The following is a 61,724-nucleotide window of genomic DNA, read 5'->3' on the forward strand; positions in this document are numbered from 1 at the left end:
GAGTTTACCTGCTAGCTACTGTGCTGAGTGCGTCGTCCATTAATAATGTCATTGGACGTCATACTGTTAAGTGATGTATGTTAAATAGGTACTTGATCATATAATTGTCTAATAAATGAATCCAATAAAGTATTTTGAAAAGATAAAATCGTAAATTAATAATTTTGGATAGTTGAAGGTGCCGCTCGAAAAGGGGTCTTTTGCAAAAACTAAATTTTACAGGAGAAAGGAAAACAAAATAAACAACAAGACTTTCAGTGATTTATAGCAGTGGTCCCCAACCCCCGGTCCATGGATCAAATGGTACCGGGTCGCCCAAGGAACATTAAATTATTTCCATAGTTTTGGATATCAGTGGAAGATGAATATCCATCTTTAAGCTTTAAAGCTATAAATTTATTAATACCATTTTCAACAACTTATTCATGCGAAAAATCATTTTCATCCATATCGTCAATAAAATCGAAACAAAGGAATAAACTGGACGTGAACGCAGAGATAGCACTTGTCACGTTGTGGATATCCACTCATACCTATATTCAAAGTAGGTAAATGCTGACCGATACAAGAGGATGCAAGATTGATTGTCTTTCACACAAACCCCCACCCTGCGGAGAGCCTACTTGTACTTTGGCGGGCAGGAGGGTTCGACTTTTTATCGATCTTGATCACTTTTACCCTGACGTCTGAACTGGATGGAACTTAACCTACTTTTTGTAGATGGCCGGTCGGACGCCGGCCACATAAAAATCAGTTTTCACTTCATTTGAACTTTCTTTAACATTGTAAATTTAGTGTCTTTAACTTCAAATGAACGAGCGTCCAGCAGATGAGTACCCTATTGTTTTTTTATTATAATGTTTTTGTAAAATAGTATGTTTTCGCATAAAAAGGTCACAAGTCTCCGTAATTTCATGTCTCTGTAATTATCATACTTGTTAAAATAAATTTAATGTTTTTTAGCCCATAATAAACAATTATTGTTAACTCTAAATCTAGTGTTTTCTTTATTTATATGGTATTTCGTTATGTACACACAAGTAGAAAGCACTTGGCGCCCTTATTATCTATCAATTTTATCATACACTTACAAGTCTTGTTTATACATAGTTTTCTTAGTCTATTTAAATTCCTTTTTTCATTATATTCTATAGATACTAGTTCACTGATAGTCACATACATTTGTCAGCGCGATCTCATGCCCTGAATGATTTAATTATCATATTTTACTCTTTACGCTTACATCTTAATCATGCTCTATTCTTAACTCACAATTAATTCAATCTCTCTTTTTTATTCACATATTTTATCTTCCATTTTATCACTAATTTTTATACACTGCAGCCAAGACTATCTAATATAGGTGTTAGCAAAGATGCAACAGAAGGTTTAGCATAAGTTTGTTGAAAAAAACCTATTATTTTTGTTAAATTTTATTTATATTTATTAGTTATAGTTATATCCATCTGTCATAATATAAGATTAAAAAAATATTCCGTAAAAAATCATTTTTATTTCAGTATTAGTGGTCCGCGAAAAAATTTACCTTTTTTTACCAGTCCGCAGGTATAAAACGGTTGGGGAACACTGATTTATAGTACCTATCTATGATTTTTAAAAGAAATGATTGTAACGATAAAAAATATAACCATACATCACTGAAACTCTTGTTATTTATTTATTTAAGTGTGTTTCCTTTCTCCTATAAAATTTTGGTTATTTCATTTAAGTAGACCTCTTTTCGAAGGGCCCCTTCAATTATAGAAGCCTGGTTAAACAAGGTGATGCTGGAGATGAGCAGTAAATACTTTTTGAATTTGAGAAAATATAGCATTTTATTTCAGCCATCTAGATTATTTTCTTACCCTATCTGACATATTTTTGTTAATTTCGTTTGGCAACAAAGCTTGGTATAGACCAAATCGCAGCTGTAGATTGTGAAATCCTCCGGACTATCGCTCTGTCGTGGAAGAAGATAAGATTGAAAAGTACAATAGATAAGAAATAATCTCCACGACAGAGCGATAGTCCGTTGACGATCTGCAGTTGCGGTTCGGTTTATTCGGGAATGGGACGACTGGACTCCGGACAATTGGACGCCGCACTGTCGTAGACACGTATACAGAACGAAGACGAGGTATTTTAATCAGTTTCTATCTACTACTTAGTAGTTTTAATTTATTTTACTTTTAACATAATGTATTTTTTATTGCGGATTGAGAATTACCATGCCTAAGATTTTATATAAAATAAAAAACTCTTTTTTCGTTGGAACTTAAACATATGCACGATTAAATCATTGTTTACGTCTGCATATTTATATTCTCACCAACTATTAAATCATAATATAATCATTTATTTATAAATAATACTATTAAAAATATTTTTTAAAAGTACCTACGTCTATTTATTTTCGAATTCCGTGGCGTCCAGTTGTCTCGGTGCCAAATCATCCTAGACCCGTTTATTCCGATTATCGTTTCCAAACCTAATTCCTAAAAGTATGCCACATAGGTTTAAGAAAATAAGCTAGATGGTAGAAAGAAAATGCTAGATTTTCTCAAAATTCAAAAAGTGTCTAGAAACTAAAATTTCAAAAACCTTTGTCATAATTATAAACATGTTTTTAGATACCTACCTACAAACACATAGATCAAAGGAGAATATTATCCACTATGGCTTGGATTAGGCCGAGCTTAATTGAATTTTAAATACCAACAAACACTATCTAGTTATCCGTATCCGGAAATATGTATGTAAACAGTTCACCGCAGGACACTTATTCGTGCGCCGCAGTATGTGAAACATGAGTTCGTGTAACATTTAATCAAATGACAAGTTCTTCGTTGAATATTTCACCTTGGAGTATATTTGTACGTATGCTACAACATGTGTCGAATTATATGAGATGTCTTTACTAGGTTAGGTTAGGTTAGGTTAGGGTTAATATTGGAACAGTACTATATTTGCAAACTATCGCCGCATTTTGTAAGATACGTACAAAATGTATTCCATGGTGAAATGTTTAATGAAGAACTCGTCATTTGATAAAATGTTATACGAACTCATGTTTCACGTACTGCGGTCCACGAATAAGTGTCCCACGATAAACTATATATGTACAATTTACATGCAACACTAGTTATCTACACATTGAAGTATTAGTGCAATGAAAACAAATAAATTTGACTGACAAAGTTTTGTAGGCATACACTATTTATGTCGGACCTTAAGAGACCACCTCCACCCTTCGCCACTTCTGGTAGGTATACAACCAAAAAAATCGAACACACTATTCGCGTTGCCTCACATGATAATTTTTTTTCTGTTTCAGGATTGCTAAAACTTCCGAACTTTGGAGAGACAAGCTTTGACTGTATCATCTACGATTTGGCCATTCTTTTCGTAGTCATTAAGATTATATATTATATAATCATTGTTATTGCATTGGTGATACTAAATATTCTATTAGCACAATGCATTCTAATTACTTGGTGCATTCGGCTGTACTGTTACGTTTTTTATCGCGGCTCAAAACTGAACGGTATAGTTGACGCACAGACAATCAATGTTTTCATGTGTATCGTCATTTTTATTTTAAAAATCATTATTATTATCACGGAAAATATCAATGATATTGTATTGGGTTATATAGTAATTTTTTTAGTGTGGTCTCAAGATAAAATAATTGAATTTATTGAATATATTTATGTGGATATTGAAGAAAATGATAAAACAGAGATATCTCTTAACACGCAGAGAAACAATCGCATTTTCCTCATGTATTCACTACGTTATATATTTTATCATATTATAGGCTTAACAGTGGTAATTCTATACATCACTGACATAATTATTTGTAAATGCCTTCAGTTTTGGTGCATAGTGATTTTGTCTATCAGCTTAAGATTGCAAATAATAACGTTTTAGAGCTTTAGTCCAGTCAATCTGTACTTTATGGTTGCAAAAGGTCGGGTAGAAGATTTTTTTTTTAATTTGTATATATGGTAATGAGTGATAAGAAAACGAATTTTGCCAATTCGGATGACTTCGGCACAACTTTTGGCGGGCAAAAAACCGCAAAATTTTGGGTGTTTTTTTGGTTTTTCGCTTATATCTCAAAAACGGTTGGTCGTAGAAAAATATTGTTTTGGACAGAATTAAACTAATTAAATTTTCTAAAAATATTTATATTTTACGTTTTTTTTCTATCTTTAACCGTTTATGAGATATTTGGTGTTGAAAACGCGCATTTTAGTAAAAATCAAACTTTAATGAGAAGAATTACTAATCTAAACTTAAGATCTTACAAATAAAGTATGTTGATAGTTTTAGTAATGATAGCAAAACAAATGTCAATATGTACAGAATAATAATATTCACCATTTTTTAACCGTTTCTGCCGCTTTGGTGAGGTGGAGTAGGCAAAGGTTGTACGTCGTCAAAGTCTTGCAATGCAGCTCCCACGTCAGGATCATTATCCTACAAAACGAAATATATTCCATTAATTTGAAAGGAATGGAGAGATATTATATATATATATATTATATTAATTTCATATCATCCATTACCTGTTCATTACTGGGAAGTTCTGCTTGAGTATAAAAGTCATCTTCTTCAGCGTCCTCTTCCTCCAATCCAGAAATATCTGCTACATTTTCACAATTATTTACTCCACTGCAGTTCTTGCAAATTGACGAACAGTTCATTCTTGATTTTCGACAGGTACATGCTTTACTGCACCCCTTCTTGCATGCACAAGAAAGTAGTAGTTTCAGTATTTTTTCAGGCGCTGGATCTTTAATGATCTCCACGGGTATTAGGCCATTGCTGGTTCTCCACCATTAGGCCATTGCCACCCCCAATCTTCTGTTTTTTTAACATTGCCAAGCCAAGTTTGTATTTGGTAGAAGGATCTCAGCGAATGGTGTCGCGCTGCGTCTCGAGTTGGTGGTAGTCTTGATAGATTAACTTTAATCTGTTTGGCCGATATCATGAATAGCCGATGACGCAAAGTGTCCAGTGTTTCCTCAGGTCTACAGGCATCACTGTACAGTGTACAACCTCATAAGTACCTGTTCTCCTGCTACAGCTATTTCATCAGTGCTGGCGTCTGGATTGTTGAATACTGTGATCACTTCCTTCTCCAAAATACCACACAATTTAATCTTTCCATGGCCAAATAGAAAGGGTGTTGTATCACACCCACTAAAAGCGTGTGTGAAAAGAATGGTACGTGCGTCATATTTAAACGATTTTGTCGAGAACAACACATCTGGTTTACTTCCCTTTCCAGGTTTTCGAAAGAATAAGTTGTCCAAGAATTGTCCTTTTGCCGACATCAGTACAAGAAGGTCAATATCTTCACCTATTATTAATACGCTTTTAAATTCATTTGCTTTTGAAATGGCAGTAGTTACAATTAAAATATCGGCATCCTCTTCTGCCTGGTTCACTTTTATGCCAACCCGTGAGAAATGTGTTTTAAGTAATGTTATCAAGCGATTTTTATTACTTCCGTTGCTCAAAAAAAGTTCCTGGTCCACCTGATTAACAGTGTTTCCTTGAAACATAATTTCAGGGCATGGTTTTAAATTTATACGGCGTAATCTTTCTACAAACTTTGTCCCACTGGATGCAGCATTGGATGGATATCCGTCAAATACAACTTCAATTTGTAACTTATAATGTTTTGTCAAATAATCCGAATACATCTTCGCAATGTCATCAAAGCATGAATTTCGGGGCCAAACTACTTTATGTAGGAGATGTCCTCCGTCAACCATAATAAACTGATTGTTAATGTTGGTGCTGTGAGTCTCAATGCTGGTGAAAGCCTCGTAGAATAACGATTTTGTCCCTTTTCTCATACCCTGTTCTGAAAACATAGACATAGGGTAGGGTGCTAATTCATATGTAAAGAAATGTTGCAAATCTTCCTCCGTTTCTTTACTTATACATATTCTTTGAAATAGGGTAAGCGTACTACCGCCAACGGATGCAAGGATAACAATTTTGTCTTTTCTTTTGAATTTAACATTGTGAAAGTCGTAACCGACTATTTTATTGATCCCTTTTAACCCTTCTTCTTGGGAATTATAGCAGTTTACTGCTGCTCCTCCAACAATCCCACTACTCAACGACATTATCTCGTCGGTTTTGGTGAATGGTATCATCTACAATACTGTGCTATCATCTCTGTCCAAATCGGTGAGAGAGGAGTTGCATTCTCCTCCTCGTTTAGTAATATGGTAATTATCGTCTCTTGTAGGGACTTCAGGAATAAATAAATTAAACACCGGAATGCAACTCAAGGCAACTTGAATCCGCTGGACAGTAATCTATCGCATTGTTTTCGCAACAGCCCTAACCTAACTATTTGCTTCGAATTATAATATGACAATATATTTGCAGATAACGGGTGATTTATTACAGCGATTACGGCCCCACAAGAGTGGGGGGGGGGGGCGTGATACTGACAGGGGTTCATCCTGGGATGAATGGGTCGAATGAGATAAACATACATCACAAATTTGCTCTAATATTATGTTATAAAATATTATTAGATATTATGACATGCACCAATAAGTAAGTTTATGACTAAACGGATTCCCACAGTATTAAGTTTATTTTTAAATATTATTGTAAGAAATGTTTTTATATACCTAACTAAATAAGAGATTTACAAACACGTATCTCAAAATATACTTTACAACATAATAGATTTAAGCAATAACAAAAACTCGTATCACAATAAAAGACTTTTATAAATATTATAAACCCGTATCTTGAGTTACGTGTTTGTAACTATACAGAATACTGAACTCCGACAGATGATTATAATTGAATTTTTTTCTCGTAAGTCAAGATAAGTGTTTGCTGCAGTAATATTCACAGTAAAGTTGCAACGCATTCTCGTATCTTCGACAATATGACCGATCGGTCGAAAGTATAGTGCGATAAATTGAAGAAACAACATTTTTTTCATGAAAATATGGGTAACTATACTAAATAAATATTTCATAGATGAAATTTTATTTCTAAATTAAAAACTGAGAGAATAAAGTTGTTATTTGCCTCTTCTGAAAAGTTGTGATTTTTGAGATTCGTGTTTGTAGAAAATTACAGACGATAGGTACCCTTAGAATGAATAGACTAAGTTAAGATTTATTATGCGAATTTAAGAATCAGCTATTTTTTCATAAATATATTATTGTTAGCATTATTGCATAAGGAATGTTTTTAAAGCAATGAAAAGAAAGCTCTTTAGAATTAAAATGTTGTATAAAATGTAATATTATGAATTGTAATGTTCACATCATAAAATGTTTAGTTTATGATGTGTTTGTGGAACATCTGCAGTATAAGAGACTTAAGTATTCTCACGATGGCCCGTGTTCGCGGGAAGATATCGCAAGTACAATACGTCGGTCCCTATTAAAAAAGTCGGATCTGCAAAATGCTATTTTTCAGTACGAGCAATCAAAGATGTTTCGTCAAATATCCTTTGTGACCTATTGCTTGCCATAATGAATAAAAATACGGGTTATAGAAACTTTTCTAAACCTGTATAAAAACATCCGTCTGTCTGGTGAACATAGCAGCAACTGTCAGATCCGACGCATCTTGCTCACCCACGTCCAGCCAACAATGTCGGTTGGTAAGAACCAACATTGTTATTCGGACACTCTCGGTAGATCCGTCATTTTTAACTTGAATATCTCGAATTTTTTCAAACAAACAAAAAAAACTGTGATTGTGGTATAAATGTTTAAAGTGTTTAAATAACTTTTACGTAATAATCCGAAAATGACAAAATTTCAGATCCGACTTTTTTAATAGGGACCGACAAATGGATCCCTTTGCAGTAGGTATTCAACCGATATAGAGCATTTTTTTTGTAGTTTATGTAAAGAATACTCTTGTTTCAGACGTCATACTGTTAAGTTATGTATGTTAAATACCTCATTATAAGTACAATAATTGTCTAATAAACGAATCCAATAAATTATTTTAATAAGATAAAATTGTTAATTATTTTTTTTAACATGTAATTAAAACAGCCTGGTTAAACCGTACTATAACAAGTAAAAAAGTCGTTTTTTAAAAAGCTATTTCACGATTAGAAATTCATTTTATAATTATTTTTAGTGTATTTACTATGACTATTTATTCAATATGACGATGGGTTGCATTTTATTTGGCTAGCAGAGATGGGAATCGCGATCAGTGCTTCATAATATTATGATGCCGATTGCCGATTGCCGACAATTCAAGTGGATTTATTTAAAAATACAAAAATCGCTAAAAATACACTGAATACCCTTAATTTTACACTTAACCTTGGAGTTCCGCGAAATAACATTTGGGGAACACTACTGTAGAACATTACACTGCCCTTATCTTTAGGGTTAGGTTAGGTTAAAAATGGTAACATCTACTACCACCAACCAATCTTTACCATACGGGAAATTTAAAATCATGCAAAACACTTGGATTTAAACACGTATAACAAGTATGAAAAGGTTGTTTTATCAATTTACACATTTAATCGGGTATTTTGTCCGTTATATCCGAAGTCCGTTATATCGAGGTTCTACTCTATCATCATGTATCGCGGATATAACGAACACATGCGGCAGGTTTGAATAAAGCTGCTGAAAGATTTGAAAGAGTGCTGGACTCTGACGAAAGCAGCAAAAGCGTTTTTTGCATTATTATAGGTTTGACCTACAAGGCTATTCTAACATAATACCACTTTAACACCAAAAGTATTAAAATAAGTGATAAATGTTATAAACAAATCACATTTATCACTTTGTGTATTCAGGGAGTTAATTATTACCGGCAGTTAACAGTCAGTCGTGCTATCTTTTAATACGGCCTCTCACGACCGTGCTAACTGTTTTAGAGCGAGATATAGTAGGTACATCAATTATTACATTGAGAATCGCAACCACCTCACTTTAAAGTTACCCGAAAGCTGTCAAATAGTAGGTTATATCGTTTATAGTTTGTAGATTTGTCCACAAACATTCGCTTTGGAAAGGAAAGCTGTAAACGAGCACACACAAACTTTTCCGAGTCCGGAAAAAGGAAGCATATTTCACACGATAAGCGTACGTATACATATGAGTGGTTAACAAGCATAGTGAACCAAGTCCATTCTGGTTATTTGTTGAGTAACCTATCTTCAAAGATAATATCGTCACTGTTCTGACAAAAGACACTAATTCGAAAAAATGACATATTGAGTTAGTTATACCAAAATGTTCCTTATTTAAAACTGTACCGTCTGGAAACCTTCTTAATAAATAAGCAGTCTTTATTTTAAAGTCATCCTTTTTACGATCACTTAATAAACTCACATGATTTCTCTCTCACTCACCTTTTAAAACAATTTAACAACTTCAAAGTGAAATTACTCAAAACTAGTTTTCTCCAGTTACTGTGTTCTGCCAGAACAGAGACGATATTGAAGTATTTATAATTCTGTAAGGGATGATTGCAATTCTGAAGTGTTATTTTGAGTATATTTAAGTTGTTATGTAAGGAAAATGATACCCTTAGGGAATAAAAAATACTAAAATATTATGTTTAAACCTAGCTTACTCAAAAATAACCAGAATGGACTTGCTTTACTATACTTGTGAACCACTCATATATATTATAATATGTAGCAATCATACCACTGTTCTTAAAACAAAACAATAGAGCGATAATAATCGACAGCATTTCCTCAATCATAACTAGATCAGTAGGGTATGTTATGATTTGTTATTACGATAATATATCTTATAATATATTATTATGTACTGCATTTGTATAAATTGGAAGGCCAATACACGAATCCTCACTCAACTCATCAAGTCCGTCACAAGACGCACTATTATTGTCAACGTCGTTCTACTCAAATCAAGGCTCTCGATCATAACGGTCTCACCAGTACATCATTAACCGCGATTATAATCTCACGTTATCATATTCACTGTATTATCAATAAACTCTCCTGCAAATATCCACGTAACAACGACCTTCTGTCTCCTCCACATTATCTATAGCCAAATATACATAAACTAATATTTTTGACTGTCATCTACTATGGCTTGGATTAGGCCAGGTTTAATTGAATTTTAAAAAACTAATACATTTGATTGACAAGGTTTAGTGTGCACTATTTATATCGGATCTACAGCCTACCTCTACCATTCGGCACTGAATGTAGGTTTATCATATTTTCGGAAAATAACTGAGCATTGGCTCTTATGAAATATTTTTTTCTGTTTCAGGATTGATAAAACTGCCGAACTTTGGAGAGGCAAGCTTCGACAGAATCCTCTACGATTTGGCAATTCTTTTAGTTGCTATTAATATTATATATTATATAATAAGTGCTATTGTCTTGGTGACACTAAATATTATATTAGCATTTTGCTTTTTAATTATTGGATGCATTCGGCTTTACTGCTTTACTTTATATCGCGGCCTAGAACCGAACGGTACAGTTGATGCACAGATAATCAATATTTTCAGGTGTGTCGTGATTTTTATTATAAAAACCATTAAGATTGTCACGGTAAATGTCAATGATATTGTATTGTGTAATATAATGAATTTTTTCAAGTGGTTTTATTGTATAACACTTGATTTTAATGACAGATATGTGAATATTGAAGAAAATGATGAAACAGAGATAACTCTTAACACACAGAGAAATTATCGTATCTTCTTCATGCTTTTACTACGTATTATAATATATTGTATCATATGCATTATATTAAAAATTATATTCTCCACTAATGTAATAATTTGTCGATTCCTTCAGTGTTGGTGCATAGGGGTTTTGTCTCTCTGCTCAATTGCAAAGAGAATTATAAGTCCATTGTTCATCCTCTGACATCGTTAACACGTATAAACGGTACCCCGACAAAACCGCCCGGATATTGCCGCCAAACCAAATCCACCCGTACCAGTGCTCGTCAATACCGCCTGGACAAATATGCCTAGATAAAACCGCCCGAAAAATATACAAAAATATATAAAACAAGTGCTGTTTTGGTTTTTTGAATTGATCGATAGAAATTTACATACTTACGATAATCAGTGTAATTTGAGATTTAATCCGTTGCAGCTATTAGTAGATGACTTAAAAACATCAGTTTTTAACACTAAACGATTAATAGTGTCCATCCTTTAGTATTGTAAGTTGTTGGAAGCATTTAGACAAAAACAGGATCTCGTTGAAATTAAAATAAAAAAAGAAGCAGGTTAGGTTTCAGATGACCAATTGCGTCAAAGTGTAAATATATCCAATTAAACGAAAAACTGCAAGAATTAATAAATGCCTTCGTATGGTAGTATTTCTAATTTAGTATATTTAAGAAGGTTAGCACACAATATTGAAATTTAATTTTAAATAATTTAAGTAAGTATATATTTTTTTATATCTTTATTCGTATGTTTTTTTTTTATTTATTTGTGTATCTAAAATATAATATTATATATTATTAATACACACACGGTGGCCGCGCGGCATTGGACTATCACGCCGTGGGTCTCAGGTTCGAATCCTGGGTCTGGCAAGTACATATATTGTTTTTCAATCTGTGTGTGAGTCAGGGTATGGACCTAATAGGTTGAGCAAGTGGCTGACATCCATTTCTCGTAAAAAAACAAAATCTGTTAATACAAACCTCCGCTCTGTGGAGGCCCATATGATCCTATTAGGATCGGACATGGTCGAAAAAAAAATATTGTCTCTCATTTCTAAATTGTTTTGGCGGCAATGTTTGGTTTTGATTCGGGAGATTTTATCGAGACCCTCGTATAAGCCGATGAATACCTATAAATGAAGAACTCATGGCTAGGGAATCCAATCCCGAACCAAAATTCTGATTCCGGGATTTCGGGATTACAATTTGACAATCTCGGGATTGGCATTTTTTTCCATTGTTAATATATTTTTTTTATTGATAAAATCATAATTTTATTTATAACATTGATAAAATCGGTCAAAATAAATCTAGTATAATTTATACTATTTAAGACATTTATTGTATACGTTCAATCTTGGAAATACATAAGTTTAATGGAGTAAATAACATTGTAATATAAATAATAATGTGAATTTAACATGAGATTGGTGTTTCTGATAGCAAAGTCTTAATAAATGGGTTAGCGAGATTTAAAATAGTAAAGCAAATCATGGTGTACTTATGGCCTTTCCGCTTCATAAATCTAATTAGTCAGCCAAATATGAAACTGCCGTAAAACGTATCAGATCATGGTGGAATTGCTTTGTTAACAGTACGAAGCATTGGTTTTTTCCAATCTTTCTCATTTTTATTAATTTATGTGAAAAAATAAAATGAATCGGCAACTTACACAATATGTGTATAAATCAAACTTTATTCAAACTCTTATTTATAATGTAGTTATTTGTTATTAAAAGTTTTTTTCTGTTATATTTTCGTTTTTATTTTACTATCGATTTTTTATTTGGTTTACCATAAAAATTGATAAAAAATCAATCCCGAAAGTTTCGGCATTATATTTATCAATACCGAGATTTATAGGTATCGAATATAGCTCGGGATCCCGGGATTGGAATTCCTACTCATGACCCTTCGCTGTGGGTCTGAGGGAAGAAAGAAAAAATAACAGGGAAAATTAGGGGTTATTCAAAGTTGTATGTGGTTATAATGCAACATATTATATTTTTAATCGGCAGAGAGATGGAGAGGGAATTAAATGGCTTCTCTTTTGTCTCCTAATGTGAGAAAAAAATTAAGGAGACTGAGCAATATTGCATGTGGTCTAGAAAATTCGGTAAGGATGGCTGGACCGTAATTGTTTAGATCTTTGATCGACTGACTTGGGAAGTCTGCTGTCATGGGGTTACATGTAAGTTGTACATATGCAGTTCATCGTGGGACACTTATTCGTGCGCCGCAGTACGTGAAACATGAGTTCGTATAACATTTTATCAAATGACGAGTTCTTTGTTGAAGATTTCACCGTGGAATACATTTGCACATTTCTTAAAAAATGCGGCGATAGTTTTCAAATAGTATTGTTCCAATTACATTAACCCTAACCTAACCTAAACTAGTAAAGACATCTCGTAAAATTTTCCACATGATGTAACATTCGTACAAATATACTCCACGGTGAAATGTTCAACGAAGAAATCGTCATTTGATTAAATGTTTCACGTACTGCGGCGCACGAACAAGTGTCCTGCGGTAAACTGTTTACGTACAAATTTCCGGATACGCTGTCATGGAGCTGTAGATTTTTTTAGAAAGTTTCATAACGTGGTTTTCTCTATAACAACTGGTATTGAGCACAAACTATAGGGCATCTGTGATCGTTCTAAGAGATTTGTTTTATATAGTTTGAAGGGTTTATTGTAAGATTAGCATAGCCCCAAAATTATCGATTACCTTTCTCTCCAATCGAAACCACGTCCAGTTTTCTGCCATTTACCATTAAGTACCATAAGCCCTAATATCACGCGGCTCTCGTGGTGCACTTCTAATGCTAGCGCTCCATTGGTGAGCCAAAAGTCCGAGGACAATAAATCGTCCGATTTGTCTATACTCTGCTACTGATCCACGAACGAATAAAAAAGTCGAGCTGTCAAAAGTTGCGATTATCGTAATGTCTTCCGATAATCTTATAATTTTGTGTTATTTATATGTATACTTGCATAAAATAATATAGCAGTGAAAACAACACGAGTTTTACGTTTTATTTTATGAATTTCATAAATACAAATAGAAAAATAATTGATAAATCTCTCATTTTATAATGTGTGAATTAACAAATTAATCAATGAAAATGTTTAAAACAACGGTCCAAATTATCGCGTATTAATGTCAATTCGAATTTGCATAGTGATCGACGGACGAAGTCTGGCAACTCGGATAATAAAATATCAAACATATTTGGAATCCAATGAGCCTGGTCTGCGGATTAAAAAGTCCGCAGATCTGGGGTGCTCCAGGCGAAAAAAAAGTCCGAAGACTGTAAATCTTCTGACTTGCGTGCCAATGGAGCGCTGGCATTAAGTCTCTGGCCTTCTACCCGAGAGTTCTGTGTTCGATTCCCAGTGAGGACACAATATTAATGTGTTTTTCTCGAAACCTGGGTGTTTGTGATTGTTCAAAATTACTAACAACCACCTTGTACGAAAAAGCAAGGACATGGTTATCAATAATACCAACAAAAAATATATCACAGTAGGTAATATTAATTTAATTTCTTTAAAACCTTATAGTTAGGCAGCTTCTGAAAAAAAAATGTTTTTAATCTTCTCTTTACGACGTTAATAAATTCTGTTCGTTTCGGTGATGTCACCTTGGGTCACCATTCGAGATTGAAAATATTGGAGTAGGTGAAAGGAAAGTGCATATTTTGGCAACACACATAAGTGTAATATTATTTGTTATTTTTTTTATCTATAAAAATATGATTAAAAAGATATATATAAAATAAATTATAGTCATACGAGTGTTTCTATATATTTTTACGGCCAACAAATCATAATACTATCTTGATCTCATGCCTTATTTTCTTATCTCTTTCTCACAAATTGAGTATGTCTCTCTTTGTCGCGTATACTTTTAGATCTATCTCTTTTGTTTGTAATGGAATGCGATGCTCTGTATACAATATGTATATTATAATATTATGTGTATTATAATATATTATATTTTTGATAGGTAAATGCAATCTGACGGATATCTATTAATTATATATATTTACTGGGTAATGCTATCAATTTTGAAAATAATAGTATTTTAAGTAAATGTAATATTGAGGATTCTCGGAATAGCCGAAATATGAAGATAACAAATTGCATAACTGGAATATTTGCAGTCTAATGGGCTGGGTAACCTCAGGTTACAGCAGTGGTTTCCAAACTTTATGTTACTACGCATCCCTTTAAAAATAATCTAATCTTGGCGCCTCCCCCCCTTTATTTCATTAAATAATACAGACACATTTTTAAATGGTCAACAATTTACTAATACAAAAATGAAAAAAAAAAAATTATAAAAATAAACAAGGTTTTACTACTTATATTAATTTTTTTTAAATTAATTTGTTTTTCATGCGATGAATGTGCTTGTTTATTAGCACAATCAATTTAAATAGTAGTCAATCCAAATTCATCATCGTTAATTGACAAATGGATTCTATCATGAGCCACACATCCTGAAGCGGGCCTCCAGGCCAGGATCTTTGGCGGGGCCACCTACCTATCGCTGAGGTTAAGGGCAGTGTGGTGCTCTAATGTAGTGTTTCCTAAATTATACACGGGGGTTATCATTTAAGTATGTCAATCATCATAATTATAGGTATCACGTCAAATTGCAACGCACAACCACATATTTAAAATAATTAATAGTAATGAAACAAAGCAGCGCCGCAGATGACTTTTTTTTTACTATTAATGAAATAATGTGAAAAGTGCATTAGCAAACTAACCAAGAACTCAGTAAATAGATTTTTGTTTGTTTCAATATATCTGGCACAGAAATCATTATTAAAAGTGGAAACATGGCGAACTTATTTTTTCCAAAGCTACAATTTTTTATGAATGTTTTCACTTTGTCTTTTTCAATCAGTACATGCATTAGTGGTCCTCGCTTTGATTTATTCAAAATTTTGTTTTTCAAAATTTAAACCAAATAGTCAATTAGTTTAACAACAAAATTATCGTTCCTAAACAAATTTGCCTCAAATTTCAGCATTATGATTTGACCCTTTTATAATTAGTCTCTAGATTTTCAGACAGGTTTGCAAACAACCTTTTAAATGATTGTTTTTTATGTAGTTTATAACTAGTGGACGTTTTATAAACTATGCACTCCTTTGCAACCATCCGCGCATCCCCAGGGAGGCGCGCCACCCAGTTTGCAAATCGTTGGGTTACAGCATTGTAACGGGAGTGTTAATGACGTGACGACTTATAATATTAAAACTATACCTACCTATATTGAGGGAGTTTTTATATATTTTTTTAAATGTAATATAAATTATGAATGTTCTTTCTATATTTTTATTTTAAATACAATGTAAAGTATAAAAATAAATATTGTTTCATAAAAATCATCTTTTTATTTATTCCATTATTTCATTTTTCTGATATTATTATTAAAAATATCATATTACATTTCAATAATAATATGTTAGTACTCGTATAAGTAAGGGTTATGAAATAAGAAATATATTATAAGGGGTGTAGTTGTTATTTGTTTAGTAAACTACCCCCGCTATTATTTTATATTCAGACGGTTGCTTTTTGTATGTGACTTGTGATATTGCATGGGCAGTGTTGAAGGAAAACCCAAGTTGGTATTTGTATAGTTTATATGGGACAAATAAATTAGTGTTTATTACACGGCAGATAGCATGAAGATCTTAAACTATGTTTTGAGTGTAAAGGTTTAACAATATGACTATTTTGACTTGATATTTTGGAAAAGGGCTGAGCGCCCTAGTAACCTTTACATAAATTCAAAGTCTATAGACAACTGTCATTTCCAACTCGACATTGTCTATGCTCTAAAGATGTGCATAGACAAACGACGTGTCAGTTTTAGAGTTGGATAAAACCTTTACAATATTCACTGAACTTTTTTCTCAATAAGTTGATTGTGTCACCACCTGTATGCAGGGCTCGAAATGGACAGGAGTACACTGGAGCGCCGTTTTTGTTCGTGAAATCGGTAAAATTATCGCTCCGTCTCGTGGAAAAAATAATTTGATCATTTGAACCAGATAGGCCAAAAATAGAAAATCTAACACACTTATTTTTATGATATACCCATAAAATTTGATAACTATGGAAATATCTTCAGAAAACTGTCGAGCGCTCCGGTTCGTAAACTTTTCCATTTCGAGCGCTGTCTGTATGAGATGTTGCACCGTCTTGCTAGAACCATCAATTATTGTCAGATCAAAATCATCTAATTAATGCTATTGAAGTTAAACGCCCTCCACCGAAATTTGCCGCGCATCACACTCGGTCTTAATCGAACGTATCTCGGGACCCTATACTTGGTGATGTGACGCATCTAAAACAATTGGACTAGGAGTGTCCTGGGAGAAGATAGCTTGTTACGCTCAAAGTGAGCTTTGACTGAGTTTAATGAGTTTATTTTAATGCAAAGTGCGAAAAATCTCCATTGAAAATAACTGCATTGCCATTTTCATTTTTCAAAAAAATACAGTCCAATTACACCTCTAGACCGTAAACTACACCAAACTGCTAAGTTTTGTAGATGTAAAGGTGTTTATAGAATAGCATGTGGATTCTCATTACTCCAAAAGCGACAATTATTATGCTTAAATATCGGTCGCGTATTTTTGTCAAATCAAATCAAATTTATTTATTTTACATATAACGAACATAACAAATTATAAATTCAAAGCGTTCACAACATGACATAAAATAAGTGTTAATAATTTTTAAAAATAAAAATACAGAGAATAAGGCCTACCGCGCATGGACGATTACATAACCGGCCGGTAGCATTCGGACAATCGTTGGTTTGCTCGCGCATGATCCAAATTATTATCGGCCAGTATGTTTGAGCGCGCATGGCGTGATATAGATCGGAGGCAATGCGCGCGCACTGAAGATATGTGTCCGCACCGAAAAATGGCGGACGCAATATAAGAAACGTCAAAATGGATTTTGTAGAGCTTATATTATATAATATATAGAAGTTTTGTATAGATTATCAAACTGTTTTAAAATGTGGGTGTATATATTATTAATTTATGAAGAAAGAAACTGAAAAAATGGGACTGGTACGCGCATGCAAAGCCAATAGGTACGCATCGATGAACTGGCAAGTCAAATGTGGATCTCATAACGGTTCGATGTATGCGTGCGCCCTATACGACCGCGTCACTTGTGCGTGCATGTATGAGTACAGTCTCGGCCGGCCATGACTTGTGATGCGCGGGCTCTCATTTAAAAACATTGTCAATGGGACCCCGGCCGGTTCGAATCGGTGTAAAATTTTGTGTCTGAACACAGATTTTCAATTCGGCCGTTCGCTCGATCGTCCATGCGCGGGGTTGCATTGCAATACGATGGTTACAACTCCTCGATTGTTGACCGTACGATAGTAAATCGTTCATGCGCGGTAGGCCTAAGTTATAAAATAAGTAACAAAATAAAAGTAGATGGAAGCACACAGAGTGAATTTTGATAACCCTATCTTATAAACTTATAAAACAACGTCCAACTAAATTCACCCTCACGTAAGTGAAATATATCAATATCCGAAGCGATTTCATTAAACATGGTTACTGCCCACCCATTTGGCATTACTAATGGCAGATTAGTTCTGCACCGTGGGAGAACGATCCATGGGGGACATGTTATCCATGATAACGATGTGGGAATTGTCCCTACGAACCCTTAAGGTAGAACCGCCTCTGAATCCACCCCTGTATCGAGTCAAACTTTAATGTAAATTATGTCTATGAAAAACGGATTTCTTCGCATGATAAGATAATATTATTTTTATACTATGTATTATAGTATAAAATATTTGATTTATGACCGATATAATTTCTAAGGTCGAATTCTTTAACGCAAAAATAATAACTTTAGATTTATGAAAAATTAAAAATATTTGCTCAAACAAAAGGAAGGCCGCTCGATACAAAAAAACAAAACACTAAACTGTGGGTCACTTAGGAATAATAATATAATAAGCTACATGATATTCAAAATGATATTTTTTGATCGGGTCAGACGATCGGTGGTAGATGGGTGAATCTGCTGATGTACTTTGGGTGGTGGTGTTTCAAGTAACAGCATGGGGAGTCGATCCACTGCTGGATGAAGGCTTCCTTTAGCTCCCTCCACTGTTTTCGGTCCATAGTTCTTTGATGTCACGTATATCTACCGTTTTAGTGCCCCTTCGGCACCACTGTATGACGGGATTTTTCGATATTGGAAATGGTTTGAGTGTGACCAATGACGTCCCTAGACAAAATGCCTCCCCATTTTTTATGCAGTATTTTTTATCATCCTTGCATGACTCCAATATCTATAAATGTGTTGCATATATTGGTAAATTACTAACAAAATATATAACATTAAATCAAATTTAAATGCCATCTCTACTTCAATCGACAATATTGCGAGTCCACGGTTTCAGATACATATACAAATACTCCTGACAACTTTCGAAACTCTCAAGTTACTGGTAAAAATATTTGTATAAATTAATTACATTAGTATGCACCTACATAATTATAATTCATATATAATTCGCAAATCTTCACTTGTCATTGCTGGTCATCAAGGACGTGGCGTCCAAGTACAACGGAAGTAAACTAGACATCGCAACCCCGAGAAAAAACACAGTCCTGTTAAGCCTTTTATGTTAATTATTACATAACCGAATTCTTTTTTAAAACGATACATGTTCAAACACGCTCATTAACATGATCTTACTCCCTACTTCAGTTTTAGTTTGTCAATTTATGGCTACGGCCGTATGTTGTAGCTTAACCACTGAGGAATGCCAAAAGAAATGGCGTATTTAAAAAAAACACTACCTTATTCTTAGGTCACTAATTATTATAAAGCAATCATTATTCGTAGGATGTTTATCACACTTGAATGGTCAAAGACATAGCTTATAATTAGTATCTTTAGAATTATCTTCAAATGTGTTAATCTTGCCCATTTTTTGAATAATAAAATGCCTAATTCTTGTTAAATTTGGGATCACAGAGATTATCAATGTAATTTTTTATCGTAAATATTTTACTATAATAATCTCGACATAAATTGTACTAGTGGTTTTATAAATGCGTTTAAAAATTAATAAAATGTAAAAAATCTTAACACCACTGCACATGGATGTACTGAAATATGACTATATTCTAAAACATTAGAGCGAGAGGTTTAAAAGAACACTATTTTATGTAGTCATCAAATGTTTAAAATAAATATAAAGAAAAATAAGCCTTCAAAATTATATAAATAGATTATCTACAACGTTTAAGGAATGTCTGGACATGGTTTGAAAATACAAAAAAAGCTCAACTTTGACCTACGCTGAGCATGTCCGCCCTTAATACATGTTGTTTTCAAACAGTGAGCTAAACTATTTAATTGAAAGACATAAGTTTAGGTACCTATTGCTATATAATTATACCTAATGATACTTTTCCCGCCTATCCACTATATTGACACCCTACGTTTTTTCAAAATACCAACTATAATATTTTGTACCTACATCTTTGTATTAAAATCAGCATTTTAAAAATATGGCAACACTGCTTCATGTGAAAAATATTTGATGTAGGTACAAGTATAGACATGTTTTGAATAATTATATCACCTTCCGTCTGGATCATCATTTGTAGTTGTTTGATATTTTATATTAGTATCATGTCCAAACTGCTACGTTAAATTTTATATGGATTCATATTTGATTAATGAACACATCGCACCCCCAGTAAAATACTGTAGTAATCAAAAAAATGGCATTTTGCAGGAGAGCCATTTGAAGTTTCAAATATTCTTTGTAAATACAGGAAAAGTCTAAATGTAAAAATTATTACTCATTTTTAAGGAAAAACATGATCTATTTTCAACTGTATTCATCGTTTTTCTCTAAAACATATACAAATAAAGATATTTGAATATTTCTGAGTTACGACAGTATTTTATTAGGATATTTGAAAATTTCATGGTAAAATTTGAATCAACTCAATACTTTCTATGTAAATTTCCCTACCATCACTCTAATAATTTCAACTAATTTGTTGGGCACTGTAAATAAATGTTTTCAAAATATTAAGTTATGGTACAATCTTTAAAGATTTATTGAAAAAAACAAGAAAAATACAATTATTAGTTCAAAACAACAAAAAAATACGTAATTATTTTATTTAATGGGCAAATAAAAATTCTAGGTACGATTTGTAATTTTTAAACATCACTTGAAAGAGAAGCAAAAAAATCATAATATAATTTACGATGTTTAGCAGTGCAGAGAGAAAGCAAATCCTTCTTTTTAATTGTCGTTATTTTTGGCCGCTCTTGATAATATGCTTTGGATAAATTGAGACCATCCATTGGTAACGGTTTACCTATTTGCCGTTGATGAATATCAATTTCCTACATTCTTCATGATAACTGGTTTTAAAAAAAATATTGTATGGATAGTCTCTGTCTACTTTTATAACTTTAATCTTCTGCCACAAAATTTTTTCTCCATTTTCATCCGTGTTGTAATTTTTACCGATTTCATCTGCTAGTTTTTTCATGTTGTGAAAATTATTTGTCGTCATGGGTTTAACAATGTATGATTGTACTGTTTTCTTACTTGTTTGTACAATGGTAATCATTTGGCTGGGCACAAGTATTGGTCCGCTTTTTAGAGCCCTAGTCTTCTGCTGCTCAATTGTAGAAGGGACAATAAATCGCCTTCATTTTGGATATGCCCGGTGACCAAAAACTTATGAGAGATCGTTTTATTTGTTTGTGAATTCCTGATGGCATTTAAATACATTGCAGCAATGTATTTATTTTTATTCTACCTCACTGTAAAAAATAAAATGCTCAATGTGGTGATATTTTTCACATGCAATGTAATCGAGTACACAGCTACCAATTTCATTGGATCCTCATGCAGCTTGACTCTCATCCCACATGTATCAGTTTGCAATATTTTCAGTGATATTATAGACTGTAAGATTGTACATTGCCAACTTTCGTTTATAATAGAAAGTTGACACATTTCCGCAAGGAAGCGGTAAAACAGCCTGCAAATCATATACAGCTACGTTAATGATGCTATTTTGGCCATTAGTTCGGGACTCTGCTACGTCTTTGGTCTTTTCATCCCTTGCCTCTTTTTTTCCAGGTTGATGTGTCTCATACTTTACTTGAAGTTGTTCTTTTTCTTCTGGAGAAGAATTATTGTATAGGTCGCATTCAACGCACAAATCTTTTTTAGGCTTAAAGAAGCCAATATTAAATTCGTCATTAAATATGGATGCGTATTATAATAGTGTTCTTTTCCAAATGGCATATTGCTGTCAGCTTGTTGTTTTTTGTATAACCGATACATTTCAACAATTGTTAATTTACCGTCTAAATACAATCTAGACGTCTGTGCACGCAAATAATGTTACTCGATCACTAGGAGAGACTTAATGTGAGCTCTTATATCATTTTTTAAATCATCGTCAATTTTTTTGTGATTGCCATGGTGACCTCTTTGTTCTGGAATTGGCGTTCCGGAAAGGAGATCCCTTGTTTTCCACGCAATGGAGCAGTACTTTTCACTCACCCCAAATGTGTTGATAAAGTATTTTTTGCATACTTCTTGTATTTGACTTCCATTTAATTGAAGTTGATAACAAACATTGTTGCCTCTGGTGGTTCCAGTTTTTTTGTTTGAATACTTTGGAACAATAATATCTATGCAACTAGTGAGAAAATTACGCTGTATCTCAAGATCTTCCTGAAGTAACAGAGTTACAACAGTATTTTTTTGAAAAATATTGTTTTAGTTTTTTAGAAAGCTTCTTGTAAAATACTGTCGTAACTTAGTTACAACACTATTTTATTATCGATTTAACAGTTTTCGGAAAGTAATGTACTGTATTAAGTGCTTTCTCTCTGACAATATTTGAGTTTGAGATACGACAATATTTTATTAAAATAGCAAAAAAAAATACGAATCCAACCACATCCATAACTCAAAAACGCCGATTTCAGACTTACGACAGTATCTTACTGGGGGTGCGACATGTTTTAATGATTGTTTATTGTTTCATGTATATTTTAATATTAAATTATGATAGTATGACTAAGTTATCTTGATAATGGCCCACACAAGGGGGGGTGACAGGGCTCTAGTCTGGGGGCCCGGGCTAAGGAGGGGCCCGGCGAGACCAGTCGACTAGATAAGTGAGATAAACACACAGATGTAATGCAATGCAATACAGATGTATTAAAATATACAACAAAAAACACTAAATATACACATTAATTTTACCTCGTACACCATTTGGAAGACGCTACTGTAGAGCATCTCACTGCCTTTATTCTTAGAGATAGGTACGGGAGCCCGCCATAAATCCTAGCATGGGGGCCCGGTTCAGAATGTGGGGGCTATGATCTTGATAGTCAGTATGCAAGGAACGATGATTTAATTGAGAGATTATTTTTGAAATGCTTGATTAAAAGGTTTAATTTCGACTACCTATTATATCTAATACAGTGTAATGTAATAAGTTCGAGTGACGAGTACTTAATTATCTAGTTCCACGATTGCCGAGCGGCTTAAGCATCGGATTATGATTTCGTGGGTTCCAGCAGTGACGTCCCTAGATAAAATGCCGCCCCATTTTTTATACAGTATTTTTATCATCCTTTCACGAGTCCAATATTTAAGAAATGTGTTGTATGGATATATTGCTAACAAAATATTAGACCGTAATTATTATTCGCAAATCTCGTGTCGTTTCTGGTCACCAAGGACGTCGAAGGGCAACGCAAGTAAACTAGATATCGCGCATCCAACAAAACCAGTGAGCTGATTTTTTTAATTGAAAGATATTTTCGTTATTACTAACTTTAGGTAACTATTTCCATATATGATCCTCCTCGATTTGCCGCCCTTTGAGTAACTGCCGCCATCAAGCGATGCTCAGTCTGCCTACTCTCGTAGTCGCTGATGTTCAAATTTGTCCGAATTAAGAGTGTTGTGAAATGCTACGATGGCCGCGCGGCTTAAGCGTTGGACTATTGCGTCGTGGCTCCCAGGTTCGAATCCTGGGTATGGCAAGTACACATATTGTTTTTCAATTTGTGTTTGAGTCAGAGTTTGGACTTCATAGGTTGAGCAAGTGGCTAACATCCATTTCTCGTAAAAATAAAAATCCGTTCTCGTCTACTATGTGGAGGCCCATATGATCCTATTAAGATCGGACATGGTCTGGAATTTTTTTTTTATTATTACATATACGAGTAAGACAATAATTGTCAATGTGTTCAATTATTGAATTTTCATTTTCAGAACTTTTATTTTTTTATTTGATTTATTTACTTTATGAGAAAAAAATAAATAGTCACTTGGTCGATTTTTCTTGTACTACACGTCATGTAGTTAATTAGGTAGTGATGGTAAACACCGTAATAAGAAATAAAACAAAATTTTTCTTAATTTTTAATAGTACACATCATAATAAAACAATTATTTAAGACGGTACTTCACTGAAACGGTAAACTCATATAATAATGAAAATATATATAATATTGTATCCTAAATTTGTGATAAAGTTATTGTATGACTGGTTTAATCAGCTGTCTCCAAAGAAAATCATCACTGAATGTGGATATATGTATATGAATTGAATTATTCTAAAGAATTAAAGTAAAAAATATATTTTAAAAAATCAACTTCTTTCCACTTAGTTTAAGTATCCTGAAAACTAAATGAGCATATTATTTTTTATTGTCAGTTTAATAGGGATAGTGTGAAATAAAATATATCAAAGTACATTCATTACATAAGTACTTATGTATATATATATATATATGTGTGATCACTGATCACTGATCAGTTATATTATTCCTAATACGTAGTAATTGTATATTACCAGTGTATTACCACCAAGTTGACAAGTAATTATTAATCAAGTGTTATTGACATAATTTAAAAGTTAATAAGCGCAGTTTTTCTTAATTGGTTGTTGTATAGTAATTTAGCAGTCATTAATATCGCCGCCTTCTGATCTTGGATCCATGGGCTGGTGCACTCGAAGAGTTGCCGCGTTACGTGCATGACAAGGGCGATGGATCTCCTCTTCCAAGGGCAGACAAATGCATTCGTTTTTTTTTTCCAAATATAAATATAGAGATTACCAGATTGACTCCAGATACCAGTACTGGACATGGTAGCTTTGTGTCTCAGCTTGGCCTAATAGAATCTCCGACTTGCTTATGTGGCGAATTGCAGGATGCCGAATGCATCCTCTGGAAGTGTCCCCAGTGTCGGTTGAAAGGGAAGATCTTAGTAGTTGGCCCGACCCTCAGTTGGACCAGTTGGAGTAGAGTGGATTACAAAAACAACATATATTTTGTTTGTTTTTTTCATATTTGAGTTATATGTCATTTTGTTTATTGTGATGTTGTCTATAATAATGCTCTCACTTACCGTTGTTTCCAAAACACCACATACCACGAGATACAAGGTGTTAAAGTTTTTTTTAATCCAGCAAAAAACAATCATTTGACAGAAGAATTTATACAAATACATCATAATAATTAAGTCAAATGACATTTGTCTATTACATATTCTGACAGGTACTTCAAAAATTCTAATAATTATTATTTGTCATTGAAAAATATGCACATAATATTGTGTAGTATTACATCAAAAAGAAAAATATATTTAATTCGCAAGGAAGAGATTCTATTAGGTTTTTTTGCTCTCCTGTAAAATTGTTCAGTTCTGACATATTGTTTTAGTAATCAACGACTTAGTATTTTGCGGCAAACGAGAAGGTGTTTTCTCATCGAGAATTGATTATAATATCAAAATAGGAATCATGCACACTCTAGTGCAAGCCAACCTGGGATGCTTTCAACAAACGTGTGAACTTCGTTTTGCCATTGTATACGGTTGCATAACGGGGGGTCTAGGACGATTTGGCACCGGACAACTGGACGCCACGGAATTCGAAAATAAATAGACGTTTGGTATTTATAAGTACATTAAAAAAATATATTTTATGTTATTATTTACACTTCAATGATTATATTATGATTTAATAGTTGGTAAGAATGTATATATGCAGACATAAACAATGATTTAATCGTATGTTGAAGTTCCAACGAAAAAAGAGTTTTTTATTTAATATAAAGCCTTAGGCATGGTAATTCTCAATCCGCGATAAAGAATACATTATGTTAAGAGTAAAATAAATTCAAACTACTTAGTAGTAGATAGAAATTGATTAAAATACCTCGTCTACACGTGTCTACGACAGTGCGGTGTCCAATCGTCCGGAGGCCAATCGTCCCATTCCCCATAACGGGTGTGGAGACGTGGCCGGTGGTGGAGGGAAAAGTAGGCCCAGCTTGTCCATATGTACGATTACAGTGGCGAAAGATGGAGGTAGGCTGTTAAGATCCGACATAAATAGTGCATACTAAACGCTGTCAGTCAAATCTAGTTATTTTCATTGAATTAATACTTTATTGTGTAGATAGAGTTTGTTAGTTTTTAATAGTTTTTAAAACCTGCCTAATCCAAGCTATAGTATATAATTATTGTTAAAAAATATTTGTTTATCTATATCTAAAAGTCTACCATTCAACCATACATAATTTTATATATTTTATAGATAGAACAATATTTTTTATCGACTATGGTTCGACTTAGGCAGACCTTTGGATTAAGAATACATATTGCACGTCATATTGTTGGTTTATTTTTTCAAATTCATTAAGCCCTGCCTAAACCAAACTATAATAGATAAAAAATATTATTATATCTATAAAATATCGAAAGTTATGTATGATAAAATTATTGCATAATTTTAGATATTTTACAGATAGTATTTTTTGACTATTATCTATTATGGCATGGTTTTCGTAGGGCTTAATTGAATTTAAAAAACTAACCAACACTATCTGTAAATTGTAGTCTTATTTCAATGAAAAGAAATAGGTATTACTGACAAAGTCTAGTATGTACTCTTTATAGCGGATCTTAATAACCTACCTACACTTCGACACTGCCATTCCACGTAGGCGATCACAAATATTTTTAAGTTCTATTTAATTATAATAATTATCCTATTGATTGTATTTTCTAATATTTATGTTTTCCAGGTATAAGCAGAAAATATGGGAGTGATTTTAAGGATTTTGTTTAGTTTAAGTTGTATTACTATGCACGTAATGTGTATGAAAGTGCCTAAAATGACAGTGGACGAGATGATCAAAAAAATCAATGAAATGAACACAACGTGGAAAGCCGGCAATAATTTTGGCGATGATTTCATTAGAAGGTAATTAATAGTAGCACCTATCGGCAGAAAATATAACTAAGCCGGCTCGCACATCACAACTCGCCTTGTGTGGCTGACGGCCATAAATCAAAACCTCTGAGACTGCCGGCGAATGTTGCATGATCACAACCTCGCACATCTGCTTAGCGCTGCTAGCTCTAGCTCTGCCAAACGCGGCGACAGTCTGGAGAGAAATGACCGATCCGCCAATTGTGCGCTTGCGCGGACTCGACTTTTTTTAGATACAACATGCAGGCTGTAGAAAATGCGACATGTTGCATCTGCGGATCGTCTCGCGCCGCAGTTGCATCGGCCAATCTGCGAAGCTCCATTTGATAACGTTTGTTTCTTGGTTTACGATGACGTCGCATTGACGAATTCGTCGTAAGACGCATGCGGCGAGTTCTGATGTGCGAGACCACTAATTGCCTTGGGCGATAATAAAAACATACGTCAGTGCAAGTGGACCTAGTCCATCCGCGACGATGTAAAACTCAATAACTTTCGTACTAAATCACCATTTATTATATAATATATTGAGCATACATAATTTGAAAACATCTCACGTCTATACCTCAGTGGTGAAGGGTGGAGGTAGGCTGTTATGATCCGACATAAATAGTGCACACCAAACTTTGTCAGTCAAAAGTATTTGTTTTTATTGAACTAAGACTACAATATATGGATAGATTTTAAATTTCAATTAAACCCTGCCTAATCCAAACCATAGGCATGCTACGGACAATCCGACAAAAGGAATTTTAAAAACTACCAGAACCATTTGTAATAATTATTATGTACACTTAGTGCAATGAAAACAAATACGTATGAATGACAAAGTTTAGTATGCATTATTTATGTCGGGTCTTAACAGCCTACCTCCACCATTCACAACTAATATTTATATATTATTATACGAATCTGTTTATGTATGTATTTGTACATAACATAACATCAGGGGCGCGACAACCCGGTGTGGGTCCTGGCCTCCTCCAACAGCTCCCTCCACTTGTCCCTATCCAGTGTGGCTGCTTTCCAATTTGGTACTCCCAGAATACGGCAGTCACTGGCAGCTCCATCCAACCAGCGAATCATTGGCCTCCCTCTTCTTCTACGTCCTATTGGATTGCTGGACATCACTCTCTTTGCCGGTTCATTGTCATTCATACGGTGCACATGACCTATCCATCGCAGTCTCCCAATCTTGATTGATTGAACTGCGCTGCAATCTTCGTACAGCCCGTAGAGCTCAGCATTATATCTTCTCCTCAAATTGGTGCCATCCCTGATCGGTCCATATTATATACGGCGGAGAATTTTTCTTTCTCGTTCATTTCGCAGAGTTAGTGTCCAAGTTTCCGATGCGTAGGTGAGCACTGGCTTTACAAATGTCTTGTAAAGAGTGCTTTTAGTTCGGCGAGATAGTATGTGGGACTTAAAATGTATTTTAATTTTAATTTTAATATTAATATTTAATTTTAATTATATTTGTACATATTATATCATTATTCAAGATAGGCCGGTATCGCATTAAGAGACAAAGTTGATCTACCAGTATTCGTGCATGAGGAAATAGGAAATTTGCCAATAGCGTTTGACTGCCGATCCAAATGGCCATTGTGAAAAAGTCTACATGAGATAAGAGACCAAGTGAGTACTCAATCATTTTAAATTTTTTATTCCTGTCGCAACAACCCTATGTGAGTTTTAGCTGCCCTAGTATCTGCCTATGTATGGAGTGAATTTTTACGTAGATCATTGTAACGATGTAAAATCGCTATGTAACAATGTATGAGATTGACATTTTTTTTATAAGCTATTTAACCAATTTTACATCATATAACGTATAGCACTGTTTGTGACGTAAGTAATCTGACGTCACACGCCATTCAAAATGGCTGCTTCATCTGTCACTTTCAAATGTAATTTTAATTTTGCATTCATTACAACAAACATTTGCTAGAGGCCATTGTTCATTTTGTAGACTCTGTAAAACATTTGCGAACTTTCAAAACAGTTTCTAGTCGTGCTGTCCACAAAAATATGTACCTACTGCTGTATCTAGCATTAAAATATGCAATTTGAAGCATTCTTCAAAATATTATGGTACCTACTTACCTAGTTAATTATTGTAAGATAACTGTAATAACAAGGCACAACTCTCAAATACACTGGATACATCATTAGTGTCATACGGTGATTGGTATAAATGATAATATTATACAGAGATCATTATATATTATTTATATCTATTTGCATTTCTGTCATTTATTCTTATTCTGTTTTGACGTCTCATAATTGAAGTGAAGTTAGTCATAACAGTATTCAATATTGCCACCAAATGGAAATGTTTACTGGCAATACTTTATCCTTTCGTACAGTAGAATTATAAAATACATGTGATAAAATGACTGATAAATTATTTAAAGTTCATAATAATTATTCATGTATAATTATTAAATTTATATGGTACCGTTTGCACCCTTTCAGACACATTTACAATTAAAATTTTTTAAATTAATGGTCGGGGAATGAAATTTTATAAGCTTGCAATTATTTGTACGCCATGAAACATTATGACGTCACATCGTGATGTCGCTATCCAACAAATAACATTTGCACTTATACATACAAACGAGCAGTATATAGCCTATAACGTATTTGGGAATCTCGTATATACGACCCTAAAATATATTATATTATATTCTCCGCAAAAATCACCATAATCTAATGTTCTCCTTTATCTCCCCGAAGACCAAACATCACCAGACGATCTTCACCATACACCACGTCAAGCGAGAGGGGGTTCTTAATGTCCCCAACCCCTGTCACTGTCTGTCTGTCACAACTTTCAACAAAATAAGATGACAAGAAACTAGCTAAAGTTGTTTTAATGTAATGGGCATGGTTTTCAGGGCGCTTGCTCCTCTTGCTGGTCGGTAGGAGGTGCTTTAACCATAACTGACAGAACCTGCATCCTTTCGCAGGGAAAGGTAGACTTCCACCACTCTGATTTGGACATTACTGCCTGTACATATGATAACTATGACGGATGTCTCGGCGCATTGTCTGTTGGTATGCCAAATATGATATTTCTGAAAGAGTTTCTAGTGAAAATACGAAACCTTAAAGCGCGAATCAAATTGAGGTGCATGTCGCCTGCTGTCACGCTAGTCACGGTTACGCTTGAAGAATGAGATTGGAGAGACAGTCAGAACTTTTACGTGTAAACAATGATGCTATTATCGCGATAGTTTAGAATACAAACTATTGGTGCAAGTAAATCGATGCACGTTTATAGGTACTATAATTATATATTATATATTAAACTAGGCCACAGTATAACTAAAATATTATGGCTTGGTTTAGGCAGGGTTTAATTGAATTTTAAAAACTAGCCAGCAGCATCTGAAAATTGATACGTATAATAAAATAAATACGTATGACTTACAAAGATTAGTGTGCACTATTTATATCGAACCTCAACAGCCTACCTACACCCCTCGCCATGCCACATCCTGAAGCGGGCTCCCAGACTAGGATCTTTGGCGGGCCCCCCTACCTATCGCAAATGATAAAGACAGTGTGACGTTCTACAGTAGAGTTTTCCAAATGGTGTACGCTGTAAAATTAATGTGTACTATATTATAGTGTTTTGTATACTTTAATACATCCATTTGCAATATGGAGTTGTCGAGTATCGATACACAATTAAAAATTGTATTGTACAACCACACAATTTTATATAACAGTATTGAAGAAAAATAGTGTCGGCTTTTTTTACTAGAGAGAATTTGTGATGTGTGTTTATCTCACTTATCTGGTCGACTCTCGGCCCCTTCTGAGCCCGGGCCCCGAGGCTAAGCCCTATCAGCCCCCCCCCTTTGTAGGGGCCATGCCCCTTGCCACTAGTATATGTATATCCGCAATAGGTGAGTTTGAAAGGAAAGCATGATTTTCATTTATTAATTATTTGAAAAAGGTTGTAGGGAGTTTGGAGCTACATATTTTAATTCTGGCAGTCGTGAGATTTTTAAAACTAGTTCAAAAGATTATTCATGGTTACACCAAAATTACTTCAAAAATTAAAAAAATTATGTTTTCACCCCCTCTACCTGAGGTTTCTAGGACAATCCGGCGCCGGGACAACTGGGCGCCATGCAATCAAAATAAAATTCGAAAATAATCACGTTCGTGAATAATAAATAATTATATTATTTATTCATAATACTTGGTGAGAATTTAAATATGCACACGTAAATAACGATTTAATTATGCATATGTTTAAGTTTCAACGTGAAGAGAGATCTCTTATTTTTATATAAAGCATTGGGCATGATACTTCTCAATCTGCAATAAAAAAAACTTTATGACATTAAGATCAAAATGAATTAAAACTATTAAATAGTAGATAGAAACTGATTAAAATTCCTCGTCTACTTTCTGTATAAAATCGTAACGAACGTCTATTTATTTTATTCGACAGTGCGGTGCCCAATTGTCCTGGTGTCCAGTTGTCCCAGTCCCCTCTCTGAGTAGACATCTGCTGACTGAATAAGACGACGAAGATAATTACTCAAAATTCTTCAACTCCAACGCGATATTTTGTTTATTGCCAATATATATTATTAAAGTTATTATTTTCAGAGGACGGCTTGAAATATTGGGTGAAATCTGGAGTTGTCTCCGGAGGGAATCAAGAATCTAACGAGGGATGCATCCCATATGATCTCCCTTACCGTAAGTAGAAGATTTAAGAATGTAACATTCCTCATATCGGACTTAAGTTAGCAGGTAATTAGGACATTTAACTGATACGTAGATTTAAAACACAAAACCGCAATTCGAAAAAGCATTTCATCTTAGGCTCGTGGCTTAATTGGTAAAGCACTTTGCCGCAAATCCAGTGGTTACAGGTTCAATTCCCGTCGGGTGACTTTCTCTTAGGTATGTGTACATACTACAGTCTGCAATTTAGAGGATATATTTATGTAGGTACGTATTTTTTTCGACTTATGCGAGATATAAATGAGAACTCTGCCACTCTGGGCTGTGTTGACCTGTGTCCCTGATAACTATCTTAGAAATAGAGAGCATCGGTTGTTTATTCTCCGTAGGTGCAGAACCAACCTGCCACTGGTAATGCCAATTGGGAGGGCGATAACTATGTTCAACCAAGTTGCTTCGGGTGTTGATGTATTCCACTTGCGTGAGGATGAGTTTAGATGGACGCTATTTTATAAATTCTTAAAATAGGTTCTCCTTAGCAAACTCGGTGTACTTCTTTGAACTTCTATAAATAATGTATAATTGTGTTTTCACTGCTTTTGTATGTTTATATTAAGTATTATGTTCTCATTTTATATTTTCATTTTTATCGTTTTTATTACTTTTTTTATAATAATGTTTTATGTCATGTTGTGAACGTCTTAAACTTATAATTTGTAATGTCCACAATATGTTTAAAACTACATTGAAATTAATAATTTTAAAAATTCATCGTTGTAAACCTCATTATACAAAAGGTCCCTGTTTTATAAAAAAGAAATTATATTGGGTTCAATCATCAATTATTATTAGACTCATAATTTATTTATTAATTTATTTATAAAAAGAGTATTACGGCATTACAGCTATTGGCCAATGCGCCATAATACATAATAAATACAAATGTATAAAAATATCTTAATTACAAATAACAATAAAAAGACAGCATGTGTAAATATTAATGAAATATGATAATTTATACAATTATAAATTTAGCCTATTTAATACGTCCACAAACATTATATAGTTAATAAAAAACAAATCAACCTTTATGGTGCCATCAAATAAGCTAATTGCACGATACACAGCATCGTGAAACACAACATCTGTCCTGCGACGAGGTATCTTGAAGACCGTGGAGCTACGAGTGATATTGGTGGGAACATGAAAATTAATATTTGCCAGTATATACGGATTGTAAATGAACCCACGAAGAAGTAAAAAGAAATGCTTTAAAAGAATAATCACTCTTCGGGTAGACAGGGATTGCATTGATAGCATACCCAGAAGAAAACGAGTCGGGAAATTCATTTTATTGTCATTATCATAAGGAAAGAACCCGTATGTTCTTAAGTAGAGAAATCTAAGAAATCTATTGTGGACTCGATCTAACTTAATTGTGTGGATGGACCTATTAGGACTCCAAATAATGCTGACATATTCAAGAATACTCAACACAAATGATACGTATAATGTACGTATAATAATTTAATATATCAGGATACAATTAATTCCCTTTGACCTTTTCCGCGTTCTACTCATACAATATCACAATCTGGAAACACTGCACTGATGTTTTATAAAGAAAAAAATACATTCATAGCCACGCATAGAAGGTAACCCAGTCCCCATTATTATTGTGTTCCCGTCAGAGACGTTTAAAAAAAATCCATTATTTTTATTTGTGAGCAGCGGGGACGCCCACAAAATGCGTCCGGAAATGCCGAGACGGTTACAATGTGTCATATGAAAACGACAAGCGATATGGGAAAAATGCGTACACTCTCCAGCAAAAGATGAGGAGCAGATCAAATGGGAGATCTTCACCAATGGACCAGTATTGGCTGCCTTTGACCTCTACTTAGACTTCCAGGTCTACGAATCGGGGGTTTACCAGCATCATTTTGGGGACGGACAAGGTTAGTACGTTCTTGACGTTACTAACTCACTCACGTTATCAATGCTTGTCATTCAATTTTAAAACGTTATTAAATATATTAATAATCATCCCGACTAGGGGTTCCAATCCCGGGATTGATAAACATAATCCCGAAACTTTCGGTATTGATTTTTATATCAATTTTTATCGATAGTAAAATAAAAACGAAAATATAACAGAAAAATACTTTTAATAACAATAACTACATTAGAAATAAACCGAGTTTGAATGAAGTTTGATTTATACCCATGTGTAAGTTGCCGATTCATTTTATTTTTTCACATAAATTAATAAAAATGAGAAAGATTGGAAAAGAACAACGCTTCGCACTATTAACAAAGTAATTCCACCATGATCTCATACGTTTTACAGCAATTTCATATTTGGCTGACTAATTAGATTTATGAAGCGGAAAGGCCATACGTACACCATGATTTGCTTTACTATTTTAAATCTCGCTAACCCATTCATTAAGTCTTTACTATCAGAAACAGCAATCTCATATTAAATTCACATTATTATATATATTACAATATTATTTACTCCATTAAACTTATGCATTTGTATTTGTATTTTGTATACGTTCACGTATACAATATATTTATTTTTTTATAAATGTTATATAAAAATATAAGAATTTTATATTAACAATGGAAAAAATGCCAATCCCGGGGCCAGTCCCGGGATCCCTGGATTGTCAAATTGTAATCCCAAAATCCCGGGATCAGAATTTTGGCTCTTGATTGGATTCCCTAATCCCGACCATGTCCGATCCTAATAAGATCATAGTATGGGCCTCCACAGAGTGGAGGTTTGTATTAACAAATTTTGTTTCTACGAGGAATGGATGTCAGCCACTTGTCAACCTATTAGATCTATACTCAGACTCATAAACGAATTGAATAACAATATGACGTGTACTTGACAAACCCAGGATTTGAACCTGGAACCCACGACGTTATAGGCCGACGCTTAAACTGCGCGGCCGTCGTGGGACTAATAATCAGTGGTAAACGGTGGAGGTAAGCTGTTAAGATCCGCCATAAATAGAGCACACTAAACTTTGTCAGTCATACGTATTTGTTTTCATTGAAATAAGACTACAATTATTTACAGATGGTGTTGGTTAGTTTTTTAAATTCAATTTAAACCCTACGAAGATTAAAACATCATAGATAATATTCGAAAAATACTCTTATATCTTTAAAATATTAACAATAATTATGCCATTAAATCATACATAATTTTGGAAATTTTATAAATAGAATTTAAATTCAAATTTCAACAAGTACCTTCGGTCTATAGTATTAATATCAAACTGTAATAGATAAATTACAAGATAAAAAGAACTTTTTATGTACAACGTTTTTACATTTTCTGTTGAATCATATAAAATTGACTTGACTAGCTTAAACGATCAAAAAAATTTGTACTTGATAGAAATAATACTGAAATGTCATCTTGACATGTCATATTGATTTCCATAGTAAAGTACGTATATATTAATAATTTAGTTGCTTGGACCACCCCCTTAGCAACCAAAAATAGTCATTTACTTTTTACGGATTTTTCTAAAATAACTTTCCATACAAAACAGAATTAACTGAAAATGGATTCAATTCTGCTTAAAGATGGCTAAAAGTATTAAAAGAATGCATTGGCATCGTGTTCTGATATATTCTAAAAGTTTTAAATGTCTAGCTAGTCGGAAAGTTAGTTAAAAATCGATTGCTAGATTTGTACTGGACAAACAAGAATACGAGCTAATAAAAACGTTGTAATAAAAAATATGGGAAAACTATAAATAATTATTACAGAACTGGGACTAAATTACACGAAAAACTAATAATAATCTTATTCATTTTTATAAATCTAAATAAGCATTATTCTAAAAGTTTCAAATGTCTAGCTAGTCGGGAAGTTAGTTAACAATCGATTGCAAGATTTGTACCGGACAAAGAACCACCGGACAAATAAGAATACGAGCTAAGAAAAACGTTGTAAATAAAAAATAGTATTCAATGACAATTTCTATAAAAAGTCTTATTTATTATAAATGATTTAATTGCATAATTTGAAATATTTCATAGATAGAATAATATTTTTGACTCTTGTCTATTATGGCATGGTTTTCACAGGGTTTAATTGAATTTTAAAAACTAACCAACACCATGTACCTAAATTGTAGTCTTAGTTCAATAAAAACAAAGACGTATGACTAACAAAGTTCAATGTGAACTATTTATGGCGGATCTTAACAGCCGACTTCCACCCTTCGTTACTGCTACACAGTAATGCATACTCATATATTTTTAATATTTTTCAGATAGTCACGCTGTCAAAATTATAGGAAGGGGCATTTCGAACAGCACTCCTTACTGGCTTTGCGCCAATAGTTGGGGAAATGGTTGGGGAGACTTTGATGGCTTCGGCATGTTCTTGCGGGGTTCCAATGAGTGCAATATTGAGTCCCAAGTTGTTGCTGGACTCCCAAAGTTTTAATCGATCGCTTCACTCAGTTTCTCCACGTAATGATCTTTGGACCTGTATTATTTCAACTCACAATATTATTCATTTTTATTTTAGCAATTATTATTAGGTACCTATTCCATTTTATTTGCCTTTTTTGCATGTCGTGACAATTTAAAAAAAAAAACTCGAAACATTATATTTCTTCCAGTTACGGTTTCATTATTTCCCTGCGAGGCTCAAATGAGTGTATTGTAATATGTAGAGTTCCAAACAATTTCTAAGTGTCGGTAGGTTGCATCACGCACACTCAAGTGCACGCCAACCAAGGTCTTGGGAAGTTTCTCCTGCAGCTCTATTCTTAACGATTATCACTTTAGCACGTTTTTGTTATTTTCAGTGGTCCAAATTAACACGGAAGTCATTCCATAAACTAAACAGTTATTGGCGGCTGTCTACAATTCATAATATGGGAAAAATTTAAGTTGGTAGACATGTCGGTCAAATTCGGATATGTTCGTGCTGCCAGTTAGGGCCGAACCCGAGCAGGTACGACTGAACACAGCCGAACCAGCGCACACAATTATTTTGTATTGAAACGTCATTCAACATAACCTACAATTTTATTAGTAATGTCAATTTACAATAGTACAGTCGAATTTTGCATCTCAATATGTAAAATTGACGTACTCTGTCTCGTTTTCAAAGTTAGCACAGCCAAGAGAGGGGTTATTAAAAGATATCACCCTTTGACAGTTCACGGTTAACTTTGTTTATATAACTAACTACCAGAATACGTAAAGTGATAAATGTGATATATTTATCGCAAATAGCTCATTTTTGATGTTAAGTGAGATGTTAGAATAGGCCTGCTGGGACACATTCAGCACAACTTTGAAGGGCGCTTAACATTAGTCACAACTGCATAATGGGTGTGGAGACATGGGGGGTGGTGGAGGGAAAAGCAACTAGATTGCACCTCTCCGTCATGATTTGTAAGACCTGAATTCTAGTTTTTTCGTGGTAATGTTCTTTACTTGAAAGTTGTTACATCTCTCCAGCAAACCTGCGTCCAGCTTTGGCTTCCCAATGTCCCAGCGAGGCTCAAATGAGTTGGTAAAATAATATATAATCACAAATAGTTGCTGGAATCACCAATTATTAATAAATTCTTTACAAGACATTCTCCAGTACAGCTGAATATATCGAAACGCTCATAGCGTTCTGCACCTGGTGAAATCACCAAGAAGTATTGATCGTTCTCTTCTGACTATAGCCACGATCTTTTCAGTGAAACCATTAAAAATTGTCGTTATCATTTCTGACTAAATGGGTAAAAGAACTGAGGAACTCTATGGAAAGATTCATTTGCAGTTTGAAGACCTTCCTGGACACTAGGCAGTTTTATTTCTTAATATCTCTGTCCGAATTATTTCCTTGTTTAATGTAAGTGTTATATAAAATACGTATGCTTTTGAGATATTATATATAACTAAATTATTTTTGTTATGATTTTTTGAATTTTTAAATAAATATTTTAATTTAAACATTGCGTTTTTTACTAACTTTTCCATGCCTCAACATATTATTTTGACGCCAGGACGCATACAAACACCTACGAATTGGTTATTCCTATACCGGCTCGCCGATCGCCGCATCCAAATATATATACGTTTCGAAGGTTACGTGCGACTGTCGCTAAGTAGATGTGCGCGGTCTTTATATGCGACACCGGATCGACGGTCTTGGAAGGTTTGATTTATGGCTGTGCGGCAGAGGGGCGAGTTTAGATGTGAGATGGGAGACCTCGCATTTATTATCGAGGTTTCTTTCAGGACTTTGGCACGCAAACTACTCTACTTGATGCTAGTCAAATGAAAATTGTGCCGGCTGAGAGAATATGCCTTATTGAAAATTATTCTTCTACCCGCATCGGGTATTGCTAGTTTGAATACGGCTAGGGTCTATGAAACCGCATTGCAAAAACCCTGGAAAATTCTTTTTAGCGCAAGGCGGTAGTGATTCTGATGAATATTTTGTCGTAGTCATTGGGAACTGAGAACTGCAATAATTTATAGCCGAGTTTTTTCCTGTGGTAAAAGAAATGTCGCATAGGACTGATATTCTGAGCATATAGATACTTATCCTAACTTATATGACTGCAGTTACTGGATCTGAAAGGCATGAATCATCATTACATGCCACCATTTTTATTATTTTTATTACATCAATACAGAAATTAAAAAGTGCATCTTTTCCGGCCTTGTTTGCCATGGTCCCAGGAACGTCTCGAATGTCCGCATCTGCCATCTGTAATAAAAAAATCAGGTTGTGACGCTCCTTGTTAAAGATATGACAATCTAGGAGTATATTATGTAGGACGTCCCGGTCGCTTCCGTCGTCGCATGGGCACTTTCCGTCAGATGTTATTTTAAATCGGTGCAGGTATGCTCGCATGACTCCGTGACCTGTAAGGATCTGAGCACCGCCATCTTTAGATCAATAAAGCTTGAGCATAACTTTTTGCACAAGCAACGAGTGGTCCACTTTTCAGCTGTCAAAATCAGATCCCAGATTGCTTGACATTATTGATTCGCCCTTTCTCGTTTCAAATTGAAATATAAAATATTCTCAAATCAAATATACTAACTATCAGTGTTATTTATAAATAATATTCTTCTTCTTCTACCCTGTCACGTCCCAGCATTGGGGCATTGGGCTAACACAAGTTGGCACCACTTCCCTCGGTCCATCGCCAATTCCTGCGCCTCCCGCCATGTCAGACCTGCAGCACGTAGGTCGCTAGGTGCAAGGTGAGGGAGGGCCGGCCACGGCGACGGAACCCTTGAGGCTGTGCCACAAGGGTACGAAGTGCCGCACTCTTTGGCGGCATCCGGAATACGTGTCCCAGCCACGTAAATCGTCTCTTCGTGATAACTTCAATCACCGAAGGCTGTTGTGTCTGCTCACGAACTCGGGTGTTTGTAACGCGGTCGTACTTATGTACCCCTAAGATTCGGCGGAGACATCGATTCTCAAAGCTCAAAAGCCGAGACTCTTGAAGCTTAGTAAGATGCCATGTCTCACAGCCATACAGGAGCACAGGTAGCACGCACGCGTTAAACAAATGACATTTAGTCCTCACAGAATACAGCCTTGACCTCCATGCGACTCCAAGTTGGTTGAACGCAAAGCCCGCCACACCCATGCAGATTCCAAGCTCACTAGAAATACCACCATCATCGGCAACCGTGGCACCTAAGTATTTGAATATGGACACCAGTTCGACGGGAAGACCGGAAACCCGCAGAGGAGTGTCGGCGTCGATGCATGCAGCACTGCACATGGATTTGGTCTTAGCCGCATTCAGATGAAGACCCACACGTTTCGAGGTCGCGGCGAGCTTGTTCACGGTTGCCTCCAACCTTTCGATCGTCGAGTCAAACACGACTGCGTCGTCTGCATACTTCAAGTCGCACAGTATTTCTTCGCATAGATCGGTTGTGTCATCATGATGTAGACGTATCCCACGATCGGAACAAACCGTCTTACGCATTATGAAATCCATCATGATGATAAAAAGAAAGGGCGCAAGTACACATCCTTGCTTGATTCCTGACGTGATTTCAAAGAGGTCAGAGGATGTTCCGGCTGCTCTCACGCGACACTCTGTATTGGTGTAGAGAGCACTTATCACGGCGACCAGTTTCCATGGGACATCATAGCCTAGCAGAATTTGCCAAAGAGATTCACGATGAGGACTGTCAAATGCCTTTTCATAGTCCACGAAGCAGTAGGCGACAGGTATATTCATTTCTTGGTACTGTTGCAGGAGGGATCGGAGAGTTGAAATATGCTCCGAGCAGGACTTCCCCGGGACAAATCCACTCTGCTGCGTACGCAAGACCCACAAGACTATAATAATTACAGAAGAATCACTCTCCTTAGCGTTCCCGGGAAGGTGTTGGCGCAGATTCTCCTGTACAGGATTAGAAGTCCCATGCTGGAGGTTTTAAATAATATACATTCCTGTTATTCATCAGCTGTCAAAGTCAGCTTAGCCCTTCACACAAAAACCGGTGATAATATCGATTTCCAAAAAATATGTAGCATTAATCTATGGATTACATTTGTAGAAAGTGTATTAATGCTAGTGTATTATTTATCATTTAACTCATCTATCCAAATCAAACCATTCCCTACCACTAAATCCAATGAACTTCAAGGTCTCCAATATACGTTAAAACAATCTGAAAGAATACTCCAACAAGTGAACACGACAGACGCGTCAGTATGAGCACTCTATAGACAACAACAGATAATGACAGGTCATCCATAGACAACGGGAGGGGTGAAAAGTAGGACCAGTCGTGTAATGTATTGGCTTCCTTCTTCAGCGGGCAATGGTTGAGGGTATCGACTGTTTTTTTTTTCTAGATGCCTTCATGGATACCTCGCATTTACTATCGAGGTTTCTTAAGGACTTTGGCACGCAAACTACTCTACTTGATGCTAGTCAAATGAAAATTGTGCCGGCTGAGAGAATATGCCTTATTGAAAACTGTTCTTCTACCCGCATCGGGTATTGCTAATTTAAATTCGGCCAGGGCCTATGAAACCGCCTTGCAAAAACCCTGGAAAATTCTTAGTAGCGCAAGGCGGAGGTGGTTCTGATGAATATTTTGTCGTATTCATTGGGAACTGAGGACTGCGATTTGTAGTCGAGTTTTTTTTTTTTTTTTTGTTTTTTTTTTTCTTTTTCCCCCCCGTGGTAAAAGAAATGTCGCATAGGACTGATATTTTGAGCATATACTTATCCTATCTTATATGATTGCAGTCACTGGATCTGAAAGGCATGAATCGTCTTTACATGTCACCATTTATTATTAAAAATTTCAGGTTGTGCCGCTCCTTGCTGAAGATTTGACAATCTAGCAGTAAATGTAGGACGTCCTGGTCGCTTCCATCGTCGCATGGACACTTTCCATCAGATGTTATTTTAAACCGGTGCAGGTATGCTCGCATGACTCCGTGACCTGTAAGAATCTGAGTCATCTCAAAACACAGCCCCTTATGCACCCTGACGTCTCGTGCTGCTAAAATTGAAGGTAAAAACTTTTGGGTCAACTCCCCTGTCGATGAGTTTATGTATCGTGAGTTCCATTCGTTTTTCACCATATCTGAAATTGTAATTTTCGCGTAGCTCAGAGGAAATTTGTCATAAGCTATCGCGGTCTTGGGTTCAAAGGCACCATGCCGAGCCAATTTGTCAGCTCTTTCATTTCCTTCTATCCCGGTGTGTCCCCTTATCCACTTGAAGTGCACCTCGGGGTGGCGCCGTCTCAGTATTGCGGACTCGCTGTGAATAGAAAAGACAATCGGATTAGTAGATAAGCGATCTCCAATTGCTTGGATTGAGCTTTTGGAGTCCGAATAAATACAAATACTATGGTTTTCGGTTAGCTTACGTTGGATTGGATCTGAGCCTGCCCACTCCAGAGCGCAATGAATGGCATAGAGTTCGGCCTGCATTACCGTACAATAGCTGGCAAGGCGGTACTTACGAGCCGCTATCTCATCGCCATTAATGTATGCCACAAACCCTGCACCAGTACCGCCATCAATTTTGCTCCCATCCGTGAAAATCGGCATGTTATTGCATTCGTTGCTTTCCAACGTTGCAGGGTAAAAAACCACTTCAGAAAATAGTCTAGCCGGGTGTGGCAGCCTTCTATAGTCCACCGGTTTTTCGTAAAGCCTGTCATCAGGCAGAAAACCTGGGAGGCCCTCCTCGCCCTTTTTAGCTCTGTAAATGAGAGCGATTTGTTTTAAACGTAAATCTAGAGGCATAAGTCCTGCTAGAGCTTGCGTTGAACTGAGCGAAGCCGTTCGGTAAGCTCTGCATATTCGTATCGCTAGTGCTCGCTGAACCGTATTGAGTTTTTTTGCTATGTTTTTCCGTTTGGCAGCTTCATACCATATGCTGGCCGCATACGTGATCATAGGCTCAATAGCACAAGTGTAGAGAATTTGAAGAGCTTCAGAAGATACACCTCATGTGGGTTTGGCCATTCTTGCTAGTTTGAGCGAAGTCACCGCTGCTCTTTTGCAGATGCTGTCCGCGTGCTTTGACCAATTTAGTTTGTCATCGATTACTACCCCCAAAAGTTTAAAATCCCTAGAAAAAGATAGAGGTTGCCCATTCATCACCAGCGAAGGCGGCGAGACGCGCCTCCTAGTAAAGAATAAGGCCTTCGTTTTCTCCGCGGAGAAAGACAGTTTGACCTTCCTTCCCCAGGCCTCGACGCTCTCTAGCACGCTGTTAGTCATGGTTTCTAGAGAACCAAGTTCTTTGGATTCCATAATCAGCAATACATCATCAGCAAAGGCCTGTGCGTGTACACTTTCAGGAAACGGCATAGAGAGAAGATCGTCGAGAACTATGTTCCACAGTACAGGGCCGCAAGACGAACCTTGTATGCATCCCTTTGATGTCTCTTTGGTAGCAGATGCTCCAGCATATTCGACGAAGACTTCTCGGTCGGATAGATAGTTTTTGATGAGCCTGAAAATGTTAGCGGGACAATTTTTAGATTTCAACTGTTGAAGAAGATATGGCCACCATGCGTTGTCAAACGCGCCTTTGATATCGAGAGATACCGCCACTACGAGCTGACCATCGCGGTTAGCTCCCCTGATTCTATCAATTGCTGCATGAAGCGCGTCTTCAGTACTCTTTTGAGGGGTGAAACCGTACTGGTATTCGCTGAGCAGATGTTTAGTCTGAAATTTCCAGGAAACTCGATTAATAAATAATTTTTCGAGTACTTTACCGAACACGGGCAGCAATTCGATGGGCCGATATGACGAGACGTTAGCGTAGTCGTCCTTTCCCGGCTTGGGAATGACCACCACTCTAGCTACCTTCCAGATTTTTGGAAAATGACCAATTCGCAAACAAGCATTATAAATAGCGACAACTATGCTAGGAACAGTTAAGAATGAATTGAGACAGATATCCGCCGTGAAGCTGTCGTGTCCCGGAGCTTTAGCTGGATTGAACAGCCTCATTGTTCTTTCGACCTCCTCGAGAGTGAAGTTCTCGTCGTGATCTTCCTCTGAAGGTATCGAGGCGGCATTTCGGATCAATGTCTGTTGCTCCGTTTCGTTTGCAATACTGTCTTCTGAAAAAAAATACGCAAGAAGAGCCTCTGCAGATTCGAGAGCCGAAGAGGTCATGCGACCGTTGATTGTCAGAGTTTCAGGGGGTTTGAACGCCTTACTTTTGAGCAATCTCTGAAGACTAGACCATACATTCTCTTTTCCCTGAGCCGAGCAATGGCTCTTCCAGCTTTCTAATTTCGCTTCCGCAATCGCAGTTTCATACTTATTCTTTGCGGCTTCAAAAATCTGTTGAGTTAACGGTCGTCGAACCACGCCTGAATTTCGAAATTTTGTCCTTGCTACTCTAAAAGCCGTCTTCAGTGTATCCAGTTCCGGACTCCACTATGGATTACTTTTTCTTTGGAATCCTTCGCCCGAAGAGCGCACCATCGTGCTCTCGCATGCCGTCTCGTTCGCTAATGACCATTCTTTGACAATGTTTTCGAGCTCATGTGCGTCTGTGACGCTATCCAAACTATCTACAGTGATACCGCGATCCTGAATCTGGGAAATAAGTGCAAGCTCAAAATCTATCCAGTTAGCCTTGGACGTCTTAAACAAACCTGGTCGCTGTTGATTGACATTTGAAGTTTTGTTTGCAGCGTAGCTATCTGCGGCCTGTAATGAAAAAACAATCGCATTGTGGTCGGATCCCAACGCTGCATCACGACATACTCTCCAATTTTCAACTCTGGTGAGCAGAGCGTTGGAACACGCAGTAATATCAATATAGCTTTCCAGCTTACGAGTTCCTCTGATCGTTTCAAACGTTGGGACAGAACCCTCGTTTAATACGTTTAGGTCGTGCTGTGCTAAAAAATCTGACACGGCTGTGCCTCTGCTATCAGTACGTCGACTGCCCCACCAGATGCTCTTTGCGTTTACGTCGCCTCCGAGTAACAGCCTGTAACCCTTTGAAGTGTTCATTAGCCTGCTCATGCCGGTCAGCGATTCATCGATGTGCACCGACGGCGCGCAGTACAGTGATCCGACCAGTAGCGTTTCTCCTAAGTAGTCGAGTTCTACAACAGCGCAACTATATGAGCTAAACTCAGAAAGTAAAATGCAGTGGGTTAGAGATGACGTTCGACGCACAAGAATAGCTGCCTTCACTGGATACAGACTGCTCGGCTTCTGAAAAATGATACCTGAAAAAAGCGACGAACGGATTTGACCCGTGTTGCCAGTGTACGGTTCCTGGATTAAAGCCAGGTCCACGTTATTAGATTCCATATACCTGATGAAAGAGACTGTGGCGACCTCGCACCGTGCAAGATTCGCTTGTGCAACTTTTAGGTGTATAGCCATTATTGGTTTCCGAAGTCAGTTGCGGAAGTAGACTTGGCTTCTTGTTGGCGGTGCAATATGCATGCGCGCGATAGAGGGCTGTGACCCGTCGGAGCCGTCAGATGGAGCCGCCTATTTTTCCGGATGCAGTTGACGCATGTCAACTTTCCCTTTTTTCCACCATCTGGTGATACAAGGAGGACTCCACCTCCAGAATGTAATTAGATTTGCCCTGGATGCGACCTTTTGTTTTGAACACAACCCTGAAGGAATCGTTCGGTGACGTTCTGATAAAGGCATTTTGATAACGTAGTGCAGTTATCAATTTTTCCCCATCAAAATTTTCCTCAATACCCTTTAGGACAACCCTCGGCCTTTTCAGTGAGCTGACCGATGCGGTGAGAACCTCCGAGATGCTGACAGCGTCCACTAGTCTCCGGGAGTCGTCCTCGCTCATGACTTTGACGATGCACTTGTTGTGAGTCGCCCTCGCCAATGACACGACAGCGATCCCTAGACCGGAGACGTCCACCGTTTCTCTGATACATTTTTCGACCTCTTCGCTCGTCTTATTATTGTCTTTGCTTGTTAAAATAACAGCATGACGTGAACGAACTTTCCCCGATGCAGCTGCAGTCGAAGCCGGGAACTCCGAGACAGGTGTAACCTCAGGCTTCCCAGAAGATCGTGTAGCCCCGGAAACTTCCGCAAAGGAACGCTTTGCCGGTACGGGTCTATTGGGAATGACAGTTTCGGGTTTTGCGGAACTGGCTGTGTGTGTGACTGAAATGTTGCTAGCACCACGCGAATTTTTAGGGGTAAGGATTTGCGGTGACAGTTCACTCTCCATGTGCGCAGGTGCTTCGCTAAAGATTCTTGTGACAGGTCGGCGATCAGTTGAGAGCTGCGTTGTGTGACGCTTTTCTTGATTGAGCAGATCTCTGGTCGCCTCAGCACGTGCCTTAGATTTGATGAGGGCGCTCTCAAGCTCACGTTTTTCCAGCTCTGCAGCCTGACACGCGAGCCTGATTACGCCCAGACTATTCGATATCGACTCCTTCGCTAACCGACTGACATTTTTGAGGGCTTCCAGTTCTGCGGAAGCCTTCGTGACCTCTGTGATGATAGTCACCAAAAACGTAACGGCTGTCACGGTCACTGTCTTCAGAGGCGGAGGCGTCTTTTGACAAGTGGAATTAATCGTTGAGCCCTCGGCAGATTTGGCACGCAATTTTTTACCCATTTTAGAACAAAGATGTTACCTACTTTAACAAATTTATTTCAAAATAAGCAATTGGATCAAATTAGTTTGGCAACGCTGCGATTTAGGGTAGGTAGACAGACGTTACTGAAAGTTATTAGAGCGTAGGTACTATTAATTATTACAAGTTACTAGTATTGCTAACTCAATTCCCTCAGAATATCACAATGGCAATAATTGTCGTAGACAATAAGTACCACCAAACAGACATGTTTTGAAATGAAGAATATAAAACCAATTTGTTTCAGGATATTGTTATTAAGTAGGTTAAAAAAAGGTTGATTTAAGGGCTGCAGTTCTGAGAATTTGTAACTTTGTGTTTGGAGCGAAGACTTTTGTGAATAGATTAATTTTTTGAAGGCTGCGAGGTTGTTCAGTTGACGATTAGTTTTGTAGGTATGTATGTATGGAATAATTATTTATCGGGCGGTCGGATCGTGCTTTCTAGAATTAAATTTATAAGTATATGGTTATATATTATATAAATAAAGTAAAGGCTGATGCTATGTTTGAAGGGGCTTTAAGTTACATAGGTATGTACTGAATTAATTTATTTTAAAATTTAATTTGGATTGAATTTATATTTGAGAGGGCTAGGCGAGTGCTGTTTAGTATAAAGTTCTGATAACGAGTTATAGTTTTAGAAAATTATGCTGATGGAGCTCAATAATTCATAGTACCTATACTGATTGCAATGGAATTATTTAAGTGCGAATTGGTAATAGAATAGAGTAGAATTTACTGTTTGCGTACGGATAATATTCTTACTGTGATATCTATGTGCGGGCGGTAGGTATGGTATTCTATCAAGGTAACGTATTGTATGCTATCGGTAATGAGTTGGACTTGCTTCGTTTTTAATTAATTTTTGAAGTTAGGTCAATTAAGTGGTTTTACAGAGATAATTAGTATACTAATTGTAATGAAATGATTTTAGTGAGATAAATTGAGACTGTAATTTATGAACTTTAGGTATTAAATAGTGATTAATTTAAGGTAATGGTTCTATGATGCAATTTTATTGTTTGTTAGATTACTTAGCTTTCGATCCCGTGCATCCTGGGAGGCGATCTCTGGAGACTCCGCGAGAACTGGGGCAATTTACACGGGCAAGCCGGAAATTATAGAACGCTCTGTCATATATTGTTTACATCTCGCGAGAACGTTCTTCAGGATGCACGGTATTCGCGGCAATATAAATGAAGCGAAAGCCGAACACAAAAGTCGAATATTTTAAAACCAACTTTTCAACTCAGAGCAAGCGGCTGGATTCAAATGGTTATCGGCTAGAGAGCAAATTCAGGTAGAGAAATAAAATTCGGGTCGGAGCGATTTGCGAATACGTGTGTACGGTCCGAGCGCTAGGAAGCAAGTGGGTATCGACTGTTGCAGGTAACTTCAAAGTGATAAAAAAAAACAATGGTGATGGTTTGTAAACGGCTAGATTTATTTGAATTTCGACACTTTCAGCCATGTGAAATGCAAAATATCGTTGGAGAGTTGTAATGAGTTGAATTGTTTTTTTTTTTGGTAAATTATTACGAATTATTGCAAGTAAAGGTTCAAATATATTATGATCACGTCACGTACTGTCATATGCTGATACGGCTGCAAATTTAGTCTATGATTTCGTCATTTTGCAGAGTATTTTAAATGACCACTATCTTTATAAATTCAATGATGGAGAGTGCCAACTCTATGTATTAGTATTATGAATTATTATCATTCATGGTAATTTAAATTAATTTTAACAGTTTCTATGTGTGCGTATGTTAAACGATATTGCATCCATAGATACTATTTTGAACAGAACCTAACCTGCAGACCATAGATAATAGATACAGATTTAAAAGACAATCCATAGAGAAAACCACTAAAAACAAAGAACACGCTATTTTGATGAGTCGAAAATGTGTAGACACCTAGAAAATGATGGAAAAAACGTTTATTGAGTCATCTGGGTGTCGATGAAGTGCGTTACGTGTGAAGTGACCTGATTGTTATTATGATGATTTCGGAAGATTTTGCTAACCGAAAATGTTCGTTGAAAGGTTCAAAATGTACCTACTACGGAATAAGAGCATTAGTCTGATACCATTTTAAGCACCAAGAAAAACGACATTATACATTTTTTCCCGTAGCGGCAGCTTATTGTGATAGCACCTGAAAGCACATAACGTGATCATAATGTATTTGAACCTTAAGGAAGATGCTAACCAAAAGAAAACTAATATACGTACACATATTATATCGCTACGAATGAAGGAACCGAGTGAATGAAACTATTAATACTTAGGGAGTCCAGCAACTATTTGGTCCTCTATATCGCATTCATTTGAGCCTCGCAGGAACTTTACGAAGCCGTGACCTGCCGACCATGAATCTCCCCAGCTGTTAGCGCAGAGCCAGTATGGAGTATTATCCAGCACACCCCATCCTATGATCTTCAGGGTGTGACCACCTGGAAAATAATTAAAGGTACATTTTTATTGACGTCTAGAGAGTGTACATTGTTCGATTCCTTTTATGTCGTAATGCATACTGAAATTCTTGACTGACTTGACACCAACATAATCCCAACTCAGCAATGCTAACAACTAAGCATTCGCCCTTGCACACAGAGAACTTCTATTTTACCCACGTCAAACTGTAAAAAATTTAAACTGGATAAACCTATTTTTATACCAGATACCTACACCAGGTGATAAAACTGTAATTATGACGTATTGCTTCTTAAATCATACCGGACCCGGAAATTTCCGTGATTAATGTTTATTCCTTTTAATACCGGACCCGGATATTTCCGGTTTTTTTTTCAAGGCCGTAATTAATCTAATATTTTCAGCTATCTATTGACTTTTTCGAAAAACTTTTGATGCAGTCAAGTAAGCAAAGATTCAAACCACACTTCTGCATCGTTTGTTAGTACCTATTATCGACTGGAAAACTTGCCGGTATTGATTGGGTTAAGAATGAAGATATGAAGATTCCTCTTAAGCCTATACCTCAGTTTAGGCATGGTCTAAAAAGATCGTGGCTAGGCGATGCGCGGATTGCGGGCCGCGGGTGCAAATGATGCGTGCCGAGCAAAATATAATTTGTCATATAAATCCAACATGCATCCAAAATAATGTGATAAACTAATTATATCAAACTAGCTGAGCTTTTGAAATTTCATCGATTTAGTGTACCTATTCATCAGTAGTAATATTGGGTTATTTTCTTATTTCCCGTAAATATATCTGACAAGCGTGGTTGCTCCACAGCCTACCTCTTTCCAAAAGTCACCCTTCGCCACTGACGTATTGTGTATCCCATACAACTTCACACTCTCTTCTCTGATTAAATTTAGAACTTTGGAAAGATAACCAACCTTCCTCTTCTCCATAACGGTGCTGGTAAACTCCCGAGTTATAGTACTGGAAGTCTTCGTATAGATCGAAGGCAGCCACAATTGGTCCATTGGTGTATATTTCCTGTTTGATCTGCTCTTCGTTTGCCGATGGAAGAGTATATGAAGTTTCTCCATAACGCTTGTCGTCTTCATATGACACGTTGTAACCTTCTCGGCATTTCTTGACACATTTTGCATCCGATGTTGCTGCTTACAAAATAGAAAGAATGGAATTTCAAAAAATTTGCTCGATTTCGATAGGAGTATTTACTGCCCCATGGATTGCTTGTCAAACTTGTTTAATAGGTTCCATACATATTTTTTTTAATTACCAATAACGATACCTTTGCTTTTTCGTACAAGGTGGTTGTTAATAATTTTGAATAATCACAAACACCCAGGCTTTGAGAAAAACACATAAATATAGTGTCCTCATCTGGAATCGAATCCAGAACTCTCGGGTGGAAGGCAAGCGCCTTACGCACTGCACCACGAGAGCCGCCATATTTAGGTTTTCACCGGGTGTTTTTTTTACTTCTTTTTTCTTTAACATTTTGGGGTCGTTGTAGAATATAGACCAAAGGTAGTCAACCTTTTTATACCTATCATCCACTTTTGTATCTCTGTTAATAGGAAAAAAATTTAACTGCTCACCGGTTCCACAGTAATAGTGATTTGTTAGTAGGGAGGTAACTTTACTTTATAAAATTTATAAAGCAGAGTTACAGCAAGTATGCTTTATATAATAATAATAATTACTTACCAAATACTTTATGTCAGACTTTTGCTAAGTATGGCAGAATAAATCTTTTTAAAACAACTTTCTTATTAGTTATATATTGAGGGTAAGGGTTTACGTAGGGTGTTCATTTACACTTTTCCACTTATTAAAAACACTGATTCAGGGACATTAAGTATATTTCGCTTGACAAGTAACAATTAATTACTAACAACATTTGTAAACGGCGCAAAAAGGTAGCGAATCGTATTTAGAGGCGACGTAAGAGGCTCAAGGGTAGGTAGCCGACTGAACATACCCTCTTCTCGACCCTTAGTCCACCCAGAAACAGATAACGGTAACTTTCTTTTTCTTTGTTTCGCTGTGAATTATGGTCTAGCCTTGACAACATTTATAATTACAATAATATCATTATATTCCCAACTCTGTCGATTGGAGGATTTTTGATGGGGCAGGCATTTAAGCATTATGGTATTTGGTAACAATATAATATATATAGTTAAATATATCTTTTTATTTATACTTTGCATAGGTAGAAGCATGAAGTCTGATGGAATTACATTTAATTAATTAAATTATTAATGAGATCCCTGAGGCTGATGCTGCGAAACTAAATACTGGATATCTGGCTCAATTTTTGTGAAGAACAAACGAAGGTCTCCTCTTTCGGAAATATTCAGGCGGTTTCTTTCTTTGGTCATAATATGATTAACAGCACTATAGCCTGATTCCACAAGGTATGAGGTAGGGAAAGGTATCAATAAAATTTTAAAACCCCCTACCGCCCACCATGAAAGCTAAAGCGCCCACTAGTGGGATGTAATGACCAGGTTGACTACCCCTGTATTAGACTCTACTGTTAAAAATGAAAATTGTCCGTAATTATTAATTGTCTCAAATTGCTAGCTTCGAATTTCGTCAGTGGTAGGCGGTCACTTCAATGAAACACCCATTATATTACTTACTACACTCTGTCACGCCCCTGGCATTGCAGCATAGCACAAGCGCAAGGTCGTGCCATTTTCCTCGGTCCATCGCTAATTGAGGGCGGCCGTGTCCGGTCACGAACGCGGTCGTACCAATGTGCCCCTAAGATTCGGCGGAGACATCGATTCTCATAGCTCTGAAGCCGAGAAATTTTAAGCTTAGTACAAAAGCATTGAACAAACGATATATGGTCATCACAGAATACACCCATTATACTATTATAACAATCATTAAAACAGTCATTTTGCAAAACACATCACAAATTTATTGTGTTATAAGCAATCCACAGGCTTGACAGGCAAATCAATTTTATTTATTTTGAATATTCTATATCATTTAAAAATTATAATACTTACGTCCAGGAAGATCATATGGGATGCATCCCTCGTTAGAACCTTGATTTCCACCAGAAACAACACCAAAATTAACCCAATATTTCCAGGCGTCCTCTGAAAATATTAACTCTAATGTATTGCCAATTATAACAATGATTGCGTTGGAGACAAAGAGTTTGGGGTATCTCCACACATTCTTCAGCCAGCAGACGTGGAACGAAAAACGAGTTACCAGGACGTTGGATATAGATATCCAAATGTACAATATGATACTACCTACCTAATAGTTTCCTAAAAACCAACCACTCCGCACAAAAATTTCACACGGTGTCAATCGAGCATATTAAGAAACCTTACGTTTGGGTGTGAAGTATTAGCAGTTGTTTACGTATGTCGTTTAGGAATATATTAGAAGCAAATGTCCAAGACTGAAGTAGCCAGGCACTCAAGTGTGCTTTGACTGAGTTTACAGAGACTTAATTCAATAAAAAGTATCCATGGAAGAGAGCAGTACGGAGAATTAACAAAAATAAATATTTCTAATTAATTTACATACCTATTAATAGTAAAATGTACAAAAAAGCTGAAACAATACTGACATAATATTAAACTATGTGAAGAAATCTTCACTTCCTCAATAAAATATTTTTTAAAAGCATTATAGTTGGCCCAAGAGCGCCAAAGATCATGACAAAGTGACTACTCCAACGGAAGAGACCCAGAGGCCGTCCAAGAAGGAGATGGGCTGACGCCGTAGAAGTGGACTGGCTTCATATAGGAAGACCCGGTAACTGGAGAAGTGTGGCGAGAGACCGGAGTGAGTGGAGAGCGGTTGTGGAGGAGGCCAAATCCCACCCCGGGATGTAGCGCCGTGGAAGAAGATAGTTGGCCCAACAGCAGGTTAAACCATCTTGAGTATCTCTTCCCTTTCAGAGCACATTCTTGGACATACCCAGAGAATTTTCCGACACATGGATATGTTGGTCGGGTGACAAGTCGCTTCAAAGAGCTTCGCAGCGAATCCACCGTGCCCGGGCAAGAATTGACTGGTGTGATGGTCAGGAGTCAAATTGGTTATCAGGTCCAATCGCCATCAACAAATATGTGTGTCTGCCCTTGGTAGAGGTATCCCACTTTTATTGCCAGGTCTTTGACGCATCCAGCGTAATTTGACGTATTGTCCGCTTCCTCAGTGATACTTTTCAGCATCAAGGTTTGGATGCGGGGCAAGGTGAAATTCATCAACAACTTCTCTTCTCATCTCACCACAAAAATGATACTGTATTATACCAACGAATATTTTAAGAAATTAGAAAAATATAATATTTTAAATAGAATAACAAAAGTAAATATTATTCATCGCTGTTTTCCCATTGTACTGTTAATAATTGAGATTGAACGGACAACTACTGTAAGTACTGATCGTCTAAATACACCGTCATTTCTAAACTGAACAGAACAAAACTGAAACCTCCACTGACGTTTAAAAGAACCTTAATTTCCGATGCGGGTAAAGGAATAATTTCCGATAACCGCCATTTAAAAAAAATGAACGTCAAGTATAAACCCAGTGACGTCCCGTGGGGATAGGCAGATTGAGCGTCGCTCGTTACTCGAAGGGCGGCAAATTGAGGAGAATCATTTGGTGTATAGGTATAGAATAAGTAGATAAAATTATTTTGTTCACGTGTTGTACAATAAAAGCATAGTCAAAATGGTGTGAAAATAATAAATCTGTGTACTTATTGCTAAATGGCATAAACCAAATATGTCAGAAAAAATATCAACCAAATAAGACCTCAGCTCTGGTGATTTGGGTAAATATTAATATATATTATAAACATAATTATTGTTTATTTGCTTTTTTATTTAAATTTAATTTTGTATGTTTCAGTGGTACCTATATATTTTGTTAGTCATGTATCCATACAACACATTTCTTAGATTTATTGCAGTCATGAAATTCTTATAAAACATACTGTATACAAATTTGGGAGGCATTTTTGCGCTCCCTAGGTACGGCATTTTGTCCAGGGACGTCACTGTATAAACCACAATCGAAACCGCGGGATATCCATAAACACATTGAGATAAGATATTGTTGTATTTTAGGAAGGATTTATATTAATTTTTATGATCCAAATCTTTTAGGTACCTAATATCAAATAGCATACCAACACCCATTCCGCCAAGGCATCCATCGTAGTCATCATAGGTATAAGCAGTGATGTCCATAGCTGAATAGTGGAATTTCACCTTTCCTCGCGAATGGATGCATGTTCTGTCGGTCATGGCTTCGGACGCTCCTACTGACCAGCATGAGTTGCATAGGCCCTAAAATTCATCTCCAAAGTTTAGAATTATTATTCGTTGAATGAAAGAAATAAAATACACCCTCCACCATTCGCCTTGTCTGTACAGCCGTGGATTATGCACGGCCGCCTTCCACAGCGCTGTATTGCGACAAATAATGAAGAATAATTAATTTCTCACATTTCGTCCCGAACGGAGCCGCACGGGACCGATTATTTGTAACCGTGCACCTCGGTGCTTAAGACTGACTCTAGAAAGGAAATGAGAAAGTGAGGTACAGCTCTGCTGGTCGTTGGCGTGATGCGCCTTGACGTGTACCCGCGTACTGATGCTCAAGATTTTAATCTGATTCTACGGAGGAGTCGGGATTATCCCGCTCCCCATACGACCCTGCAAATTTTTCAAATGCCGTAAAATTGGCCTTTGTTGCAATCAGGTCCGCGTGGCCCGCGTGATTGGGCCCGTGTGAGGACGGACCCTGGCAAACAGCTCCACTCGTTCGGGTTCCATAAACGGGCAATCCCAGAGGACGCGTTCAGTCTCTTGTTCCACGATATGGTGTTAAGTGACCAAAGATTAAAGTTGAGTGAGATAATTGAGGTTACAGGGATCTCAAAAGGTAGCGTCATTTCTATTTTACATGACAAATTGGGCATGAAAAAAATTTCTGCAAGATGGGTGCCGCGTTTGCTCACAGTCGACAATAAACGCAATAGGGTGGTGGCCTCTAAAGCCCTGTTGTCGCTCATGCAACGCAATCCGGATGAATTTTTTCGTCGCTTTGTGACTGTAGATGAAACATGGATACACCACTATACTCCCGAGACGAAAGAACAGTCAAAGCAGTGGATTGCGTAAGGCGAACCATGTCCAAAGAAGGCGAAAACCGTAAAATCAGCTGGTAAGGTTATGGCTACTGTATTTTGGGATGCACGTGGAATTATTTTCGTTGACTATTTGGAAAAAGGAAAAACAATAACAGGGGATTATTATGCATCTTTATTGGACCAGCTAAAAAACAAAATTGAAGAAAAACGGCCTCATTTAAACAGGAAAAAAATCCTCTTTCATCAGGACAATGCCCGTGTTCACACATGTTTACGATCAATGGCTAAAATTGAAGAATTGAAGTTCGAATTGGTCGACCACCCACCGTATTCGCCAGATTTAACCCCCAGTGACTTTTTCCTTTTCCCAAACTTAAAAAAATGGCTAAGTGGACAACGTTTTTTTTCAAATGAAGAAGTCATCGATCGGACAAATGCTTATTTTGAGGACCTTCCGAAAACTTATTTTTCTGACGGTTTAAAAAAAAATTGAGAAACGTCTAACCAAGTGTATTGAGCTCCAAGGAGATTATGTTGAGAAATAAAAAAAAATACAAAAATAAAAACTGTTTTAATGCTTTTTTCTAAGGAATTATTGACCCACTCTCGTATAACCCGGCCCATCTTCGATTAAGCGAAACCCATGAAGCTTGGCGGCGAAGTTGCCATGGGCGGTGAGGAACTGGCTAGTCCAGTGTGACGGTTGAAGTCTCCGCGTTTGGTGCCTGCAGAATATGTCTGGAAAAAAACGATAAGTGTGCCGCCCCTTCGGGGAAGCCGTCCACCTCGACTGCTATGCCGCAAATGCGGTCTTGTAGACTAACTCGCTTATAGTTTCCCTGTAAGGTACGTCCTCGGATCTCGTCGGCGTGAATTTAAACTGACATTCAGTTACTCGACCCCTCATGTAAAGTGGAGGGATTGAATCGAGTTCGATTTGAAGATCGCTGGTGTCAAAAAGGGAAGCGAATTTGCAAATTACCTGGATGAAGGCAAATGCTCGAGGAGGGTAAAATCAACATAGAATCCATTAGTGACAGGATGACAATACAATTAAGATTGACTAGGTACTTACCTGATCTCGTATTTCATTGAGGCTTTCACACATCGGCCACTTGGTACGACTGTCAAACTCCTCTGGCAAGTAAACAATGCTTTTGTGTATAAATACTGGAAGATCCACCCTGTCTCTCAATACAATACCGCTCAAGCTTGAATAATATATTATTTACATAAAAAATATAGGTAAACAAATATGATAATATAATCATCATCATCATCATCATCATCATCATCATCATCAGCCTGAATCTATCCACTGCTGGATGAAGGCCTCTTCAAGTTGCTTCCACTTCTCTCGGTCCTGTGCATTGCGTTGCCACGTACTTCCGCAGAACTTTATCATTTCATCGATCCAGCGGCCTCTAGGTCTACCTTGTGGACGTTTTGTACTTCTTGGATACCACTGGATGACTAGATTTGTCCAACGATTGTCTCTTCTTCGAGCTATGTGTCCAGCCCATCTCCATTTAAGGCTTTTAATAAACTCTATTACATCGCAAACCCTTGTCTGCTTCCTTATCCACTCATTCCTCTTTTTGTCCTTTCGCGTTATGCCCAGCATGCACCTCTCCATACCACGTTGTGCTACTCTAAGTTTCTGGATCTCTCTTTTACTTAGGGTCCATGTTTCACACGCATATGTCATCACGGGAAGCACACACTGGTTGAACACTTTGCGCTTTAGGCACAGTGGAAGGTCACTTTTGAAGACATTATTCAGGCGGCCAAAAGCACTCCAGCCTAGCTTTACTCTGCGAACAATTTCATCAAATATACATCCATCTATAGATACTTGTTGTCCCAGATAGATGTAGCTTTTCACCTGTTCGAGCTGAGTGCCATTGATGAGGATCTCTTTTTGGCCTGCAAAGCAGTTGAACATGACTTTCGTCTTTGTTACATTTATTTTCAAACCTACTTTGTTGCTTACTTCAGCGAGTTCCTGCATTCTGCTTTGGAGGTCTTCTGAGTCTTGCGAGAAAATTACTATGTCATCGGCAAAGCGCAGATGACTCAGGTATTCTCCATTTATGGGGATCCCTTTGTCATTCCAGTCAAGTTGCCTGAATAAGTCTTCAAGGGTAGCTGTAAATAGTTTAGGTGAGATTGTATCACCTTGTCGGACTCCTTTGCTGATAGGAAATCTGCGCGATGGTTTATGGAGATTTACAGATGCTGTTGCGCTACTGTATATATTATTGAAAATATTTATATAGCGTCCAGGGATTCCTTGTTTTCTGAGTGCGTCGAGTATTGAACATTTCTTTATCGAATCAAACGCCTTCTCATAGTCTATAAAACCCATGCATAGTGGCAGTTTGTATTCCTGGTACCGCTCTATGATTTCTCTGACGACTTGGATATGGTCCATAGTGCTGTATCCTCCTCTAAATCCGGCTTGTTCTCTCGGTTGGTTCTCGTCTAGTACATTTTGCAGACGGTTTGAGAGAATTTTTGTGAACGTCTTGTAGAGAATAGGGAGTAGACTTATTGGACGATAATTTGCTAGGTCTTCTCTGTCACCTTTTTTGTGAAGAATGACAATGCTGGCATTTTTCCATACCTCTGGGACATCCTCTTTGCATATGCAGGCTGTGAACAATTGTGCAAGTACTTCATTTGCATCCTTTCCTGCTTTTTTGAGGATATCTATCGTTAAACCGTCTTCCCCGGGGGCTTTCCCACTTACACTTATATACCTAATAACAATATGCGGGTCTATTCAATACACAAGGCGACTATCGATCGCTAAAGTGATAAATATTATCACTTTATCATATTTATGTGTTGAGGGCGGCATTTGAGAAATTTGCAGCGTCGTATGGGGAGCAGGATAGTCCCGACTCTTCTGTAGACTCATCCATTTCAATTCGTGACACTCAGTATGCGGGTACACAAAGCGCTTAACGTCAGCGGACAGCAGAGCCAGTCCAAGAAATAAACATTTTTTTTCTTAACTTTCTTCTTTAGGCACTACGGTGCATGGTTGCAGCATCAGTCCTGTGCGGCTCCGGTTCGGGACGGAATGAGCACTTAAAAATCACTTCTTTCAGACACGTTTAAAGCGTCATAGAAAGCGGCCGTGCATATCCACGGTTGTGCATATATGACGGGTGGTGGTGGGTACTTTAAAGTAATTGTTACAATATGTTAGCCGTCTAACTAAAGTTAAACAATCAAAACTGTCAATCTCGCTATAAATTTTATCACAGTCAAGAGCGGTGCTGTTAAAATATAGCACTTATTGGAACAATTACAACCAACTTATTGTAATTGTTACAATAAGTGCTAATATTTCGATACAAACCTACCCTAGTTAGCCGTCGTAGCGGTCAAAAGCAAGCTTGTGTATGGAATAGACCCGCTGAACCCGTTAAGCTGTGATTATATTGAGACGCACGTCGCGTACTATCACGTCAAAAATCTTTATGAAGAAAAATTGAAAACTTAATAAACTAAATTTAATAATAAATATGACCATGAAATATAATATGTTATAATAAGATTGGGACGTAAACAAAATTCACACTTTATAACATTTTCTTAATTAATTGTAGGTTTTATCTTTGACTTGAAATAAAAAAAAAATCTTTTTAAGAGCGGACGTGCTCAGCGTGGGTCAAAATGGAGCTTTTTTTCTATTTTAAAAGCATGATCCTGGATATACCTTAAACGTTGTAGATAATCTATTTACATACTTTTGAAGCCTTATTATCCGTTATATTTATTTTAAACATTTGATGACTGCATAAAGAATTTTTATTACATAAAATAGTATTCTTTTAAACCTCTCGCTCTAATGTATTAGAATATAGTCATATTCCAGTACATAAATGTGCAGTGGTGTTATAATTTTTTACATTTATTAATTTTTAAACGCATTTATAAAACCATTAGTATAATTTATATCGACATTATTATAGTGAAATATTTACAATAAAAAATTATATTGATAATCTCTGTGATCCCAAATTTGACTAGAATTAGGCATTTTATTATTCAAAAAATGGGCAAGATTAACACATTTGAAGATAATTCTAAAGATACTGATTATAAGCTATGTTTTTGACCATTCAAATGTGATAAACATCTTACGAATAATGATTGCTTATAATAATTAGTGACCTAAGAATAAGGTAGTGTTTTTTTGAAATACGCCATTTCTTTTGGCATTCCCCAGTGGTTAAGCTACAACATACGTCCGTAGCCATAAATTGACAAACTAAAGTTGAAGTAGGGAGTAAAATGATATTAACGCGCGTGTTTGAACATGTACCGTTTAAAAAAAATCGGTTAGGTTAGGTATAAATAGATTATCTACAACGTTTAAGGTATGTCCAGAATCATGCTTTGAAAATAGAACAAAAGCTCCATTTTGACCTACGCTGAGCATGTCCCCCCTTAATGTTTTCAGATACATAATTATATAAATTAATACTGTTGAAATTGTAAATTATCAAAAAAAAATTCTCAAATTGCAAGCGTCATATTTTTCCGCTAGGTGCCTCTTTAAAAAGGGCTCAGTAAAGGCTTCACCTTAAAAGTAATCGAATTCTTATTATTAAACTTTTGGTTTATTGCGAAGAAGAATAATAGTCACATCTAAAAGACGACCCTATACCAAACAAGCCGATATTTTGTTGTCTGACAGCACCGATGATTTTAGCATCTCTAAAAAACCTACCTTTAATCAACGGTGGTTTTATGTACGTGGAAGTCTATGGCGACTGCTGCTTTCAAAAATTGTAATAATCGCTATCACTTCTTCAATTGCCACCCCTAAGCAACGCATGGCCTGTCTACCACCACGTGACGTCACTGAATGAACATATTTCGTAGTACGTAAACATGGATCTGACTAGAAAGAGGCTGTAAGAAGAAATTGAGAACACCATGGATAATTGTATACCTTCTAGTTTTACTATCAGGAAAATTCTTGGTAGCAGTCCACGTTGTGTCCATTTCATTGATTTTTTGGATTATCTCGTCTGCCGTCATCTTAGGCACTTTCACACACACTGTCTTCATGGAAATGAAGAATAAAATAAGAAAAAATCTTAAAATCACTCCCATTTCTGCTTATGCCTGAAAAAAAAGCCAAAGAAAATTCCAGTGGCGAAAACTTCACAGTAAACGATAAATAGTTAACTCTCCCGTTACTGTGACGTTACATTAGGTTACCTAGCTCATTAAACTGCAAATATTTCAGTTAATACCAAGGCCTGAACAAAAATTAACCTTAAGTGCGAGTGAGAAAGAATTCTGCATGCTTAGATTCTCAGCAATATGCGTTAGAGTAAGATAGAATTTCTACGGTTGAATTAAATATTTTTATACATATCGCCACGTTTATACACGTGGTTTGTATTATAATTATATAAAATTAGTGGCAATTATTTTTAAGTTAATTTAGTAGAAATTATAGTTAACTCTATGTTGTGTTTAAATTTGGTAGCCGTACTAGAAGAAGAAGAAATGATGGTATAACGTTTCGTAGTTAAGTTAATAACAGTTATATTCTAATATGCTTAATTAGTAATTAATTAAAATTAGTAAAATTTAAACTAATATGCGTTACACGTAAGAAAAACTCCTTCATATAGCAGAACAATATACACTATATTATAATACTTATATCAATACACAGAAAATATCTATTTTTAATGTGGTTTTTCTGCACATTTCGCCACTAATTTAAATTTTATTATAATGCAATCTATCAATAAAACTCTGTGTTTACTCACTTTTAAAAATATTTAATTACTGATTACTATAGTTACTACTACCCTACTAGGTGTTGCTATTTTACTGATTACTAATTATGTGGTAAAAAATGTTTCTGTTCACACATTTATATAATAATATACGCATATATTATATAATATGCACTTACTAAATGAACTTACCTCGTTATATTCTATTAACTACTCTACTTATTTAATTGACAATACACTTCCACAGACACTCAAACTAAGTAGAAGGTAAGCTATGATTGAGTTGTGTGACGAGGCCCTAAACCAGTGTGTATTAAGTTGTGATCAAATTGAGATGCATGTCATGTCACTGTCACGCTGTCACAGCAAAAAATTTAGTCTATGGTTTTGTCATTTTGCAGAATATTTTGAACGATCACCACCTCTCTAAATTCAATTATCGAGAGCGTCAACTCTAATATATTAGTATTTTGAATTATTATTAATAATTATTCATGCTAATTTCAATTATTTTAACAGTTTCTACGTGTGCGTACAAAATTACTTGCAAAATTATATCCATAGATAATATTTTTAACAGAACCCAACCTGCAGACAATAGATAATAGACAATATTCTTATAGAAAATACATAGTGCCAACCGCTAAAAACAAAAAACGTGATTTTGACATGATTTGAAAAAGTGTAGACATCTAGAAAATCATAAAAACGTTCAAAACGTCATGCAGGTGTCGATGCAGTGCGGTTCAACGTAGGGTGACCTCATTGTTGTTTTGGTGATTTAGGCAGATTTTGCCAACTGAAGATGTCCGTTTAAAGGTTCGAAATGTGCTACGGGATGAGACCATTAGTCTGATAACATTTGGAACACCGAGAAAAACGACATTACATACTTTTCCCCCGCTTTCTGTGATGTCACGTGATAGTCCGCGACATGCATCATAATAATATATTTCGCGCTTTATGGTTTGCGGTACCTACAGGGCAGATCTAGGAATCATACAACTTCTGGCGGAGAACGGTTTTTATTTGAAAATGTATGAAAACCACAAGCAAATATAATTATTCAAAGTCCATTTTTTTTGTATGAAATGAACTGTTAATGCCATCTTGTGGAGAATTTCTTAACGTATTTTTCTATATTGTATAAATATTTTCGGAAAAATAAATCTTTGTCATATAAAAATGTGTTTCTAATAAAGGTAGTTAGGGAAAGATCATGCATTTCCATCTGCATGAATACTGGGTAAAAACAAACCATGTTACATTTACTAGGGGAAAATACTGTTGCCCCCTGGCAATTGTTTTCGAAACTATTGGTATACGAGGTTATATTTTATACCTGTCAAAAGTGCTTCTATGTTGCTGTAAAAGTTTGTCATGT

General features: G+C 36.2%; 1 protein-coding gene and 1 pseudogene across 1 annotated transcript; one reads left to right on the forward strand and one right to left on the reverse strand.

The window, feature by feature from the left end:
* Positions 1-26,992: 26,992 nt before the first annotated feature.
* Positions 26,993-36,289, forward strand: LOC147076472 (cathepsin B-like; annotated as a pseudogene).
* An 11,104-nt stretch (positions 36,290-47,393) lies between these two features.
* On the reverse strand, positions 47,394-60,604 carry LOC147076473 (cathepsin B-like). Its single transcript, XM_085941143.1, has 6 exons — positions 60,533-60,604; positions 55,639-55,774; positions 53,598-53,757; positions 51,445-51,537; positions 49,342-49,569; positions 47,394-48,429 (listed from the first exon to the last, which is right to left on the reverse strand). The coding sequence occupies exons 2-6, from the start codon at positions 55,669-55,671 to the stop codon at positions 48,254-48,256; spliced, it is 690 nt and encodes a 229-aa protein (XP_085797269.1). The 5' UTR covers positions 55,672-55,774; positions 60,533-60,604; the 3' UTR covers positions 47,394-48,253.
* Between the last annotated feature and the right edge of the window lie 1,120 nt (positions 60,605-61,724).

This window comes from Rhyacophila brunnea, unplaced genomic scaffold (assembly GCF_057557595.1).
Source record: "Rhyacophila brunnea isolate RB1 unplaced genomic scaffold, BYU_Rbru_1.0 scaffold_13, whole genome shotgun sequence".
In the NCBI taxonomy this organism is placed as follows: Eukaryota; Metazoa; Arthropoda; class Insecta; order Trichoptera; family Rhyacophilidae; genus Rhyacophila; species Rhyacophila brunnea.

Bases quoted from the DNA above. Each gene is read 5' to 3' on its own strand.
- LOC147076473 (XM_085941143.1), bottom strand. From the start codon at position 55,671: ATGTGTGAAAGCCTCAATGAAATACGAGATCAG. The intron at 53,758-55,638 runs GTAAGTACCTAG...GATGAATTTTAG, and splicing joins TCAATGAAATACGAGATCAG to GGCCTATGCAACTCATGCTG. The intron at 48,430-49,341 runs GTTGGTTATCTT...ATTATTTTCCAG, and splicing joins CCGTTATGGAGAAGAGGAAG to GTGGTCACACCCTGAAGATC.